Source organism: Cervus canadensis, chromosome 9 (genome assembly GCF_019320065.1).
Source record: "Cervus canadensis isolate Bull #8, Minnesota chromosome 9, ASM1932006v1, whole genome shotgun sequence".
NCBI lineage: Eukaryota > Metazoa > Chordata > Mammalia > Artiodactyla > Cervidae > Cervus > Cervus canadensis.
In genome coordinates this window covers 77591387-77663475 of record NC_057394.1, presented here as the reverse complement: position 1 = coordinate 77663475, position 72089 = coordinate 77591387, and the positions used below count along the sequence as shown (strand labels likewise).

At 45.8% G+C, this 72089-nt stretch overlaps 1 protein-coding gene across 1 annotated transcript; it reads left to right on the top strand.

Annotated features, from left to right (window-relative positions):
* The first annotated feature begins 27615 nt into the window (after positions 1-27615).
* Positions 27616-71672, top strand: LOC122447295 (WD repeat-containing protein 49-like). The gene is given in 19 exon segments (XM_043477802.1): positions 27616-27816; positions 29995-30100; positions 35023-35174; positions 37108-37210; positions 40115-40221; positions 40300-40379; positions 41613-41669; positions 42388-42431; positions 44239-44298; positions 46724-46889; positions 53686-53778; positions 55141-55202; positions 55866-56007; positions 57782-57821; positions 58440-58525; positions 60231-60418; positions 62403-62494; positions 68108-68182; positions 71633-71672. Coding segments are annotated over 19 exon segments (1809 nt in total). The 5' UTR covers positions 27616-27700.
* The last annotated feature ends 417 nt before the right edge of the window (positions 71673-72089 follow it).

Below are 72089 nucleotides of genomic sequence, written 5' to 3'. Positions count from 1 at the left end.
AATCGTACTATAACTGCAGGGGAAAGTGACAGAACCCAATGACAGTAATGTAATTCTCATTAATAGATTATGTGCTAGAAAAATCTTACAGAAGACACGTGACACAGAATTTTTGGTGTATGTCATACTAAGGTTAAAAAAAAAAAACAAAAACAGCATACTGGGATTCTTTTTGTATCCAGACTGAGCAAGAAAATGACATTACCTGCTGTGAACTTCACAGACTGTGATCGAGGACCACAGCCTGATCAGACACCGATCCGCCTGAGCTCAGAGACCACATGAAATGTAATAAGTCCAGAGTTGATGCCTCTCAGGACTTCTCTTACCCTGGGCAGGCCATTCAAGCTCTTCCTGCCTCAGTCTTCTCATCTGTAAAGTGGCAGTAATAAAATCACCTACCCTAGAGGATCATGTTGAATATTTAATGGATAAGGCATGCAAAGCAGTGAAGTAGAGAAGAATGTATATGTGTGTATGTGTGTGTGTGTGTGTGTATGCGCGCGCACGCTCAGTCATGTCTGAATCTTTGCTACCTCATGGACTATAGCCCACCAGGCTCCTCAATCCATGGGTTTCTCCAGGTAAGAATACTGGAGTGGGTTGCCATTTCCTACGCCAGGGTATCTTCCTGACCCAGGGATTGAACCTGAGTCTCCTAAATTGGCAGGCGGGTTCTTTACCACTGAGCCACCTAGCTAGAGCAGTGCCTGGTGCTTGTTCAGGGAGATATTTAGTCGTGGAACACTGAACACTATCAACAAACTAGCAGTGTTGATTTCGTATGAGAGACAGCAAGTTCTGCTGTTCTACATGCCCAGCGGGTATTCCAGTGTTTTCCTCTGTGGCAGATGCTGCACCCAGTGCAGATCACTGTGACAAGAGTCCCACAGTGATCAAGGTCCTCCAAGTCACGTGCAATAGGGAGGGAGCTCCCTGTGACCCCAGTCTGAACATTTGGACAGGGGAGTCTTGTCCAAGCTCATGCCTCACTCAAGGTTACACAGCTCCACTTGCTGGATATGAAAGCCCATCTGTTTGGGGAGAAACAGAGATGCCTGAACACTGTCCACTCCCTCTCAAGTGGAAAAAGATCACTTGTTGTTTCTGCTGAGAGAACCACAAGCTTTTAGTGTGTGGGAAATAAATGGAATGTGTTGGCTTTTTACTTCTGAAGGGAATTTATTTTTCTTCTCTTTTTTAAACTGTGTTGCAGGGATGTGTGAGCATTCTGTTTTTGACTTCTGTCGGTGAACTATTAAGGTAAATATTGACATTTAAGTCTAATTTCTAAATGAAGGGGAATAACGCGTTTTTTTAAAGCAAGGACATAATCTCTTTATGTAACTGTTGCCATGGGGTAAGAGAATAAACCCAGAAAAATGCTCTTAAGATAGCTTAGGGTTTGGCTTTGCTTTTTCTTCTTTCTAATTTTCTCTTTCCCACCCTCTACTGTACTCATTTGTCTGCTCTTCTCTGACGTTCCCCTCTCGTGGATACCACTATGGACCTCCAAAGTGGGGAGATTTATTCATTCATTCAAGAAATGTTTCCTGAGGATATATCAGATCATTCTGCTGGGTTCAGAGGCCAGAGCAGTGAAACCAAAACTAGTCATGGAAAAAAGTCCATGGACTTTTTTAACCATAAAGGATGGACATTTTAACCATAAAATCTTCAGAGAGGATGGTGCCTGTCACCCAGCAGGAGCTCAAGACCTGGCTTCAAGAGAGGAGAGTGGGGTGGTGAGACACACCATCCCAAGCTCTGTCCCCCTGGCTTGGCCTTTGCCAGACCCCACGGCTGCCTCAATGTCTTCATCCATAATCCAGATGGTACTGCCTGCACCCTCTCTCCTCTCAGAAGGGGTTCTGAGGTTTGAATGAGGTCATTCAGGAATATCCAGAAGGAGAGCAAGGAAAGTGAATCACCAGGCTGATCTGACTGAGCTCACACCTTAGGTTCCTCACAAGGGAGAGGTCATACCCCAGGTCCCTCTCAGCGGGGAGGCCACACCCCAGGTCCATCTCAGGGGAGAAGTCATACCACACCCTTAATCACTCAAGGAAGACGCCACTCTAGATCAACTGCGCTGTCACTGTTGGTGGCTGGGGGCCTTGAGAAGGTACCTCCGTTCACCTGTCACAGTGACAATGGGGACAGAGAAGCTTAGAGGTGAGAACAGGCCTGGCGGGACATTTAGAGGCCATCACACTCTCCAGTGTGGTGAATCCAGATGCAGAGCAGGCGCGCAGAGGTCTGCAGACGTCCCCAGACACCAGCAGGCCCTCCACCAACACTGTCACACAGACAGACGTTCTAGCGGACCCCTGACACATTCCCACAGCTCCCCCCAAGCCTTCAGAGACACCTTCATGTTCACCCCATAGACGGTCTATAGATATCAGTAGTCACACTCACATTTTGCCATACATTTCCCGCTGTCACCACACAGAGACTTTGTAGACACCCACACATATTCCACAAACACTTCAAAATATACCCCCAAACCCAAGTCAACAGCCCTCGACAGGTCTCCCACAGATTTCCCACACAGTCTGTAATTTCATCCCACAATCTCCCAAGCAGACACTCAGGAATTCCTAGAAAGCCCTCTGCCCTCTACACTTGACAGGCCCAGCACAGTCGCCTCCAATACCACACATGGCACCCTGCCCAGACCCCCTGCTCATGGACAGCCACACTTCCAGACCTGAGGCACATGCACACACAGCCTTGTCCACACACACACAGACAGACACAGCTCAGACACACAAGCATGTCCACCTCTCTCCCTGCACTACCACACCATCTTCACAGACACACTCTCAGGCTCACCTCACAGAAACACTCCCCAGACCCATGAAGATGGAAGCTCACAGGCCCAACAAACACAAAGACACAGACCCCGCAGCTTCATGTCTTCAGCTTGTCATTTCAAACAGTCTTCCAGTTGTCATCTTAACAAATCAATAGCAGTCATTTAAAAGTTGTTTAAGGACAACTGAGAATATGGTGTGACCCTCTCCTGTCCTGGGGAAGGGGACAGAAATCCCCTGAAATGAGGTCAAACGGTGCCCATGAGAAAGTCAGCAAGGGGACACTCCCTGCTGTGCCCTTCAAGAGTGACCAGCACCGCCCACGGGCCCAGGTGTGACTTCTGGGACCTGCTGGTCCCTTTGTCCCCCAGGGGCCTCGTTCAGGAGACAGTCTGTCCTGACCTCTTTCTCATGGGAGACTTTGTCCTGCTCCCAGAGACAGCTTTCCTCCCACACAGCCCTTTAGCTGGTCTCCTCACAATACAAAAGCAGAAGAAAAAAGAGGTGATGCTCTAAAAAAAGTCCTCAAGTTCTCTTAGAAAAATAGGCGCTTCCAAAGAGGAGTAGATTGTGGTGGCTGCTAGCAGGAGGAAGGGAGAGACAAGGAGATCAAAAAGAAAACCAAGAGGACGGATAAAGGGATTAGGATGCAAGAAATAGCTCAGGCCAGCTGGTGGCCATCTGGGGGCTGTGGGGAAAGGGAAGAACAAAGTTGCTGAGTTTCCAGCAAGTGGGTGCAGTTTATCGTGAGAGGAGGTTACTGCTTTGAGGAACAGGAAAGAAGCCAGAGCCATTTAAAAACAGTCGAGTGGTTTCCCTAAGGATTGGATTACAGGTCTAAAGTAAACTAGTTAAGGACATCATCATTTAGAGGAAAGTCAGGAGGCATCTGAGGTATGACGCTATAGAGACCTTGTCTCTGGTTGTCAGTGTGAAAATGGACAGTGGAAAATGGGAAAGAAACTTAGATGTATCTCAGATTAGACTGTTTTTAAAACCTCAAATAAGATCCTAAGGATGGTCAATGGCTATAGGATAAGCCATAAATTATTGTAATCAATTATTTTGCTTTTGGTAAAAATTTTAGGTAAATTGAATGTATTTTTATATAGGCTGTATATAGATGGGGCTTCCCAGATGGTAAAGAATTCACCTGCCAATGTAGGAGACACAGGTTTGATCCCTGGGTCAGGAGGATCCCTTAGAGAAGGAACTGGCAACCCACTCCAGTATTCTTGCCTGGGGAATCCCGTGGTCAGAGGAGCCTGGCAGGCTATAGTCCATGGGGTTGCAAATACACAGGAAAGAAATAAATTATAAAATCAATATGTACTGGGCAATATAATAAGACTGGTCCCACAAAGAACTGAAGGTAACCTCACTGTGTCTTTGTCATCCACCAAAAATTAGCATGTCTTCCCCTTCCTCCAGACCCAATGTTGGTACCATCTAGCTCCCACATCCAAATAATTGGTCACCAGGTCCTGACAACTCTGTTCCCTTAATAACTCTAATGGGGACCCTGCTTTCTCTCCCCACAGTCACTGCCCCATTCAAATTGTTGTTGTCATCACAGCAAACCCCTAACTGGCCTCCTGAGCCCTAATATCACACCTGTGTACATCAACCTCCCTATTTTCATAGGGGGGTTTTGTAAAAAAAAAAAAAAAAAAGCAAATCTAATTTCTATTCATTCTGTATTCATTCTAGGTGCTAGGTATACAAAACAAAGACATCTGCCCATAGACAGTTTAACAGGAGGAGAAAGACAATAAACATAACATTTTATATGATACCTTGGAAAGTAATAAATGCTGTGGAAAAGAGGAAAAAAGAAGCAAGGTACAGAGGGTTGAGAGTACCGAGTATGTGTGTGTGGTTTTAAACAGTGTGGCCAGGATAGGCCTTATAGAGAGGTTGGTATTCACTCAAAACAGGGGAGGCGGTGAGTCCCATGCATATCTGAAGGGAGAGCATTCCTACAGACACGATAGCCAGAGAAGTGCTCCATGGGGAAATGACTTGGAAGGCTTAAGGAGAAGCATGGGCCAGGGTACTGGAAGCAGAATGGATACAGGGTGAGAGGGGAAGGCATGAGTTCAAAGAGCTAGGGGAGGTTGGTCACATGGGGCTTGTAGCAGGCAGGTCTACTGCAGGGTTTTGAGCAGTGGGTGACATACTCTGACTTCCATACTAAACAGTCACTCTGGTGATGATGGTGACAGACCAGGGGTAGCAGCAGAGGCTGTGAGAGGCCATGTTGTCTCTGTCTTGCTCAGAATCCTTCAGTGACTCCCCTCAATTTCAGATAAAATCTAAACTCTTGTCTGTTCACACATCAGGATGGGGACCTCACTTCTTTTTCCAGATTTGTCTCTTACTGGCACTTTCAGCCCCCTAGCCCTGCCATGTTCTGGTGGCAGATGGCCTTCTAACAAGCATCTCATCTTTCATGGAACCAGGCACCTGTGTAGGTGGTTTTCCCTGCTTGAAGACAGTGCCCTTCTGGGCCTTCACTAAGCATCTTCTCAGGGGAGCTTTTCTCTCTTCTTGGAACCACACATCCCCAAAGCAGTCTATGTGTGCTTCAATGATTGGGATTATAGCCCTGAGTCAGAATATTCTGTCCCCAATCTGTCTCTCTCACCAGACTGGGAACTTCTACAGGACTGAGAATAGAACTCTTATTTTTGAGTCCCTAGTAGACGTGGATGGATGGTTGAATGGATGTGTTGGGGGAGTGTGTAATTTCCTCGGATCTGTCTTGTCGCAACAGAAATTGGAAGCAATGGATAGACCAGTGTTACAGCCCTTGGACGGAGCAGTGTTACAGCTCCATGTTACAGCTCAGTTTTATTTAGAAAGTAAAGGAAAACACATCCTCGAGGCGTGAGGGAATGCTGACTCAACGCAAAAAGAAGAGAGGCCCTGGCCCAATTTTGGCTCCTCTTTTCATATGTTTTTTCTGCTCCCCCTGGGCCTGCCCTGTGTAAATTGGGCTAGCCAGGAGTACTGTTTGTTTTACCTGAGGTCCTCACTCCGGTCCTCGGACCTTCCTTTGTTCTATTTTCACGGGCTTTTCCCTTCTTTGTCTTTTAACCACCGCCATTTTGGACCCTTTTTTCCTATTCTAACTACCTAACAGATGGATGGGTGGATGGATGCTGGCTCTTTCATCAAATCTTGAATTCTTGGGTTTTGTTTAAAATTAGTTAAACAATAGAAATGCTTGAAAACTGACTGTAAGACATTAACTCATTAACTTCTCCATGGAGGATATGGCTGAACTTGAGAGCATGTTTGCACATCAGTTACACATGATGACTGATGATGACTGATGGCTGGAAAGTTGCATATAAGAACAGTTTTTATAAACTGCACCTAATTTGCCCATTGACCAATATAATTTCAGACATGCTTTACTTTCTTGTTATGCTGTTCAATTAGCAGTGGCTCATGCTATAACTTTTAAGTTCCTTATCTTTAACTCATCTTTCCCTGCCAGCCACTGTCAGATACATCGTTCAGCTGAAAATGATTGATTTCTGTTAGCAAATACTGAGGAGAATCCTTTTAGAACATGAAGGTCTTTCCACAATACCAAAGTATCAGTGCCTCTTGTTTTCAGGTGTTGTCCCTTTCTAGTTTGGTTTGGGCTTTAGGGTCTCCATATTTATCTTGAGAAATGCTGGAAAATGCTGAGTGTATGTGCTAGACCAGAAGTGGATTTCTTTCCCACCATCTGCTGTTTTAGGCAGGCCCAGGAAGCAGTTGACAATTACTAGAGACTGACTTCTCATCACCTGTAATCTTTTGATGACAGAACTAGAAGACACAAACTTTCCCCCAGGTGTCACCTCTTCACCAAAACTCTTCCTCCACAAAATACACAGTGGGCTATACTGGAAAATGGAACAAAAACGATAGCACGTTTTCTCAGAGATATCTGGATATGAACATTACTCCCAGCTTAGAATAAGCATAATGTAATCAGAGTTTTAAATGAGTGGGAAGGTCCCAGGGAGGCACCTTATCTGACTTGTGACCACCCAGAGAAGCAGAAGCCTCTCTGCCACATCCCAAAGAGGCAGACTTCCAAACTGGCCTGGTTGCTCAGTGATAAAGAACCTGCCTGCATTGCAGGAGACCCGGGTTCCATCCCTGGGTCAAGAAGATCCCCTAGAGAAGGGAATGGCTACCCACTCCAGTATTCTTGCCTGGAGAACCACATGGACTCAGGAGCTTGGCAGGCTACAGTCCATGGGGTTGCAAAGAGTCAGACATGACTGAGCAACAAAACTTTCCACTTTTCAACAACAAGTTCCAGGAAAGGGGAGCCCCTGCCTCACAAGACAGCCCCTAAATGAGTGTGGATTATTTCCAGATATTAGAAAGCAGTCCCTTAGAAGACTCCAAATAGGCCTTCCACACATCCAGGAAGCAGAGTAGGCTGAATTCATGCACCTACTTTAATTCCCTCCTTAATAACACTGGTCTCAACCATGGAAAGGGATTTTTTTTGTCCTGAAGGCACAGTCCCACAAGGATGGGGTGAATGAGAGGAAAACGGCAGCAATAAAATTTGCAAGTTGGAAAGCAGATAAAGCAAATGACAAGTGACTTAGGAAGCCCCAAAACACTAAATCCTTGAGATCAACTGTGGGAAAAACTGAGAGTCAATTCATTTCATAAGACAGAACCCACATCCTCACCCCCCAGGCCCAAGAATTAGCAGCACTGCCTCCCAGATCGCTGACAGTCGTACTTTTCCCTTCTAGGCAGGAGACAACAATAAAATGCCATTATTATCTTTGGAGAGACAAGATGGAACCCATTAAATAAGAAGATGCCAGTACAGAGGAAAATTCAGAGGGAAAAAAAGAATTCTTGGAAATTAAAATTGTGATTTTAAATATTTAACTTAATAAAATGGTTGGAAGATAATATTCTCCCAGAAAGCAGAACAACAACAACAACAACAACAAAACAGAAAAAAAGTGAAATAAAGAGATAAGATTAACAAAAACCATACGACCAGTCTGGGAAGTACAATATTCAAATACTATGCACACAAAAAGAGAAAAGGGAGGGAAGAAAATAATCCAATAGTTTAAGAACATTTTCGAAAACATTGAGAGCAAAGAGAAGATTTTAGAAGTGTCCAGAGGAGACAAGTCAGCTCACCATGCAGAGGATCAGGACTCAGTGATCCTGAGTCCTAATGGATTTGAACTTCACCACAGCAGAACTAGGAGCTAGAAAGCAAAACAGCAATTCCTTCAAAAATGGAAGTAAAATTGTCTCCAGTGTGGCATTCTATATCCTGGTAAACTATTACTGAAATTTAAGGGTAGAATAAAGTCATCTGCAAAGATGTAAAGTTTCAAAAAGTACTTCCCATATAGGTATCCTTCTCAGAAAACCAATGAAGGATTTTCTCTGTAAAGTGAAGGGGAAAACTGAAAAGAAGACCTGGGATAGGAAAACAGGAGATGCAATGAAGCAGAATAGCAAATAGCATCCTCAGGATGATGGGGAAGGAAGGACCTGAAGGGCAGCAGAGTACATTACTCCAAATATGCCTTTTTGCCATAAGGATTATTTCAGGTTGATTATTTTTAGGAAACAGCAGACACAGGAGGACCTCTGAAAGCCAAATAGAAGTTACCTTTTTGGAAGAGCATTTTACATTTATAAAGGGAATCTCCATGTATAGGGGTGTCTTCCTGGCATGCTGCAGTCCATGGGGTTGCAAGAGTCAGACATGACTTAGTGACTAGACAACAACAACCTCTCTGTACTGAAGGGGAGGATGACCAAATCTCTATAAACTCGTATGAGTAGAGAAGATGATGACTTAAATCTGTCTAACGACCTTACCATTGTTTACTGTGCTTTGCCTGATAATCTCCCATAACTGGCTCCCTCACACACATCTTCTTTACGTTTAGCTGAAGATGGTATTTAAGGTGATGGCTTGGGCCATTTGGGGGAGTTATTCAGTTTTCCTGACTATCTCCCATATATACATGTTCTTGTTTGGTTTTCTCCTGCTATTCTGTCCTTTATTAGGGGAAAGGTCTCAGCCAAGAACCTAGAAGAATTTGAGAAAAATTACATTTCCTCCCTATCCAGACCTGAGATGGCAACTGTGTACCAGGCATAATGGTGGCCAGGGCCCTTCAGAAGATGAAACCAATGGAATGAATATCTGATGGAACCAAGTATCTTGAGAAAAGATTAAGATGGTTGGTAAATACGAATGCTAAGTGCTCAGAAATCTAGGCAAATGAAAGTCCAGAGTCATAAGATAATATCCCAAACGGAAAAACCAAGAAGCACAGTAAGCATGCTATTTAGAGACATGGAATAGATAGCAAATAGTCACCTAAAAGAAAGAAATGTGGAGGTTTTCAGGGATGGAAATGAAGAAAGTGGTCAGGCTTCTTAAACTTGCAGAACTATTTGATTCTTCAAACAACTGCATATAACTTTGTTGTTGAGTTGCTAAGTCATGTCCGACTCTTTTGCAACCCCATGGACTGTAGCCCCCCAGGCTCCTCTGTCCATGGGATTTTCCAGGCAAGGATACTGGAGTGGGTTGCCATTTCCTTCTCCAGGGGATCTTCCTGACCCAGAGATCAAACCTTTGACTCCTGCTGCATCTTCTGCATTGCAGGCGGATTCTTTATCACCGAGTATACAACTTAAATAAAAATAAAAATAATTTTTTAAAGGCAAGGAAAAACAAGCAAAACATAAAAACATAACTTCCCCCCCAAAATCCACATTTTCAAATATTTGAGAATGACTAGATTTTCCCCTCTCTCAGGTAAACTGTTCTAGTTTTCTCAACCATCCTTTATATGACTTCATTTCAAGATATCATGTCATCCTGGCCTCTCTTCTGGAGAAAGGCATCACACAGCCCACCAACACTTTACTCACTAGCATATTATCTCCCACTTTCAAGCCATGTATTCCTCATCCTTTCTCTCTCTCTCTTTTTTTTTTTTTAACATTTATTATTTACTTAGCTGTACCTGGTCTTAGTTGCGGCATACACACTCTTAGTTGCAGCATGTGGGGATCTAGTTCCCTGACCAGGGATTGAACCTGGGCTCCCTCCACTGGAAACATAGTGTATTAGCCACTGGACCACCAGAGAAGACTCTCCTCATCCTTTCTTTATAAATTGAGGTTTAAACCTAAACCCAGGGCTTTCATTCTTGCTAAATTTCATTTTATTGATTTTCTTTTGCATCCTAATTCTATTTGGTTAAAATAATTTTAAATACTGATAATACCACCCAGTAGATTGGTGTTCTCTCTCTCTCTGTTTTGTGTTATCAATAAATTTAACAGTATTTCTCTGAATTTATTCAAGTCTTAGAAAAGATCATTGAACCCGGTACAGTGAGAACAGAGTCCTGAGTCACTAAACCTTCCCCAGGGTGGCATTCACCTGACATTTACCTGGCACTTTGCTTTGAGTAGAGGTGTTTATTCGTTTGCTCAAAGATGTAACACAAAGACACTTTTGGGGGAGGAATGGAAAAGAAAAATACTGGTAATGATTCCAGGAATTATGCCTTCTAAAGAGTCACAGCAGGACAGTTCATAGTATCCCTCAGTTGCATTTGGATGAAAGGGAATGAATTTGTTGGAGCTTTGCCCTATAATGGATAGACAGCTCCCCTCCCCCCACCACACACACACACACACACACACACACAAGTACTGCTAGGAGTTAGTCCCACATGTCATAAGTCTTCCACAGACATGGAGCCAGGATGTTGTGCCCTTGTGAAGTGTGGAAAGGTGCCACACTTCACCACTTCTCAGGTGACCTGGACTGGGGGCAAGAGTCTTGAGGTTCCAGTTGCAATGACAGCCTCCTCCAGGCTTCTTTGGCAATTCATGCTGGTGGTTGGATAAGTGTTAGATTATTTTTTGACAAGCTGAAAGATGAAGTTCAAGGTGAACAATTGACTGATGACACAAATGTACTCAAAATCATAAAGGCAGCACCACGCAGAACTGTTATTCCGATCTAACCAAACCAATTTCAGAGTAGATGAAAAACTGATAGAGCAAAGACTATTTAAATCTCCCCCTGTAGATGCCTTCAAAAAGGAACAGCTTGTGTCATAAGTATCCCAGGATATCTATCTGCTTTATGCTTGGTGGAGATTTTTTTAAAATACATGATTCTTATCTAAATTAAGAAGATATTAGTGGATAATTCTAAAACTATTAACAGAATGAAAAATAAATCACAATCAAGTTTTTGTTTTAAAGACTTTGTCCTCATCAGTTAATTCACACACAGGAGACTGAATTCATGTTTCCAAGCAGTAATTCCTAAGAATTTAAAGATTTTTCCTAAAGTTTTATCTCTTGAGGTATGAATGCATGTTTTAAGTCAGTTACCTTTGGTTACTGAGTACCATCACCATCTCCTTAATCTAAGTCTGTAAATTTGGCCAATTTTTCTCTTCTGACCTATTTTCTGTCATGAAAATTCCTCCACAGAAATAAATGTATCCAGAGAAAGGTAACATTGATGATGAATGGTATTATGGAGCGGTTAATGGAAGTGGGTCAGAAAAGTTCTTATTTGAGGGAAATTTAAATGAGAGAAGATTAATTGACAGTAAAAGCAAGTTGCAGGATATTCAAGGTACCACAAAGAAACATTCAGGCTGAGGAGACATACTTATTATTCACTTTACTGTTGGAGAGCAGGCACTTCTTAAAGTAACAATAGCAGACTTCGTTAACTGCTTTTCGATAGCGGCTTTTTAAAGAGAGAAGTTCCATTAACCAGTGAGATCAGAGTTTGTTATAGAAGCCAAGTGAATCTAAACTGTAACATAAATCTTAGAAAGACAGTACCATGGGCAAAAAGGAGATTATCGAGTACTCAGGATTGGTTTCTAAAGTGCCTGTAATCTGAAAGCAAACACAGATGGGTAATGGGTCTTGGGAGCTCTGAAGTGTGGGGATTGAAATCTACTCAATCTATAATTCTCTGACTCTTGGCTTAAGAGTGTAGGGGATAAGGGGGCTTGGATGGAAAGTTTGAGAAAACTCAGAAATAAAGAGCTTCATCAGGCAAAGACAGATGAAGAGATGTGTCCAAGACATGAAGAAGAAGTTCAGAATGAACCCCGACAGAAGTTCATTTGGAGAGGAAGTGAATGTTCACGTAGACTGCCCCTGAGCGCTCCTGAGGCAGCCCAGCAAGGATTATAACCAAACTGGGAGGGACTGCTCAGTGATCACCAGTTTAGAAGGTCTCCTGTTGTTTTGATAGGACTGCTATGTTGCAAGAGATTCCCCAAAAATAGCTTTTTAAAATTTTGTTTATTTTTGGCTGCACTGGGTCTTCGTTGCTGCCCGCAGGTTTTCTCTAGGTATGGAGAGTCGGGGCTCCTCTTTGTTGCAGTACACAGGCTTCCCGTTGCAGTGGATTCTCTTGCTGCAGGGCACAGGTTCTAGAGTGTGCAGGCTTCAGTAGTTGCGACTCACAGACTCTAGAGCCCCGGCTCAGTAGTCATGGCACAGGTCTTAGTTACCCCTTGGCATGTGCAGTCTTCCCAGACCAGGGATCGAACCGGTGTCCCCTGCACTGGTAGGTGGATTTCTTTACCACTGGACCACCAGGGAAGTCCAAGATATAGCTTTTGAGTGTACTGAAATTTTCAAGTTTAATACTTGGAAAATATTCAAAAGTAATGAGCAATTTAAATGAAAAACTATACTGTCATACTAGCAATTAAAAAGTGCTGAGAGAACTTTACTATGACATAACCTATAATAATAATAAAACACTAGAGGAAAAAAAACAGGATTCGTACTGCTTTGGGAAAGTCAATGCACTTCTGTAATTGCTAGCAATATGTATTAAAACATCTTGCCTACAGTTTTCAGTGGTACATAGGTCACCATTCCAGGTTACATCTACTTTAATATTTTCAAGGTCATCTGAATAACACCTCTAAGCTCTAAATAGTTCCACAATTCTGGGGCTTGTTAAACTGTGAGAACATCAATTATAGACTGTTGTGTAGAGTTATCCACTAAATATGCTTCAAACTGCAATCCAGGCTGCCTGGGCTTGAATCCTGTTGCTGCCACTTGCTGACTTTGGCAAATTATTTAATATCTTTCTGTGCCTCAGTTTCCTCCCTCTGAAGGAATAATAATAGAGCCTTAAAAAGGGAATAGTAATAATGACTATCTTATAAAGTAAAGGAGTAAGTGAGTTGATATATATAAAGCGCTTGACACATAATAAGAAGTTGATAAATGCTTGCTATTATAGAAACATAAAAAACAACTAACAGGATGAAGGAGTTATCTTTCTTTCATTAAAGAAATATCAGTATATAGATGATTGCTGCACTGGTTTAGCTTATCAATGGTGTCATCACACACCTCCAGTCTCCATCATATCACTTCACCATCTTTAGTACCCTGGCTTTTTGTCCTTCAGCCCATGGCCTCATGGTCTCAGAATGGCTGCTGTGGCTCCAAATATCTCACATTTCAACTGTGTTTAAAATCAGAAAGAACAATACCATCCAGGGGAGAGGGAAAAGTGAGAAAGAAAAACAAACTATCTCACATTATTTTCACGTTTTATGAAGGAGCAAAATATCTCCCCAGAGCGCCTCAGTTGATTTCACCTGATCTCATTGGCCAGAACTGAGTCACAGGACATCCCTGAAATCAAGGGCTCTCTGTCTTGGCTTTTTTTTTTTTTTTCCTTGGCTGCACTGGGTCTTCATTGCTGTGCAGGCTTTCTCTTTTTTCAGCTACTCTTTAGTTGCAGTGCATGGGCTTCTCATTGTGGTGGTTCCTCTTGTTGTGGAGCATGGTGTCTAGGGTACTGGGGCTTCATTAGTTGCTGCACATGGGCTTAGTAGTTGTGGCTCATGGGCTTAGTTACTCCATGGCATATGGATCTTCCCAGACCAGGGATTGAACCATGTCTCCTGCATTGGCAAGTGGATTCTTTACCACTGAGCCACCAAGGAAGCCCTCTACCATGGTTTTGTTGGCAGAGGAAAGGGAAGAGAGTGTCTGTTAGGTAGACAATCATGGGTCCTCCACAGTTAATCATTCCTGTTATACCAGCTGCTTTGGCTGCAGGAAGGATGGTATGTCCCTCAGAGCATTCGTTTGAATTAACCAATGATCACAGAGCTCTTGTAACATATGAGACCACTGATACCACCACTAAGTTCTTCCCATATATGATGGGAAGATGAGCAAGGCCCACTTCTTTTTGAGATGGACCTTGACCTCAGTATCTTCTTAAAAGCTGTTCAAATCCTGACTAGAACACACAGAGGTACCCAATGAAGTCCCTGCTCTCTACTGAGCCTAGTGGGGCTCCTAAGGAAGCATCCTGAATTGTACATACACGGATGAGAAAATAAGAGCAGCACACATCAAGCATCACTTCCATGCTCAACTCTCCTGGAATCCAGAAAATGGAGCGATCAAATGGTCTGGCCTAGAGAGAGTTTCCCATGAAGGAGTTATTGAGGTCACAGTGAATGAGAAGAATTTATGAGCCAAGGAGAGAAGGGTCATTCCTGATCAGAAGGCTAGCCTATGAAAAAGCTCCTGGATGGAGTCAGCAGGACATGGGAGGGACATTCATTCTTTTTATATTTTTAAGGATCTAAAATTTATTTATACACACTTTGTTCAACAGTGTAAACTTTGTGTGGAGTCTGCTCATGATTCCCATTCTGCATATGAAGAAACTGAGGCTCTAGGGCAGTCCATTTGCTTGAAATCATAATAGAATGAGGGGGAACATTCATTCCTATTCTTTTGAGATTTTTGTTTTCTCCTTAGAACTTGGAAGAAGCTGCCTGAAGTTGAGAACATGCTAAACATTAACCTTAATAATGCTGTGAACTCTCAAAATGTAAACTATATCCACTGGCAAGTGCACGGGGACTGGGTTACTCAGGTAAAAAGAAGAAGCAAAAGTAACTTGTAATGTGCCACCCTACGTCTTTCTCCAGGGATGTCACACAAGCAATCAAATAATAGAATGTGTATTCTTTAATAAGTCATCACTGGTCCTGAGGTAACTTTATTAACTTAGCTAAAAACAAAAATAAATGTCACATGATATACCCAGAATGGCACAAAGAATGGTTTTTAGAAGTGGGTGAAAATCATCAATTTGAACTTGCTTGCATGTTTGTTCTGGGAGTTTCCACCCAAGATACCCTATGGGTCTGAAGACAGTAGGCTGTTCTCCTTCATCTTGTTGGAGTGAGACTCACCCAAATGGCTCAAGTGTCTGAGGACCCACAGTGTGACTATAGACTTGAGAGTTGTTCCCTGAGATTTCTCCTGGCTCTGAGAAGCAAAGTTAGTGTTTCCCAAGTGTGTAAAAAAGCAAGACTTTGTCCTTTATGTTAAGACAGCCCAGTCTAACCAAGAAAAATGAAGAATGTGTCCACACAAAAACTTGTTCCTGAATGTTCACAGCATTATTCACAGTAATCAAAAAGTAGAAACAATCCAAATGTCCATCAACTGGTGAACAGATAAACAAAATCTGGTATGTCCGTACAAGGAAATATTATTTGACCATAAGAGGAATGAAGTCGTGATACAAGCTGTAACATGAATGACATTCAGAACATTATACCAAGTCAGAAAGATCCCAAATTATATGATTGCATTTATATTAAATGTCCAGAAAAGGAAAATCCATGGGGACAGAAAAGCAAATTAGTGGTTGCCTGCTGCTGCTAAGTCGCTTCAGTCTTGTCTGACTCTTTGCGACCCCATGGACCGTCGCCCACCAGACTCCTCTGTCCATGGAATTCTCCAGACAAGAATAGGGATGAGGAAATAGTGGGAAAATAGGGAGTGACCGTTAATGTTAAGGGTGTTTCTTTTTCTTTTTTTTTAAACTTTTTTGCCTGGGTCTTCATTGCTGCACACAGGCTTCCTCTAGTTGCTGCAAACGGGGCTACTCTTCATTGTGGTGCGTGGGCTTCTCATTGCGGTGGCTTCTCTTGTTGCAGAGCACGGGCTCTAGGGTGTGGGCTTCAGTAGTTGTGGTACACAGGCTTAGTTGCCCAGCAGGGGTCAAACCCAGATACCCTGCATTGGCAGGCAGATTATGAGCCACTGGACCTTCAGGGAAGTCCATTCTGGCATTTCTTTTTGAAGTGATGAAAACATTTTAATATTGAAAATGGTGATGGTGCACAACTCTGAATATACTAACAAAACATTAAATTATACACTTTAAATTGAAAAAAAAGAAAAAGCCCAGAAGCCAAGCACAGAGTGGACATGCAGAAGAGAGAGCAGTGGTCCTTCGGGATTGATGGGGATCCTCCACTGGGGGAGGATAAAGATCCCTCGTCTCTTTATAAACACATCAGGTTGAAACTAGGTAGTGAAGATGTCTAATAAAGAAGACTGATGCAAGAAAAGAAAGGTAGGGAATGTTATTAGGTGAATGGAAAAGAATCAAACATGTGCTAAGTGAAAAGGAAAATTAAAGGGGAAGAAAAATTGGACCTGGAAAATCTTGTCTAAAAGATTAAACCAACAAAGTTGCAAACACAAAGAGAAGAAACTAGAACACCAACCCACAGTAGAAAGGAAATGTGAATTAAGAAAGCTAGGTACAAAAAAGAAAACAGTAATCTGACTGAACAAGCACACGCAAAGTTGTAGTGTAATTCAATGTGTTTCTCGAAAGCAGTTGGAACCAGGTTCTTTTTTCCTTCAATTTGTTTGAGGTACCGTTTACCTGAGGGCTTTCCTGGTGGCTCAGTGGTACAGAATGTGCCTACAATTCAGGGGACCTGGGTTCGATCCCTGGATCAGGAAGATCCCCCGAAGAAGGGAATGGCTACCCACTCCAGTATTCTTGCCTGGAGAATTCCATGGACAGAGGAGCCCAGAGGGCTATAGTCCATGGGATGGTAAAGAGTCGGACACAACTGAGTGACTAATACTTTGCCCTTAGTAGGACTTCTGCAGGTGGAGAAGGTGGCCTAAGAGGAGAGGAACTCCTCAAATCCCTCCCAACCTGTTTCCTTGCCCCCCAGCAAGAGTGGCCCCACCCTCCCCACCCCAACCCCCCATTCAGGGTCCTCCCCATCCTCAGAGCACCTGCCACTGAGCCCAGTGCTTCATTTCCAAAGGCTGAGGAAAGAGGTCATTACCCTTCCCAGTAGGACACAGCATAGCTTCCAACTCAAATCTGATTTACAGTGAAGAATATGCTGCTGTCTCTATGAAACCCCTGCGGCTATGCAGGGAGCATTCTGATTTTCTTGGAAATATCTAAATGAGGTAGTAGAAACTTGGGCACAGTCTATCAGACAGGATATGCAGGAATTGCTTGTTCCTGTAAAGAGGGAGTGAAAAAGTTGGCTTAAAGCTTAATATTCAGAAAACTAAGATCATGGCATCTGGTCCCATCACCTCATGGGAAATAGATGGGGAGACAGTGGGAACAGTGTCAGACTTTATTTTGGGGGGCTCCAAAATCACTGCAGATAGTGACTGCAGCCATGAAATTAAAAGACGCTTATTTCTTTGAAGGAAAGTGATGACCAACCTAGATAGCATATTAAAAAGCAGAGACATTACTTTGCCAACAAAGGTCCATCTGGTCAGGGCTATGGTTTTTCCAGTGGTCATGTATGGATGTGAGAGTTGGACTGTGAAGAAAGCTGAGCACCAAAAAGTTGATGCTTTTGAACTGTGGTGTTGGAGAAGACTCTTGAGAGTCCCTTGGACTGCAAGGAGATCCAACCAGTCCATCCTAAAAGAGATCAGTCCTGCCTGAATGTTCATTGGAAGGACTGATGCTGAAGCTGAAACTCCAATACTTTGGCCACCTTATGCGAAGAGTTGACTCGTTGGAAAAGACCCTGATGCTGGGAGTGGTTGGGGGCAGGAGGAGAAGGGGACGACAGAGGATGAGATGGCTGAATGGCATCACCGACTCGATGGGCATGAGTTTGAGTAAACTCTGGGAGTTGGTGATGGACAGGGAGGCCTGGCATGCTGCGATTCATGGGGTTGCAAAGAGTCAGACAGGACTGAGCAACTGAACTGAACTGAACTGTACTAGTCTTGAGCGAGTATAAAGGCAAGTGAGCGCCCTGCGAGCTTGTCACCCACCACGCCGCCCACACTCAAATGTGGTTTTGTAAAGACGCACCTGTCCTGTGAGCAAGAGGTTCCTTTCTCCCTCTTGAAATGTGTGTCGATAGAATGAATACCTTAGATACCGTTATAGACTCATACTTGACCTGGTGTGTGATCCTCTAATTAACATTTCTTTTCTTTTTTTCATTTCTAGCTGAACTACTACGATTCTATCAAAGCTGTCATTTCAAGCTCCAACCATGAGCCCACTGCTCTAGTCATAGGTACTGCTTGCACTTCGCCGAAGTTTGCCATGTTCGCTTTTATTGTGTCAGACCCTTGGCTGTCTCCCACCTTTAGAATTTCTACATTGCAGCAGGCATCCCACACTTGAATAATAACTCCCAGTGCAGCTCAAAATGGGACATCCTCCCACTGCTGAATTTTATAAGCCTCACTCTCGGCTGCCGGGGAGGCAGAGGGAGGGTGGGCAGGCCTATCCCAGCCTTCACTCACACCCAGAGCTTGATCCATATTTGTATTTGTTGGGTTGAAATAAAAGCAAAATCCGCTTCAGGCAATCTCAGGCCATACCATCTGAGCGGCCCTAAGGTGCTACATGATATTAAATATACGGTGGTGTCGACATAAAACAGTGGTCTTGAGGGCATTTGTATGAAGTAGGATTTGGAATATTTTAAGAATTCAAAAGGCACGCTTGATATAACAACTGTCAGCAATGGCAAGAGGAAGACCCAGTACTTGAAGGCCTTTGGATTTTTCCAGAAGCTGGCCTTTGATCAAGTAGATTCAGAGAAAGGAGAACCCCAGTCCCTATTCACCTGTCCCTCTTCCAGGCCCAGATGCACGGCAGTCTGGGCGTGGACTTGACCAGACTGATCTGGGGTCTTTGGAGTAGGAATCTGATGAGCCGGTGCTCTTCGCGTGGGAGTCATTTTGTCTGGGCCAACCAGAGGATGTATGTCCTGGCGCTGGATGGACTCCAGGAGATCGGCTGATTTAGGTTTGACCTGGGAGCCAGTCTCTTCACATGGACCATTCCCCAGAGACCAGCTCATGGTCTAAAGTAGATGTGGCCTCTGACTGGTCCTGGGGCATTCTAACCAGAACACTTACTGCCAGGCCCCGCACTAAGCTCCTTCCATGCATTCTTTTATTTAATCTCTATCATGTGCTCGCTGCTCAGTGCTCAGACCCTCAGTCATGTCTGACTCTTTTCAACCCCATGGGCTGTAGACTGCCAGGCTCCTCTGTCCAAGGGATTCTCCTGGCAAGAATACTGGAGTGGTGTGCCATTTCCTCATCCAGGGGATCGAACCCAAGTTTCTTACATCTCCTGCATTGGCAGGCAGATTCTTTACCATAACCTTGTGAGTAGATCCCACTACAAGCCTCATCTCACAGGTGAGTAAACTAAAGCACAGAATAAGTAACTTGTCCTCAGGTATTGCTCAGGGATTTTTCTTTTTTTGTCTGCCCTTGAAAAGAGCTGCAGGGCACTTGTGTACATGTCAAGTCCAAGAGGTATCCTTTAATCACAATAGTATATTTTTTTTACTTAATTTTTTGTTTTTTCTATTTTACTCTATTTAAAATAATTTTTCTAATAACTTGGCACTTGAAAACCTTCTGAATTCTTCACACTTACTTTGTTAAACTTCATTCTTATTTTGTGAAGCTCTTGAAAGCATGTTGAAAAGCCTTGTCCACTAATTCAGTGTCACTGTCATCGTATTTAATTTATCAAGGTGATACTGGTGATGATTCCTTACATGTGTTTGGCACTTACTAACTTATAAAGAATTTTCACATTTATCAGTGGTTCTAAGTCTTGGCTGCCCTTAGGGATCTTCTGGGGTGCTTTATCAAATCTGATTACTACCTAGGTCTTGCCTTCAGAGATTCTGACTTAACTGGCCTGGGGTGAAGCCTGGGCACTGGGGCTTTTGTGGGGGCGGGTGGGCTATGCTGGTCTCAGTTGCAACACGCAGCCTTCTCCAGTTGCAATATGCAGGCTTTAGTTGCCCTGAGGCATGTGGGATCTTAGTTTTACAACCAGGGATCAAACCTATATCCCCTGCATTGGAAGTGAAGTGAAAGTCACTCAGTTGTGTCCTACTCTTTGTGACCCCATGGACTATACAGTCCATGAAATTCTCCAGGCCAGAATACTGGAGTGCATAGCCACTCCCTTCTCCAGGGGATCTTCCCAACCCAGGGATCGAACCCTGGTCTCCCGCATTGCAGGTGGATTCTTTACCAGCTGAGCCACAAGGGAAGCCCAAGAAGACTGAAGTGGGTAGCCTATTCCTTCTCCAGAGGATCTGCCCAACCTAGGAATTGAACTGGTGTCCCTTGCATTGCAGGTGGATTCTTTACCAACTGAGCTATCAGGGAAGCATTGGAAGGTAGATTCTTAACCACCTGACCACCGGGAAGTTCCTGGGCATTGGGACTTCTAAAAGTTCTCCCAGTGATTCTAATATGTGGCCAAGGTTAAAAGCACTGTCCAAAGACTGTGGCTGAGGCACCAGTGTTTTTTAGATACTTCCCAGTGACTTTAATTTGCCAAGGTCGAGAACCACTCACATGTATTTATTATTTGATCTTCACAGTAGGAGGTGAGGTATACCTGTGTGCACTCCCATTTTACAAATGAGGATACATAAGTTTACAGAAGTTTGCCTATCAGGTCACTTAGCTGGAAGAGGTGGAATTGTGCCTTTACTTCAGTTTTCCTGACCCCAGTGCCAGTATTCCACCTTTCATTCCCTAGACTTGGACTGGTAAGGCCCTGTCCCTCAAGTCCTGGGACTTGTTTTGGGACAGCCTCATTTCAAAAGGACAGGGAAGCCTGGTGTGCTGCAGTTCATGGGGTTGCAAAGAGTAGGACACAACTTAGTGACTGAACAAAAATAACGACATTTCCAAAGGAGATTGTGAACTTGGAGCAAAATAAATCTCTGAATCCTCATCACTCACCCTATGGTGGTGAGAAAGTGTTAGCTGGCAGAGGCTGCCTTTGATCTCTGTGATCTCTGAGTGGGGTCCCTGTATACCTGGGCAGCGGCAGTAGAATTTCTACATGAGATCGTCTTTCATTTGCTGCAATGATCTTCACCTTTTCCTCTTGACCATCCTAAATGCCCTCTCCCTCTTCCTCCTAGATCCATCCCTGGCCCCGCTCCTGGATTTTAAGGGCCTGATTTCACCAAGCAATGCATTTGTAATGGATAAAATATTTAACACCATCTTCAGCGACTCAAAAGTCAGCCACCCACGTCATGATGAGTCTTTCTTTTATGAAGCCTTTCAGCTGAGCTGTGCCTGAGCATTTCTGAGCTGTGCAAAAACTGAGATCTTAGGGGTTTTTTTTCTCCTCCTTTCCTGTAGAATCTTGTTCCAGTGGCCACTGAACATCTTGGAGAATCAGTAATGAGTCATGTCCAAGGTCTCTGCCGCCTGTGAAACACCTTCTTGCTTCTTCTTGACAGGAATCTGACAGGAACTCCATCCACCTCTGATTCACAGCCTTGGAACTCATATTATCTTTCAAGGAAAGCTCCCTTTATCAATTTCTGATTCACTGACATTTAAATCACCAAAGTGTTAGCAAGAGATGTGCTATAAGAAGTTTCTTGGGAATTTTCATTAGACTTTCTGGGAACTAGGAAATTATGATTTTCTAGAACAGTAATGGATATGAATCTTAAAAAACTGAAAGTCAGCCTTCAGAAACTGCTCAGAATTCAGTGTTTGTTATGGCAGAACAAAATTCAATGAATCAGAAGGAGGGTCTCTGGGTTCCAGCCCCAGCTCTGCCACTCACAGAGCTGTGACCTCAGGCCTTGCTTCCCTCTCCAGTTCAAAAAGGAAGTTGGACACAAGGGTCTGTCCAGCGCAGATCTGAAGACCCTCATTCTCCTATGAGACCCCTGTCCATCCTCTCTCCTCCTTCTCACGTCATGGAAAGCAGGGGCCGCTGCAGTTGCTGACAGCTCTAAACCAGTGTGAAGTGTCGAGACCTAGATAACACTAGTGCAGAAAGAATTACTTCACCTCGATCCCCTGTCCACATTGTCAGAGTTTCTGTGTGTTTTGGGCACTTATGATGTGCCTGAGATGGGACTGGGATGAGAATGTGGGCAAAACTTTGGAGCAAAACTCCTGGGAAGCATTGTTTCTACTTGCCCTCTCTTTTCCCTGTCCTTTCAGTATTTCTAAAACCCACTCCAGCCTGGCTTTGTCCCTGCCATGTCACCAAAAGCACCTTTGTAAGGGCCACCAATGCCCCTCTTGTTGCTGAGTCAGTGACCCGTCCTCATCCCATTTGTTCTCTTAACACTTGAAGCTGCAGGTCACTCAGCTTCCTTCCTGTATGCCTTCTTAAAAAATATGATTTATTTATTTGGCTGCACCAGCTCTTAGTTGCAAGCATGTGGGATTAGTTTCCTGACCGGGGATTGAACCCAGGCCCTCTGCATTGGGAGTGTGGAGTCTTAGCCACTGTACTACCAGGGAAACCCCCTGGTGTTTTGGCTTGAGAGATCCAGCCTCTCTTGGTTTCCCTTCCATCCAGCTCTTTGCTGGATGACTTCTCTGACTCCCTTACTTGCTCCCTCCATGATGTAATGTCGAGGGCCTAATGTTGGAGGCCCTAGAATTTGATCCTCAGTTCTTTTCTCTTTCACATCTGCATCACTCTCTTAGTGATGTTATCAAATCCCAAATGCACATCCCCCGTGAATTTCAGTTTGGTATTTGCTATGTCTAAAGGATCTCCCCAACTAGGGTATTTCACAGACATCAAAGTTAAGCCCAAACCTGAATCTAGATCATCCTCCTCAGGCCGTCAAGCTCATTTCAGTTGGCTCTAAGTTTATCCTTCCAGTTGCTCTGGCCAGAATCTAGCAGTCACGCTTGACTCCTCTCTCTCTCTCACACAACCCATTCTGACCTGTTGATCCCACCTTCATTATACACCCGGAATTTGGCCGCTTGTCCCCAGCCCAACTACTACCATCTCATGAAAGTCACTGACTTCTCTTCCCTGGGCCACTGTTTCCATCCTGCCCCTGTAGTCTATTCTCCACACATCGGCCAGAGATATCCTGTAAAATGAGAAGTCTGATCTGTGCACATCCTGCAGTGGGCACCCAGCTCACTCAGTAAAAGCCAAGTCCTCCGGAGCCTGTGTGCCAGCCCAGCCCTTACATCTCTGGCCTGGTCCACTTCCTCCCCTCAGTCTCTCTGTGCTAGTCATACAATCTTCTTGAATTTATTTAGGATCTTTTTACTGCTTCTTCTCTGTGCCTAGAAAATTCCCCCTCAAATGTCTGCATTGCTCACTCCCTCAGCTCTTCGAGGTCTTTGCTCAAACTTCTCAGGCCATCTTGTCCACATTATTTTATAACGGAACAGCCCAGTCACTGCCCTCAGCATTCCCTATGTTTCTTACCTTGTTCTGCCCTTGTTTAAATCCATGCATTTAATCACCTCCGAATATACTATATGATTTATCTGTTATGTTTGTTGCTTGTGGTCTGTCTTCATCAGAAGACAAGAGGCTTGAAGGCAGGAGTTTTGTCTGTGTTATTCACTGTTTTGTCCAAAACACTTAGAATAGCACATGGCACATAAGTAGGTGCTCAATAAATATTTATTGAATGGATTTCTTTATGAAGTCAGAGTACGTAACAGATCCATCTCTCTCCCAAAGCAGTGCTCGAGGCCATACACACCAGGAAAGCTGAGTCTGTAGTGACGAGCTTGTCAGGCATTTCCACCTGTGCCCTCTCCTCCCGTCTCCCCACCCACGCCCCCCGACACATCCCCACAGTGTCCTACACCTGTGTCACTGCTCAGCCGGATATGTATGTGTCCCACACACTCACACACACACTCACACACTCTTCCGCTGTGCTATAGGACACGTCCTACCCCACCCCTAAATGGTCCCTAGGGACAGTAACCCCATCAGGAAGAAAGTAGACGGTTCACACCGTCCCACAGTCCCCTTCAACTCAATTCTAGCTTCTATTTCTGGTCTGTCCCTTTCCGCAGCCCCTAAGGGACTGCCCTTTACATACTCCTGAACTTCAAAACTCAGCTTCAGGTCAGCCAGCTGTCCCCAGACAGGATCGCCTCCAGCAAGAGGGAAAAACCTTAACAGAAGAGACCAACCCAGCACAGAGGCTCGGCGTGAGGCACAGGAAGCGCTTTCAAGTGCATTTGCTCCCTTGCAGCGAAGGAAGGCAGGAATTGCTTGCTTGTTTTCATTATTCATGAACATGAAAGGGGACATGTCCTGGGCAAGGCCATAGACAGACCAGGCTGGGCCTCGAACTCAAACCGGAGCAGCGTTAGGTTCCACCTAGTGACGGCTGATCTGTGGGCTCCTGCCACACTGAAGGAACAGATGGAGTGGAGGGAATGAAGTCCAGGGAGGGATACGCAGGAGAGGCCACCTCCGAACAGGACGAATAAGGATCTGAGCTTTGCGGAGGACACAATCCCCTCAGTGCTGACCCCCTGGGAGGCTCTAAGCCCATGACCATGAAAGTGGCCTATGGGTCAGCCCTGATACCAGCAGCTGCAGTGACAGCCAGAATTCACCAGGACCCCAGCACCTGAAGACTTAGCTGCTATTTAGTGTGATGAGATCTGAGCCCTCCTTGAATCTGCTCTCAGTTTCCATGGTGACTGCTTAAACTTTTCATCATCCTTCTTTCAGACCTTGGGGGAGAGCAATGCTCTCTGGTTTCCATGACAACCACTTAAACATGTATCTCTTTCTGGCTTGGTTGGAAAAGAACCACTAGAGATCATGCAAATGAACTGGCTGCTCTCCCTTCGCTTAAAAAAATTAAAAATAAAGTGACACACCTGCTTAGATGTTTCAGATCTCTGCTCACAACAAGAGGGGTGAGAGTGTTGAACTGGTGTTTGTGGAGGGTTTGCTGCATTGCTTTGACATTTCAAGTGCTCAGATTACGCAGGCTCACACTGTCATCTGAAGTAATTATCTACACTCAGCACTTGTCTTCCCCTCCCCTCTGCCTGGCAGATGAAAGAGCTGCAAGTTCAATCCTGTTTACCTTCCCTGCTGCGTGCTACAGGAGAAAGGAAGGATGGGGCCACAGGGACCACCCGACCCAGCCCTTGGCCACTGTGGGGAGGAGCCATGGGGGGCAGGGTCTTCACCTCAACTCACTGTCTATAAACCAGCCAGGGATGACTCTGGACTCGGGTTATATAGCCTCAAATAATGTGGATGTCAGAGACCCCGGTTCAGAAATGACTCTGCTTCCCTATTGGAATTCAGGGAATGGAGAACAGCCACGGGACTCTGAAGAAGAGAAGCTCTGAAGTGGAAAGAGGAGGGCTCCCTTCCCCCAACTGTGACACCCGCCCGCTCTCTCTTGTACAACACGCCCTAACCCAGAGGCCCTGAGAAACAGCCACAGACAGAGTTAAAGCATGTTTTAAAACTGGTCACCAACATGTAAGATTCTGGCAATATCCAGTGAAAAATGGAGATTTCCCACTTCTATGGGAAAATGGGCAGGGCTGCCTCATGAGGGTCCTCTGAGTTGCAGTAGCACCACACCCGGGAGGTGGAAGCCTCCAATCGCCTTGAGGGAACTTTCCTGAGTAGCGTGTTCTTCTCCGAGTCCTGGAAGAAAGCTGAGTTGTAATTTGTGATAGCAGGCACAAGGCCCAGACCAAGCCGATAATCCTTCAGCCAGTTGCTGAAGTCACAGATGATGAAAGAGGATTCTTACTTGGGGGTAGAGGGATTGGGAGGGGGTTGGGGAGGGGGGTGAAGACAGTTGTTCTCCCACGTTCCTCCTCCAAGGTCCCTCAGGCTCCTTGGACGAGGCAGAGGTCAAGGGGGAAGTCAGACAGGTGGATGGGAGAGGCACTGGTGAGTGTATTTCGGATCTCCTTCATGATCATCTTCTGGTGAGACTATTCACCCTCTCGGGTCCTAAGACTCTTTCATCAGTAGGAATTGATAAGAAGCCAGATGAGGAATACAGGCAAGCCTTTATTGGGATTGGTGCTACAGCAGGAGGAAGCAGCGGAGAAGGCAATGGCACCCCACTCCAGGACTCTTGCCTGCAAAATCCCGTGGACGGAGGAGCCTGGTGGGCTGCAGTCCATGGGGTCGCTAAGAGTTGGACACGACTAAGCGACTTCCCTTTCACTTTTCACTTTCACGCATTGGAGAAGGAAATGGCAACCCACTCCAGTGCTCTTGCCTGGAGAATCCCAGGGACAAAGGAGCCTGGTGGGCTGCCGTCTATGGGGTCGCACAGAGTCGGACACGACTGAATCGACTTAGCAGCAGCAGCAGCAGGAGGAAGCAAAAACAAGTCACAGGTGCCTTGCTCGCTCCCCAAGACGGGGCAAGCTGGTTCCTTAAACGTGGTGAGGGTGGGGGCAGATGGGCAGGTCGGGCAGGAAGGGTGCCTTAGGTGACCTGCCCACCCCCTTGGTAGTGCTGTATGCAAGCTCATGCACAGTACCCTACTTTTGCTCTCCCCATCTCAGAAACGGCGGTTGGTTTGCAGCCTTTTTGTATCTTATAGTTCATAATTGCCCCAATTGGGCTTTCATGTAGTTATTTTGGGCTTTCCTGGTGGCTCAGTGATAAAAAAAATCCGCCTGCAATGCAGAAGCCACAGGAGACACAGATTCAGTCCCTGGGTTGGGAAGATCCCTTGGAGGAGGGCATGACAACCCATTCCAGTATTCTTGCATGGAGAATCCCAGGGACAGAGGAGCCTGGTGGGCTACAGTCCATGGGATCGCAGAGTCGGACACGACTGAAGTGACTTAGTACACATGCACCAACTTAGCACACACGCACATAAGTTATTTTTAGTCTTGTATAGTTTCTTGTATTTTTGTTGCTCGAAGAGACTTTTGTTTAGATGCAAGAACTCTAGTCAAGGGTCCTAGGTCCCAGCCTGTCTCAAAACCAATGTATAAAGCCTACAGGAAGGCCCGTGATCATTTCTGTGTGACGCTTCTGTGTGATGCTCCAGTGTGATGCTCCTATTTTATTCTATTGTTCTGTAGATTCATAAGCCCAAAAGTCATTTGAGTCATTTGACTCAAATATCTGTCAGAATAGTTGTAAATGAAATTGGCTGGTTAGTTGATGAAACCTGGAAGCCCTGATCTAGGAGTCAGATGGTGCTTCCTTGGCTCCAATGTTTTCTTGAAGACAAGTGTTTAACCTCTCTATGTGTAAGTTTTCTCACCTGTAAGGTAGCGGTAAAAGTGCTTACCCCACTGAGTTTCTTTGAGGCTCAAACAAGATCATGTATGGGGAGGCTCTGACCCAATGCCTGGCACTCAGTAGAGATTTGGGGAAACCTTGCTTTTCTTACAATATCATTTTCATTCTTCAGACTATCTAGGGTTTAACACCTGGGGTAAAAAAGAAGAAAACACTGTCATCACTGAAAATGAGCCTGAGATCTTTAAAAACTAGTAACTTGTCCAAAAATTGACTGATCATGTTGAGAAACTGTTTTGCTTTTCTGTGAATATTTTTAGGGTGCACTATGGGAACAACAAATGTCAAGCAAAAGATGAAAGAGATAAAGGGTGTTGGGGAAAATGTCAAAGCAAGAAAAGACCAAGTATTCCTCGGTTTGCCCCAAAGGCGAGCAGGATGTGATCAAATGGTTTTCTGCATCCACAAAGGAGTCAAGGCATTTATGTTCTGCAAGGGAAAGAATTTGCTATTGACAGGTGGAATGGACCAGATAATTAGAGTCTGGAATCCTTATCTGCCTGGGTAAGTTTTCTTTCTCTCTCCGGCCAAGGGTGCCCTTGACCTCATAAGTACAGCAGAGCAGGACTGAGGATCACTAAAATTCCCCTTTACTTTAAGAGCCCCTGTCCAAAACTGATCTCCCAGACACACAACCCAGGAAATTTCTGCTTGTGGCTCTTACAAAGTCATTTTGGGGGGTTAATAAGCAACTCATTTAAAATGCAAATAGCTTGCAAAGACATAGAGATCGTATAAAACCATCATTCACTCACAACTGGAAGGATTTTCTTAGATCAGATTGCTGTCTTCCCTACGATGGATGATGATCAGTTGTAGAGAGTGATTAAGGATTTTGATCTGCAATCAGTGTCCCTTCTGTGCGCCTCACTCAGGTGGCCCTAAGCTTACCCTCACTTCTCTGCTGGAGTTGTGTAGCCACGTCTAATTTAAGGACTCCACCACCCCTGAAATATAGCAGAATTGACCTAAGAAAACAGGGATTCTTCTGGAAAGCCTGAAACTGGGGTAGCCAGGGTAGCAAGCTGTTTAATCAGAAGAGCAGCCTGTTGCCATCACCCCTTCAGTGTGTAATCATCATACTCCTGAGAGTGACCCCCACCTTCATGTGGGTCCCTGCAGAATGAGTCTCAGTAATGCTTTCTTGGAAATAACAGAAATCGTCACTTTACTGAGCACCTACTTGGTACCGGGCCCTGTGCCCCATATTCATTCTCTCTAACCCTCACATCAACTCCATTTACCAAGGAAGAAACTGAAGCTCAGAGGAGCTAAGTAATTTTGAGGTACTAATGGCAGAATTAGGATTCAAATGCAACTTGGTTGCTAAAAGCTGTGTCATTTCTGTTGACAAGTGTTGAAGAAGGAAGGAGAGGAGGAAAATGGGGAGTTGATATGGGGTTTGGAGTAAGAACCAGTCACCTACAGAAAGCCTAGGTTACTGCTGAGCCTCTGCACAGACATCAGTGAGGTCCTGCCAGGTGACCCCTGCCCCCTCAGCTGCTGGGCAGTGCTCCAAGGAAGTGAGCTCATGAATCCAGCCTCTGTCCCGCCTCTGTCCCTTTCTAGCTGAATGATCCTGAGCAAGGGCTGCAGCCTCCAGTCCCTCTTCAGCAATAACAAGAATATCCACTCCTGGGTTAGCAGCAGTAGTAGTTGTTGTTCAGTGAGCTAAGTCGTATGGACTGCATTCCCATGGACTGTTGCCCACTAGGCTTCCCTGCCCTACACTGTCTCCCATAATTTGCTCAAACTCATGTCCATTGAGTTGGTGATGCCATCCAACCTTCTCATCTTCTGTCATCCCCTTCTCTTCCTGCCCTCTGTCTTTCCCAGCATCAAGGTCTTTTCCAATGAGTCGGCTCTTCGCATCAAGTGGCCAAAGTACTGGAGCTTCAGCATCAGTCCTTCCAAAGAATATTTGGGGTTGATTTCCTTTAGAATTGACTGGTTTGATCTCCTTGCTGCCCACGGGACTCTTGGGAGTCTTCTGTAGATTAGCAGTACAGATCGCAAATGAGACCATCCAAGCAGGGCACTCAGTGCAATGTCTGATGCCTAATAAGAAGGAAAGAAATAGAAGGAAGGGAGGAAGGAGGAAGGGAGGAAAAAAGAAACATGATTTTTCTATCCACTTCTATTACCTTAGCCTCCTGTTTGTCAGAAGATAGAAAAATTTGCTTACTTCCCAGTGACGTGGTTATAAAAAGACACTGTTCTCTCCCCATCAACCTCAGCCCTGTGTCCCTTCTCCTCCCACAGCACACGCAGCCCTGCACCCTTCAGGGCCCTGCAATCCCTCAGAACTCCTTAAAATAAACTCTTATTAGAAAGACTTCACACCAGATCTGAATACTGCATAAAGCAACAACCTGCGTGGAGTCTCTTCCAACCCCACCCTCTGCTCTTCCGAGCTTATTCCTTTAATAGCGATATTGTCAGCCCTGGGAGAAAACAAAGCCCAGGGCTTCATCTCACACCGAGTTGTGTTGCTGTAACTGCGTATTATCTGCTTCACTCCTTTTATCACACAAGATATATATGCGTGTCGTTTCAGAGGGAGACATAACCCTCCTCAGGCTGAGTAGAGCTGCCAGATCCGGGCCAAGTTTAGTCTTGCATTTTTATTTAGAAGCCTCAGCTAGAACTGCCTGGTGTTCATCTGTTCTTTTTCCATTCTAGAGAACCAACAGGTATGCTGAGAAGCCACACAGCTCCAGTGATTTACATCCATGTGTCTGCTGAGGATAACAAGATATTTTCCATGTCCACCGACAACACTATTAAGGTCTTTGCCCTGTTTCGATGTGTTATCCTTTCATGTTTTCATTCCTCTCTCTGGAGCCTTTGGGGCCTCTGATTAGCAGATGCTCAGATGGCATTTGCTTCCATGGATCTGCTTTTGAAAGGGAGAATTAGGCAAGCAGGCGAAGGGCAGCCTCTCCGAGAACTTTCTATACCTGCTGTTTTGTTGGGATGAGTAAACATTATAGCGCTGAGCCTTCTGCTTACATCCCATCCAGAGATTCCTTGTGAGAATACAGGTTGGGGATGGAGAGGGGGAGCTGGGGACAGAAGGAGTCAGCAGTCCTTTGCCACTAGAGGTGATCATCTTATCTTGCAGTACACATAGAGCAAGTGGGCCCTTTCTGAAATGCTTTCTCTAAGGCTTAGAATTTAAACCTTTCTGGCCCTGGCAGAGGTAGCTACATCCCTACCTTCGTTTTGTTTGCCTTCATACCTCTTTTAATACCCAGGGTCCTGTCTGCCTCTAAAGCCCAGTCACTCTATTATCTCTGGAATACACTATTTTTTTAGTTAAAAAAGAAGAAAAGCCTCACTGATTTGTTTCATCCATCACCTCATATGCTTTTCCAGTGAATATGACAAGTTTCCATGGCTCATCCACCTTCTTTTCTGGACTGTCACAGGGCCAGAGGATGGACGTTTAGAGCAATGTGAGTTGCTGGAACCTCAGAACAGAGATCAGATTCACTGCAGATGCATAAACCAGCTCACTGACCCCTCACATAATAAATGATTGATAGACGCTGAGCTGAATTGTGTCTCTTCAGAATTCATATGTCGAAGTGTTAACCTCCAGTACTTTAGAATATGGTTGTATTTACAGATAGGGCCTATAAAGAAATTGCTGGGTTTTTGCTTGGTCACTAAGTCATGTCCAACTCTTGAAACCCCATAGACTGTAGCCCACCAGGCTCCTCTGCCTGTGGGATTTCTCAGGCAAGAATACTGGAGTGGGTCACCATTTCCTTCTCCAAGGGATCTTCCCAACCCAGGGATTGAACCCAAGTCTCTTGCATCCCCTGCATTGGCGGGCAGACTCCTGACCACTGAGCCACCAGGGAAGCCCCTATAAAGAAATACTGAAGGTTAAATGAGGTCATATTGGTGGGCCCTAATCTCGTGTGACTGATGTCCTTATAAGAAGAGGGAATCAGGACACTTAGACTGAGAGGCAGCCTTGCAAGGACACAGCAGGAAGATGGTCTTCTGCAAGCCCAGGAGAAAGGTCATTGAAGAATCCACATCTTTCGACACTTTGATTTTGGACTTAAATCTCTTACTTCACACTGTACAGAAAGGTTAACTCAAAATGGATCATAGACCTAAATGTAAAAAGAGCTACATCTACAAAACTCTTAGACGAAAACATGGGAGTAAATCTTCATGACCTTGGGCTAGGCAATGATTTCTTAGATATGGCATCAAAAGCATTAGAGACTAAAAGGGGAAAAAAATGAGTTGATTTCCTCAAAAATAAAAACTTGTGCTTTTAAAGGACAGTATTAAGAAAGTGATTATACAACCTACAGGATGAGATAAAATACCTTAAACCATATATCTGATGAGGGACTTGCACCTAGAATACAAAGAACTCAATGCTCAACAATAGAAGCACAAATAGTGGGGATCGGGATGGGGAACATATGTAAATGCATGGCTGATTCATGTCCATGTGTGGCAAAAACCACTGCAATATTGTAAAGTAATTAGCCTCCAACTAATAAAAATTAATGGAAAAAAAATTTAAAAAAAAGCACAAATAGCTTATTTTTAAATAGGCAAAGAAAAAATAAATAAATAAATATATGGGCAAATGACTTGGACAGAAAGTCCTTCAAAGAAAATATTCAAACGACCAATAAACACAGGATGAGATGCTCAACATCATTAGTCACTATGAAAATTCAAGCCACGCCCATTAGGATGGCTAACATTAAAAGCTAGATGATAACAAATGTTGGCAAGGAAGTGGAGAAATTGGAACCCTTGTGGATTGCTGGTGGGAATTTAAATGGTGCAGCCACTTTGGAAAACATTTTGGTAGTTCTTTAAATGTTAACCAGAAAGTTAACATATGACCTAGCATTTCCACTCCTGGGTTTATACCCAAGAGAATTGAAAACATCTGTTCACAAAAATACTTACATATGGATATTCATAGCAGCATTCATGACAGCCAAAAAGTAGAAATAAACCAAATGTCCATGAACCGAGGAATGGATAAACAAAATCCGATCATCCATACAATGGAATATTATTTAGCAACAAAAAAATAGAAATGAAGCACTATCATATGGTACAACACATAAAACATGAGAAGCTCTAAGTGTTGAGTGAAAGCCAGTCGCAAAGGGCTGTGTACTGTGTAATTCCATTTATATGAAACGTCCAGAGTAGGCAAATTCAGTGACAGAAATTAGCTTAGTGCTTGTCAGGGGGTGGGGTGAGATGGGAATAGGGGGTAGCAGTTAATGGGTATGGGGTTTCCTTTTGGAGGAATGAAATTTTTTTGAAATTAGTGGCAATGGTTGCACAACTCTGTAAATATGCTAAAAACCACTGAATAGTAAGCTTTAAAATGCAAATTTTGTAGTATGTGAATTAAATGTCAATAAGGCTGTGATCTTTTTTTAAAGAAGAGAGGGAGTGAGGAGTCAAGGATGACACCAAGATTTTAGGTCTGTGTTGAGGAAGGTGGTGGGTGAGAGGAGCGTAATGTCAGGAGCCCAGTTGTGGATGTGCTGGAGACAGTCGTCCTGAGCGAGGGGAGATGTCAGGGCTGGAGATACGAATTTGGGAATCAGCATTTAGATGGAATTTTAAGCCATCGAGTAGATGAGATCATAAAGGGAGCATGCTTGCATGCTTAGTTGCATCCAACTCTTTGCAACCCTTTGGACTACAGCCTGCCAGGCTCCTCTGGCCATGGGATTTTTCAGGCAAGAGTACTGGAGAGGGTTGCCATTTCCTTCTCCAGGGGATCTTCTGGCCTGAGGATCAAACCCGCATCTCCTATGTCTCCTACACTGCAGGCAAATTCCTTACCTGCTGAACCACCAGGGAAGTCTCATAAAGGGAGCCAAAGTGGGCAAAAGAGAGAAAAGCCCTAAAGACTGAGAACAGGGGCCCTGTGACACTCTGGGATTTTACTGTTTGTGGGGTCCAGCTTGGCTCCCGTGTAGTGAGCTTAGCGTGCATCTCATGGCAATGAAGAGCATATTTATATAGAATTAGGTGTTGAGATCACAGTCAGGGATACAACCAGGACTCAAACTCAATTCAGTCCTCCAAGAAAAGCTGATTAAAATGGTAAGATTTATAGACTTTAGTTTTTGATTTATTTTGAAAACCAAATCCATCCAAAGGCATTCTCCAAGGCCGCAAAGTTGGAGATTTCATATTTTTAATTCACTTTTTTTTTTCAAAACTTGGTACCATCAGATAATCATAATTCTGTATGTGAGGACACGTCTTCTATCCTATTTCTTTTCCTAGGCCTCTCCATTTTCTTCCAATCTAAACTCATGATGACAAGATTAGCATCTTGCCTGTGATGATTCAGGCATATTGAATCACTTCCCAAAGTGTGTTTAAAATATATTGAAATCCTATCTTGGAAATAGGGTGTGTAATTTATTTCAGAATATATTATTCCTATCAAATAAAAACTAATCAACTAGGAAGCAAACAGCTAAATTTCTAGCATGCCTGATCAGATAGTCTTCATTCTTTGGTTGATTTTTTTTTTAGCCCAAATATTTCATGTCTGTAAATCATGGGGACCCACAAAATGTTTCAGGAGTCTGCTAGTTTCTGGCATTCTCTAAAGAAGAGCAAAGTGACAGATTCAGATTTCCATTTTCACTTGTTATTTTTTGTGCATTTAATATTGCACACCACAAAAAGAGCTGTTTTATGTCAACAAGAATTAGGGTGGAAAGAAAGCTATTTCTTGGAAGGAAGATAGCATGGTGTGTTAGTTAAGGTAAGGCTTGCCACTGTAACAGATGAACCCTTATTTTCCATAGGTTGAAACAATGTAAGTTTATTTCTGTCTAGTGTAACAACCCAGCACCAGTGCCTCTGGTGAGGGGCACTTTTTCTCCCTTCAAGAACAGGGCTGTCAGGACTTTCCTGGCAGTCCAGCCATTAAGACTCCCTGTTTCCATTGCAGGAGATGATAGTTCAATCCCTGGTCTGGGAACCAAGATCCCGTGTGCCACACAGTGCAGGCAAAAAGAATTAGTGGTGAACAATAATAGTATTATTCTAGCCATATTGTACCATTTTCTAGCACTCCATCTTTTATTAAATGTTTAGATTCCTTAAAACAATTCTATAAGGTAAATGCTACTATTATTCTCCCCATTTTACAGATGAATAAACTGAGGGAAAGCAAGTGTAGTTATTTGTCCAACACCACACAGTGATTAGGCAGTACAGCTGGGACTCCAACCCAGGGATGGGGGATTATGCTGTCAACCAATAGTCACCCTGAGGTTTCTTGCCTGCGTCCTCCAGGGATGGGTTTTAGGGACCTATAGGAAGAAATGGGGGCATATCTTGGGGGCAGCAGTAGCTCTGGGCCACAGATCAGACCCATACTGTGAGCCCCCACGGAGGAAGCTATGTCTATGGAAGAGAAGCTTCTCCTGGTGGGAAAGTAGAGCACTTAGCCACAGTTGCCAGGCAGCTTCATCCTGGCAGAAGGGCTCAGGAACTCAGTCCCCACTTCCTGCTTCCTTTACAGACAACTACTTTTCCTTTGGGGGAGGTGGGAGGAGGGGCAATGCGTGAACTTTGCACAAGCCTAAGAGAACCCCCAACAGGTGACGGCTTTGGAAACCCAGCAAAACAGGCTAATCAAGAGCCCTGATCACTTTTTTCTCACTTCCTCCTCAGATCTGGGATCTGGAGACCAACAGCTGCTTGTTCACTGCGTCCTCCAAAGCCAGCGGCATTCGGGGTGAGCCCGGGGCCTGCCTCTATCTCCCCGGTCCCGGAGCCCTGCGTGTGGCCGCTGATATCCTAGCACCCCTGCACCTGAGGCTGAGGTAGGAGGGTGTCCTCTGAGCCCTGGCAGTCAGCTCTCCAGAAGGTCCTGCAGAGCCCAGTGCAGTTGCATAGGACCTTCTACCTAACAATCCAGAGCTAAGGACTCTGTGTGAGCCCCCGGCTGTATGCCCCACACCCTAGAGCACAGTGTATATCTGGTGAGCTCTCCCTAACATGCCCACGGGTAACTCTGACACCACCTCCCTATATCATCCTGAAGACTGAAATCCACCCCTTGAGCCTATTCCACCCACCAGCCCACCCCCATAGGAAGCTGTCCTGGAAACCCCGAGGCTGCTTACTCAGTCCTGAGGCATCAGCCTCCTTGCAGCCCCACAGTCCAGCAGTGCCCATACCTGAAGCCCCCGTCCCTCAAGCAGGGCGGCCACTCGAGGACACAGAGGACGCTGCTGGGTCATCACTCCAGCCAGGCCTGGAAGGCAGGCTCTTCACTCAAGAGGCCAAAACGACCAGCTGAAAAACGGGAGCATCTCTCAGCCAAACTGCTGTTTGTTCTACATGGTATCACTGTGTAGAACAAACAGCCTGCTGGGTTGATTTTTTTTGGAGCAAAGTGTCTGAAATTCTACCTCACGGCAAAAATAGCCTCTTCTCTAGCGCCAACACTTGAATGCCAGATACTGTCTGCCGTCCCTCGCTCCATCTCTGGGGAGCTTGTGATGTTGACCAGGTCAGCCAATAGCCTCCTGTGGTCTCATCTGTGATGTGCGGCGACTCTGCTCCCAAAAGTTCTAATCATCCTTATGCCAAGTCGAGCTCTGCCCACACTGAGACTCTTCCGGCACTAGGTCTTAGGTTTCGGGTCCCCCGATTCCCTGTGAGTGGCCCAGGCTTGGGGCTGACCATCTCAGGGCACTGAGGGAATGAAGGCTGGTAACCAACATTTGGTTCTTCAGTGTCCACTGCATGCCAGCCTTTTACCTCCTTCCCCACACCTCTTCCTCACAAAGTTTCTATAAAGGATTCCATTTTACAGATGAGGCGATGAGTGCAGAGGGATTGGGTGGCTTAAGAGGCAAAGTCCAAGGGCACAGGTGAGCTCTCTGCCCCTGGGTGCCAGTGGGAGGCACTCTGCAGGGCCTCCCGGGACCTGGCCTGGCCTTGAGGGAAAAGCACTGCCATTCAGGCATGGGGACTCAGAATGGGACGATACAGTTTGTGTTTGTTTGCGGGAAGATGTGAATTAATAGGAAAGAAGGTCCACCCTGCAGTCTCGTGAAATCACACTCCTTCTTGCCCCATCAAGGAGACATGGTATCTCACAGTTCTCACGGTTAGTGGCTGCTCCTCGTTGCACACCCATCCGGTTATGTGAGGTCCTGTGCTAAGGACATCACGTCGGCCCTCTTTGTCCATGGGTGCTGCATCAGCACAGTCAACCAACTGGAGAGGGAAGAAAAAAAATTATTTTAATTCCAGAAGTTTCCAAAAAACGAAAGGACCCCCAAAGTTGAATTTGCCACATATGGCAACTATATACGTAGCATTTAAATTGTATTAGTTTTTATAAGTAATTTGGAGATGTTTTAAAGTATATGAAAGAATGTGCATAGGTCATATGCAAATATTATGCCATTTTACATAAGGAACTCAAGAACCCGTGAATTTTGGTGTGCTTGGGGGTCCTCAAACCAACCCCCCCACCACAGATACTGAGGGATGACTATCTATATGGTTTCTCATTTAATCCTCAAAACAATGCTTTAAAGTAGGTACCATTATCCCTATTTAATAGATCTTAAAAAGTAGAGTTTTGAGCAGCTAAGTGACTTGCCCAAGGTCACAGACCCATCATTTGAGTGTAAGACTACCCTCTTAATCAAGCGATCGATGTGTCGTCCTGGGTATGCATGTTATGCACTCAGTTCAAGTTTTCATCCTCTTTCTCTCTCTCTGTTTTTCATGAACAAGTTCTCCCCACAAGCCTCACCCGGTGGTTTCCCACAAGGAACCTGTTGTATGCTGCCGGTACAACTCCACATTCAGGCAGGTGATCAGCTGCTCAGAAGCATCTGTAAGTGTCAAGTGGTAGTCTGTTTAGCAATGATGTGTTTGCAAGTGTGGCCCCACTGTCCTCACCTTCACGGGGAACAGAATGTCCTGGGGACAATCTGTCTCTAGAAGTGAAAAACGAGAGGTTCAGTTCTGCTCTGCTGACCACCTGTAGTGTTTGGACACTCTTCCGTGAATGTTCACGTGGATGGAAGAGCCCATAGATTCTGCAGGGGCTTGCAGTGTGAGCTATTTGGAAGGACAGCCTGTCTGGTCTTATGGAATGGTTACGACTTCATAGCAATGCTCTTGTGTGGTATAGGATGATCAATGTGCCCCTAACCCACTGTGAGTCTAATCTGGGAATGAGGGTTCAGAGCTTGCCATCTACTTCCCCTCTCAGCAGGGCTCCTGAGGACCCCACTGGCCCCACCCTGGAGGACCTGCACAGTGTCTGGCCCACAGGAGGGGCCATAATCAGTAATCATTGCTCCTTGAACAAGGAATAAGAGCAGGGAAACACAGACACCCCACAATTCATGTTTTTCTGTCCTTGAGGCAATGGGAGGGCACATCCCAAGTACACTGTGCTGCTGAAATGTCCTGAAATCTTCTACTGTTAGTTCAATCACTTCCTTTGTTATTGACCTGGGCTCTAGCATTGCACATGAGTGTCCTTGGGCGTGTGCCTGTGACCTCTTCCCTCATTCCTGCCAGAGCCTGGTGCACCCTGTCTTTAGGATTTACAGCATCAGGAGCATCATAGCCTGGACACGTCCTCTTCCTGTTCACACTCACTTCAGCTGCACTCCCAGCATCTCTTTTTGTCAGGCTTCTGCTCCAGAGATGAGTGGTCACCATGGTCTTATTAAGTACCAAAAGAAGTAGATTACCTGATCTCTTGGTCAAAATTTTTTTATGATGACTCAGTCTCAGTTCATCTCAAAGAAAGTGGGTTCCTGTACAGTTTGGGTTCAAACTTATAGAGAAGCATTTATCCTCCAGATTTAGCAGAATCACCTCTGACTCCAAGGAAGTCAGCCTTATCACCCTTCTTAGGGTTCTGCACATTCCTGCCCCCTGGCTCTGTGCAAACTTTTCCCATCTCCACCCTGGAATTTCCTGCTTCCTGCTCTTTTCCTACACACACATAAGCAACCGTTCAAGGTCCAACTCAAGTCCTGTCTCCACCAGGGAAACTTTGCCTTCTCCACCCTGACTTGTGCGGGCACCTCCCTCTTCCTGATCACCCACCGAGCCTTCTGTATGGTGTTCTGCTTGGTTTCATGCGTGCAAGCCTCGCCTCTAAACAGTTTCTTCAGGCCTTTGAGGGCAGGAATCAGAGCACCTATGTTTCCCTCTTCTTTCCTTCTTTATCTGTCAAAACCCTTCTTATTCTTTAAAGCACAACTCAGATACCAGCCCCTGTAACAGTCCTAGATCCCCTCCCACATCCAGGCAGAATGAACGGCTCCATTAGCGTTTGGGCTCCTAATTCTGTGCTAACACAGCCTGCCTCCCTCAATGGCATTACATTGATGTGCAAGTCTCCCCCAGTGGTGGGTTGTAAGTAGAGGTTGAACTGAGATATAAATACTCTATAATTATAACTGTATTAGGCACATGCTGGTAATAAACACCCCTATACTTACTGAATTAAACTATTGATTTAAGTGTTTGCTCACCTTGCAAATCTGTTGCTGTGTGAAATCTTTGTAGCATGGTCATGCCCATTATCACAATCCTTGACATCTAGACTCCATTGACCAAGATCTTGATAAGGCCTGAATTTATGAATACCACCATATCACATTGTATTCATTCATTTGTATAAACTGAGCACTAGGGACCACTAAATTTTGACACCTTCAAAATGCTTATAAGCTGCACAATGAAGATTAATAGAGTTCAATGAAATGTTTACATTACTTGTGAACTGCAACTTAACACATGCATAGTTACATGTAATACCAAAGTTTATCAGAATAACAATTTTGGGGACTTCCTTGGTGGTCCAGTGGTTAGGACTCTGCTTCCACTGCCAGGGGCGCAGGTTTAATCCCTGGTCTGGGAACTAAGATCCCACCATGCCATGGCACAGCCAAAAAATTTTTTAAAAAATTTTTAAAGATGATTTTCATTCGAAGAGTGCTCAAGAGATGGGGTGAAAAGAAAGTAACTGCAAGACTGGAACAAGCTGGACTGAGCAAAGCTTTAAAGCTGAGTGTTTATATATCCTTCCCAGAAAATGTGTCATCTCTCCTATTCAGCTTTGCTTTGGTGGTAAATAAATTTGGCTGCTCAAAATTCAATTCACACCTGTCTTCTCTTGAGTTATATGGTCAGGAAATTTTTATCCAACGCTACTAAATTTTCTGATCTTCTCAGTCAGTACTATGGACTGAATTGTGTTCCCCTCAAATTCATGTGTTGAAGTCCTAATGCTCAGTACCTCAGAATATGGTTGTATTTGGAGACAGTCTTTAGAGAGGTCATCAAGTTAAACTGAGACTGTGAGGGTGGGCCCTAATCCAATCTGACTGGCGTTCTTATAATGAGAAGAAATTTGTACACATAAAGAGATGCTTGGGTTCAGAGGCACAGAGAAAAGACCACATGAGGACTCAGTGAGAAGGTGTCCGTCCACAAGCCAAGAAGCCTCGGAAGAGACCAAACCCTGCTGGCAACTTGATCTTGCACTGTGAGAAAATACATGTCTCTTGTTTATGGCCCCAGTCTATGGTATTTTGTTAAGGCAGCCCTAGCTAACAAACACACTCAGGTAAGCCAACTTGTATTAAAAGTACAGAAACCTTCAGAGTAAATGCTCATCTTTCATATCTGTGACACTAGACCTCTAAATGTAAATTCTCTCTAATTTGATAGCCAGTGCCTCCAGGCTGCTTTTTTCAACTTCCTGTTACAGGTGGTGAAAGTATGGGACTTTGAAACGGGAAGACTGTTGTCTGAATTTACTGAGGCTCCTGGCACTGCTGAAATCACCTGTCTGACCTTTGACTCCAGTGGAAGAAGGTATGTGCTTTCCTCAGCATCTTCTGTTAGGCAGGATGACCCCTGACTTCTGTCCTGATGGAGGGTTCTGCTTTTTAGGCTGGTTACTGGGGGCAGAGACAGTTGTCTGAAAATATGGAGCTACAACAGTGGACATTGTCTGCACACTCTGAAACATGGTGAGTCCCCATAAAATAATGACACACATTAGGCATTTGGGGCAAATGCAGGAGAAATCAAATGAGACAGAATCTAGGATGCATGTAGCAATGTTATATCCTTTCTCTCTGGTATTTCCTCGCCACTGACTCTAAACTACTGGGCAGGAGGGACATACTTCACATATGTTTGTGCTCCCATCTATAGCCTGTGCATTTGTTCCTTCACTGCCTGAAATAGACCTGGATTCTTTAAAAAGTTTAACCTGGGACTTCCCTGGCAGTCTAGCAGTTAAGACTTTGCCTTCCATTGCAGGGGGTGTAGGTTTCAATCCCTTGTCAGGAGTCTTAAATCCCACATGCCTCACAACTAAAAAACCAAAACATGAAACAGAAGCAATATTGTAACAAATTCAACAAATGCTTTAAAAACAGCCAGGCTCCTCTGTCTATGGGATTTCCCAGGCAAGCATACTGGAGTGGGTTGTCATTCCCTTCTCCAGGGGATCTTCTCAACTCAGGAATTGAACCCAGGTCTCCTTCATTGCAGGCAGATTCTTTATCCATGAGCTATGAGGAAAGCACCTCCCCCACGCCCCCAAAAAATCTTTAAAATATTTAATTTTTCTAAAAAGTGTAAATATCACATAAGTCAAACATCACAAAGTCTAGATGAACTTAGATGAACTAAAAGCAAGTCTTTTTTATGTGCCATTGTGATCTTTTTTTCAAGGTTGCTTATTCCCTTTGTTCACGTGCTGGGTCTATTCCTGGTAAAATTTCCGCAGTTCTGGCCTGTGAAACTAGGAGGAAAGTCAGAGGCAAACGTTCTTCAACTATCGGAGGATATAAACAAAGTCCAAGTAAATAGGATAAAAATTGCTCAGCGCAATGTGTGTGTGGTTCCTACTTTTGCCTGTGACTTCACGAGTTTGTTGCTGGTTCACTGTCAATAAGTGTCAGGCAGTCTGCAGGAGGTGAGCCTCTTCCCATGGCTGAGCCAGGGCTGAATCCACCTTTTAGGGCAGTGAGAGTGGCATCAGCTGTGTTTTGATGGCTTGGAAAGACACCTAACTGTGGTCTGAAAACCAGAAAGTAAGTGCTGAAGTTTCCCCAGTCATCAGTTGGATTAAGCCAACATGTGTAAACTGATTCAGGAGCTAGTAAAGAAAAAAATTTTTATCTTATTTACTTGGACTTCATTTATACTCTTATATGTACTTGGACTCTAAGTTGATAATATTATCTTTCTAGATGGAGAGCAAGGTGAAGTCTGTGATTGCACCTACTTGGAAGTGAACCAAAATAAGTGAGTTACATTCAGCTTGAATATAAGAGAGACAACTTTGAATATTTGGTTGGTATCCTTTTTGACACAAACTTTGTCCTAGGGAAGGATACTAAAGATAGTAAAGGGAATTTTCCAGAAGGAAATGTGTCAAAGAATTCCCCAAACTGTGGTTGCTCCCTGATGGTAATTTAGGCAACTCGTCTCTTCCAGAATATTGGAAACAATTCTCTTCACATTTTGATACTGGTTTAGAGGTAGAGATAGGAAACAGTACATCTTCCACCAAATGCTTTATCAAGGAATAAATCACAAACTAGAGTAGCTAAATTCAGCAGCCACAAGTCAAAGAATAAAAATCCAATGGATTCCCTCCTGAACATGAAAGTGTTAAAAAGCAGTACTTGATCCATTTCTATTTGTGTCCTTGCCTCCATGGTTCAGCCAGGCTCTCCAGACCGAGTAATCCTCAGAAGGGCAGCTGCTCATGGAACAGACCTTGGGAACAACAGAGTATCCTGTTTCTGTCCCTAATCCTTTAAGAGCCAGTTAAAAAACTGACCCTCATTTGCCAAATCATCTTTTATCTTGCTCTTCATAAAAAAACAGAAGAGGTGACTTTCTTGCTCTCTTCATTTATCACATGACATGGCAAAATCAAGCCACAGTGCTGATTCCACGCAGAAATTAAGCAAATGTTAAGCTTAAGTATCAAAATGTAACCATCTGTTATTGTTCTAGGTGTATCATAGGTTGGATGGGAGAGAAGAATAGATGTGTACTTTGTAAGTGAAATGTACAGAATTACGATGTTTCAAAACCCTGCTTCCAACTGATATGCATCTCCCCACCCCCACCCCCTGCTGAATCTTTTCTCTCTAAAAACAGATTTTGGAGAAATTCTTTATACCTCTATCTGGTATAAGCCAAGCAATGATACAGAAAAAAGTGTTTCCTCCTTCCTTCTCTCCCCCTTTTCTCCCCATCTTTCCTCCCTCCTTCCCTTTAAAAAACTTCAGTTTTTCTCGTTCAGTTTCTTTAATTCTTTTCTATGGGAAGAAGCGTAATGACACTACACCCAGTTCTGATGTGTGGGGCTTTTCCCAGCAAGCCATTCTCCAACACCAGCTGGTACCCTACGGTTCTGACCCTGTCTGCCGGGGGAGAGCATCAGATTCCATGGGGCAGAGTTCACTCTTCCAAGACACAGGACTCCCGGCCCTCCACTTCAGACTCCATTTGCAAGTCCTGTCCAACTGACTATAGACTAGAAGGTCCAACAACCCCCTCCTTGAATTATTTTAATTTTCTCGAGCATCACACAGAACTTAGAGAAACACTTTACTTAATGGATTATCATTTTACTACAAACGGATATAACTCTGGGACAGACAGATGAAAGAGACGAGACAGTGAGGTATGGGAAAGGGCAAGGAGCTACCATGGTCTCATCGCTCAAGAAACTGCAAGGTTTTAGCAACTGTGTGCCAGGATGTGGGCAAAGCCCAAACAGATATTTCTTATTATAAATCACGGTATCACAGAGTACTGGGTATAAAAGCTCTCAGGGGCAGAGAGGGCATCTCCGGGGATCCAAACCAGCCTCGCCCTGACATCTGCAGCTCCTCGCACCCTGCTGGTCTTCTCTTCCTTTGTGCAGGTGGCTGTGTTCCCCTCCCCACGCAGGGGCTTCCAGCTTCAGCTCTAATACCCTCACCCCTAACTGAAGATTAACCAGACTCTCAACTCTCTGGCTCTTTAAATTCTTCCTTCTCTCTCCCATCTTGTCTTTATTCCCTGTGAAAGTGTTAGTAAGTCAATCGTGTCCGACTCTTTGCAACCCCATGGGCTGTATCCTGCCAGGCTCCTCTGTCCATGGAATTCTCCAGGCAAGAATGCTGGAGTGGGTTATCATTTCTTTCTTTGTGCCCCAGTCCCTCTCTAAGTGAGAAAAGGAAATAAATGCCATCTATAAGCATCTCTGTGGGAAAAAATTCTTTTTTATGACTTACAGTTGGGAAAGGGAATTAAAAGATAGGGGAAGATGAAAATTCTGACTTAAAACGGCATTTTAAATCTACCTGTGGCATTTTATTTCCCTTGCTTGCTATGCTGATGGTTCTGTATTTCCAAAGTCTTTAAACATTGTAAGTTCTTTATTCATTTGAAAGTATGGTGTATTTCACAGCCTAAGCCTAGCATCCTCAGATGATCTGCAACATGACTACCTGAGAGGTCTTGGCATTGAATTCACCCTTTGGTTTTATAGATTCCTGGGCTGATGGCTTTTGTTTTAGCTCATGCAACAGCTATGGGTCTTATTATGGAGGTCAAGCTATGCAGACCATCCAAGGAGAGCTTGTCAGTCAGCATATGATTTGCTGAAATGCAATCACCCAAACGTCAGGAGTGGATTGCTTTTTATTCCCACTAGCACTAGGGGAATTTGCTTTGACATTTCAAAAATCTACATCACTGGTGGAGCGAGGGGTAGGGTTGTAAAATGTGCCAGCACCTCTCTCTGAAGCTGTGAGTGTGTTGGCAGCTCATTTTACTGCTGGTACAACGTCTCCTGTCTGGCTTTGGATGCAGGACACACCGTGTGACTTTCATCACTTCCGGAAGCCACAGCCACACTGGCAAGATGACTTGGTGAGCCCTGGTCCACTGTCCGACTCTCAACCCAAACAGTGGCACTTGATGGGGATGTCATTCCCTCCAGAGGCTCACCCTGAGTCCCCTGGGCCTGCCTAGGGTGGTCACAGCATCTCAAGAGCCTCCAGTGTGGTGGGATTCATGATTGGGTCCAGGTAGAGCCGGGAGCCCTGAGCTCTAGGCAGCTGCTTCTGCTCCAGGCGGAGTGATGGCCTGTGCTCAGTTTGGGGCATGAGGCCCAGGAGCAAGTCTGCACAGCTCTCCTTGAATTCAGCCTGGAGTCCTATTGTGCAAGAATGGCAGTCCAGGACCTGCTGGGGGTGACTTTCTCCAAGGAAGCATCCACTTCCTGCTTCTGCTCCAGTGCAAAACCATAAGCATTCACCGTGCCATCCTTGGGCAGCCAGGGAACCTAAGCAATGACATTCCTGCTGCCCCATGGCTCGTTAGGGACCCAGAGCCAGGGAACGTCTTATAATTCTTATTAGCACTTAACCTGCCCCCAACCTTCTACAGCTTCCCAGAGCCAAATGATCTCCCTCAAAGCTGTCTGGACTCACATTGTTGTAGTATGTCAAAAACCGATACAACTTTGTAAAACAGTTATCCTCGAAATAAAAATAAATTTTAAAAAATGCCTGGATGTCAAGCCATGAAGACAAGTATTAACAAAGGAAGCTCACTGTGCACAAGCATTTCCTACCAGCCAACCCCACGTGATGCCCTGTAAACATTCGAAAAGCCACAAGTCACTAGAATACAAAGTCATGAAGACAGACCTCGGCTGCTTTCTCCATTGTATCCCCAGGATGTAGCTCAGTGCCTAGCTTATATTAATAATAGGCTTTCATTCAACCAACATGTGCCCGGCCTGTGCTGGCCACTGAGCTTGCAATGATGAGCAAAGTGGTCGTCACATGGTCCCTGCCTTTATGAAGTTTGCAGATGAGTGATTGTTAAGTGAAAGAACAGAGTCTGCAGAAAATGTCCCTAGCCATTGTAAGGGCAGAAATCATGCAAGGGTCAGGGAAGTATTAGTTCATCCAAATATTTATTCATTCAGTTATCAGTTCTTTCAACCCCTACTTATCAAGCACTGACATAGTGCCATCCTTTGTGGGTAGGCACACAGGACACAAACATGAATAAAGTGTGATTCCCAGCCCAGAGTCTCACAGACTGGAAAGGAGATAAACTAAGAAAGTAATCCTTATACGATGTGACAGATGATGTAATAATGTATGAAATACTAGAGAAACCCAGCAATGGGAACTACCAATTTTGCTTTAACATCATGGAGGATATTAAAAGATTACTAGGATTTTTCTGGGAGGCCAAGCAGGAAAAGGCAGTCTGGATGGGGGAGATGGGGAGAGGCCTGTCTGGAAGCAGGAGAAGCATATTATCTGGAAGGACTGTGAAGAGTCTGAGGGGCTGGAGATTCAGGTATAGGAGGGAAATGAGGCTGGAAGTTAAATCAGAGCCTGAAAGCCATCCAAGGCATGTAAACTGCATTCCACAAGTAGTGGGGACCGTGGAGGGAGAACCTCCAGACACCAGTGCTCACAGACCTCAGAAGGAGGTTGAGATTTGGAGGCAGACTGTCGGGAGGAGGAAGTCATTGACTCTCTCTCCAATTGTCCTTCCCACCACCTTCCCAGCTGCTTTCAGGCAGAAGGGACATCTTAGCCGATAACAGAGAGGTCCTCAAGGGACCCTCTGCGGGAAGCACCTGGCGACAAGAGAGAAAGAATATCCTTCACAGCCCCAGGAGAAGTTCTCTTCAGAGGGAACTGCACCCCAGGGAGAAAGGTTTAACTTTCAACATTCAACTGGAGAATAGTCAGGCACTCTTTGAGCTCTGCAGCTCTGGTCTGAAAAACAAAAACATTTTTGTTGTGTTTCTTATCTTTCTTAAGCACGCATATACCCAAATCCTCCTTTCAAGGAGAGTAGGTAATTCCAATTCTTAAGGACACTTGTAGGCCACACTGGGGGGCAGAGGGGAGCCCTGGAGGAACTGAGCTGAGGAACTCTACACCCTGGAAGTTAGACCTGGGGCTCATGGGAGGCCAGAGCCCCTTGGTCAGTGCTTGGATTCCATTGTCACATTCCCATGAACATTTCAGCCCCAAAGAGGGCTCCTTGCAAAGAGCCTCCTTGCTTGCACTGGAGGCGGTGAGGAAGCTGATAGAAGTCGCACTTCCCCAGGGAAGGTGATGAAACTGACTCGGGAGGATGCAGCTCCTCTCTGGCTGATCCGTGAGGGTTGCCCTGACCCCCTGGGCTGGGCCACCAGGTTCCAGGGGTAACCACAGGAGGAACCCCTCTTCCTCCTCTGCCCAGGCATCAAATGCAGGCAAGTGAGCTGTGGGAGACTGGAGACTGGGTTTCTCACTCTGTTCCCCTCTATCTTTCCTAGAACCATGGGCACAAGGAAGACATTCTCTGTGTGGCTCATTGTCCACCTTCTCTCCTCGCCACCTCCAGTTACGATGGGGAGATTATCATCTGGAATGTCATCTCAGGCCACGTGTACCGCAAGCTGAATTCCCCCAGCTCCTCTGATGGCACAGAAGATAGAGAAGGTAGGGGCGGCCTCCATGGCCACTCTGCGTGGGCCCGGCAGGCTCAGGCTCCTGGCACGTTGTCTAAAGGGAGCTCATCTCTGGAATGCTTCCCAGTTATAAGGGAGTGGCCTGGTTTCAGGTCTTAACTTGTGAGATGGAGATTTTCAGACCTGGGGAGGGCTGGAGGGGTGGGGGGAGCACGAGAGTTCAGCTAGCTCAGCACACGTCCCCAGGCACCTGTCCATCAGAGCCCGTCTCACACACACCTGAAACTAACATAACGTTGTAAGTCAATTATGTGCTTCAGTCACGTCCGACTCTTTGCGACCCCATGGACGGTAGCCCACGAATCACCTCTGTCCATGGGATTCTCCAGGCAAGAATACTGGAGTGGGTTGCCATGCCCTTCTCCAGAGGATCTTCCCAACTCAGGGATCGAACCAGCACCTATTTCGTCTCCTGCATTGGCAGGTGGGTTCTTTACCACTAGCGCCACCTGGGAAGCCCCATTACTTGTATGCTACAAAACTCCCCACCATCCCACTGCACTCTTCCCAATTCTTCTGCACTGGTCCTCGTTCTCCAAGGCTCTCTCTCTGTTGTCTGCTAATGTGATCATGGGTCCGTTCACTCACTTATTCATTCAAAGAATACAGACAAGTTCCTGCTATGTGCCAGGCCCAGTGCTAGGTCTTGGGCTGGTAATCGCATCCCTCTCTCCCCAGGAGTTCTGAGTCATGTGGAAAACACACGTGGGGAGGTCCACTTATCTATCAGTTCCATTGCTGGTGGTGCTGGACCGTAAAAGTGGCAGGAACCCAGAACCACACAGGCAGCTTCTTACCACTGCTCTCTCCCCACGTCCAGAGTCCAGCTTCATCCTTCCCAAGTGGCCATCTGCAGGTGCTCATCAGCCAACAGCCAGAGGTCCCACTCCTCGCACCCCTGGGCCCCAGCAGGGGAGACACAGACAGAAGTGCTGGGCATTTTTGCATAAAACTGGGGAGTTCCTGCATCTCCAGAAGCCAAACCAGCCCACCCTTAGAGAGCCATGAGCCTCACACTATGATCCCTGCTTTAGACATGTGATGACCTAGTAGCCAAGGAAAATCTCCAGTGACTCCTTGGATCAGAAAATATGTGTGGGCTGCTCCCACGGCTCACATGGGAGCCCGTGGGCGATGTGTACCAGAGGCTAGAGAGAGATGTGAGACCTGGTGCTGTACACACCAACAGACTCACAGTCTAGATTCAGGCACAAGATGTGATGCTCAACAGGTAAAATGAGGATAAGGCAATGCAGTCTGCCTGCTGTGCTTGAGAGACACTCCGGAGGGCAGTGGTTAGAAACTGAAACCTTTGGATGCCATGAGATTAAAAAGAAATTCTTACCTGTAGATTTATGATCCTGTCTATTTCTAGCCCCTTTGCTGCATATAAAAAAAGACCCTTCTGTGAAGCTGTTTCTGAGAATGCCTAAGAGTTTAAAAAATCTTTGGGGAAAAAGTGGTGGCATTTCCTTCTAAAGGTTTATTTTCATTGCATTAAATTGAGAATTAAGTCACTGGCCAAGAATGCAGTGTTGACCTTTCAGCCAGCAGTTCTAATTTAAAACCCTCTTTGCAGCAGCATTTATTGCTTCAAGTTATGTGGGCATTGGTTTTTGAAAAACTCCCCTTCTCTCCAAAAATGCAAAAGCCAGCCCTAGTTCCTAATTATTCACATTTCAACGGTGAAAAAAAAATGCACAAATTAGGTGGAAAGATGTGAAAGTTCCTCCGGCCTTCCAGAAAATAGCGGCACTGGCTCAGCCTGAAGGTCAAAACAAAGCAGGGTGGTCCTTTTCACATGGGATTGGTTAAGAGACTGCCGTCTTATTTGGAAAACCATCTGGACAATTTTTCTGAAGTCATTCTCAGTGGAAAGGGGAGCTAAGAGAGAAAGGCAATTGTGTGAGCAAAGCTGATGAGCTGAAAACACATTCTTTCTGCCAACTTTTCTACATTTTAGCTTCCTTCTCCCTTATGCATATTGAGAATTGTTATGTGTTCTCCCACATCAAAGAGAAAGAATTTGAGAGTGAAAGAGAGAGACCAAGAGATTTCAACCAGGCTAAAATCCACGAAATTTGTGAGCTCTCTGGAAGGCTTTTTCTTCTTCTTCTTTTTTTCTTATTGTGGTAGAATACACATGGGCTTCCCAAGTGGTGTTAGTGGTAAAGACCCCACCTGCCAATGCGGGAGATGTAAGAGACATGGGTTTGATCCCTGGGTCAGGAAGATCCCCTGGAGGAGGGCATGACAACCCACTCCAGTATTCTTGCCTGGAGAATCCCATGGACAGATGAGCCCGGCAGGCTACAGTCCATGGGGTCGCAGAGAGTTGGACACAACTGAAGTGACCGAGCACACACACAGAATATACATAATACAATATATACCTAATCTTAACTATTTTTAAGTGTACAGTTCAGTGGTTTTAAATACATTCATATTGTTGTGCAATCATACTCTCCATCCTTCCCCATAAATTTTCTTGAAACTAAAGGTTTCCCTTCTCTTCAACCCTCTCTTTAACCCTTCTCTTCTCCCTTCTCTTCAACCCCTGGCAGCTACCATTATACTTTCTCTCTTTATGATTTTGATTACTCATGGAAAGAGAATCATACAGTATTTGTCTTTTTGTGACTGGCTTATTTCCGTTAGCATAATGTCCTCAAAGTTCATCCATGTTGTAGCATATTGCTGTTTCCTTGCTTTTAAAGACTAAATAATATTCCACCATTTGTATATGCCACAGTTTGCTTGTCCATTCATCCATTGATGGATAGTTGGGTTGCTTCTACATTTTAGCTATTGTGAATAACATTGCTGTGAACATTGTTGTACAAGAATCTCTTCAAGATCTTGCTTTCAGTTTTTGGGGGTATATTCCCAGAAGTAGAATTGCTGGGAAAAGAAGTGAAGTGAAAGTGAAAGATGCTCAGTCGTATCTGACTCTTGACAACCCCATAAACTATACAGTCCATGGAATTCTCCAGACCAGAATACTGGAGTGGGTATCCAGCTGTTGCCTTCTCCAGGGGATCTTCCCACCCAGGGATCGAACCCAGGTCTCCCACATTGCAGGCAGAAAACCTGGAGCTGAACAGCTGGATCACATGGTCATTCTATTTTTGATATTCTGAGGAACCACCATACTGTTTTCCCACATTGGCCTTGCCATTCCACATTCCCACCAACAGTGTCCAGGGCTCCAATTTCTCCACTATTTCTTGGGTAACAGTCATCCTAATGGATGTGAGGTGGTACCTCATTGTGGTCTCGTCCTTTCACCTGCTTATGGCTATTTTATATCTTTTTTGGAAAGATGTCTGTTCAAGTTTTTTTTGCCCTTTTTAAAAAAATAGATTTAATTTATTTATTTGGCTGCATTGGGTCTTAGCGTCATCATGCATGATCTTTCATTGCGGCACACAGACTCTCTAGTCATGGCACACGGGCTCCAGAGTGCACAGACTTCAGTAGTTACGGCGTGTGCAGGCTTAGTTGCTTCAAGGCATGTGGGATCTTAGTTCCCCAACCAGGGCTTGAACCCACGTCCCCTGCATTGCAAGGCAAATTCTTAATCACCAGACCACCAGGGAAACCCTCCCCCGCTGCCCATTTTTGAATCTGATTTTCTTGTTGTTGCTTCTTAGAAGTCTTCTATATACTCTGGATATTAGTTCATCACCAGACAAATGATCTGCAGGTATTCTCTCCCATTCTGTAGGCTGTCTTTTTACTCTACGGATGGTATCTTTTGATGCACAAAAAGATCAGTTTTTGTGAAGTCCAATTTGTCTACATTTTTCTTTTGTTACCTATTTTTTTTTTGGTGTCATATCCAAAAAATCATTTCCATATCCAATGTCATGAGGCTTTTCTCCTATGTTTTCTTCTAAGAATTACCTTGTTGTAGGTCTTCCATTTATGGTTCTTCATCCATTTTGAGTTAATTTTCATACTTGGCATTAGATAAGGGTCCAGACTTATTATTTTGCAGGTGGATATCCAGTTTTCTTGGTACCATTAGCGGAAAGACTGTCTTTTCCCCACTGAAAAAGGTCTTGACACCCTTGTCAAAAATCATTTGACCAAAAACATGGGGGTTTATTTTTGGGCTCTCTATTCTATTCCATTTTTCTACCCATCTGTTTTTATACCAGTACCACACTGTTTTGATGACTGTACTTTTTGTACATTCAGTTTTGAAATCAGGAATTATGAGTCCCCCCAGTTTTATTCTTCTTTTTCAAGATTGTTTTGGCTATTTGGAGGTCTCTTGAAATTCCATGTGAATTTTAAAATGAGTTTTTCTATTTCTGCCAAAAGTGTCTTTGGGATTTTGATAGAAATTGTGCTGAATCCGTAGATCATTTGGTGTAGTACTCTCATTTTAACAATATTTTCTTCCAATTTATGAACATGGGATGTGTCTCCGTTTATTTATGTCTTAATTTCTTTCAACAGTGTCTTGTAGTTTTCATTATGCAAGTATTTCACCTCCTAGGTAAATTCCTGTGTGTTACTCTTAATGCTATTGAAAATAGAATTTTTTTCTTTATTTACTTTTCAGATTATTCCTTGGTCATGTATACAAACACAACTGATTTTTTGTGTGTTGACTTTGTATCCTGCTTCTTTGAGGAATTCATTTATTGGTTCTAAGAGACTAAGGTTTTTTACTTAGGGAAACTAATAATATTTACTTCATTTGTAAGTAATAATATTTATTATAACAAAACAACATTTAATATAATTTTTAATAAAATAATATTTAAAGTGTTTAATAATAGAATTATAATGAACATAATAACAATATGTTAATGATTATATAAATGACATATTTGATTTTATATGTAATTTTCCTGAGTGCTTATAATGTTTTATCTCACTTAGTGCTCACATTGCCCCAGAGAGATAGGTGCTCTTGGACCCATTTTCACAGATGAGGAAACTGAGGCTAGAGACTTAACTAACAGCCATTATAACGGTTACCATTTGCTGAGGGTCCCTGTGCTCTGAGTACCTTAGATTCAGTATCTCCATTCAGCCTCCACTGCAAAGCCATGGAGCATGATTCCCATAGAGTCTCTAATTTAATCTTCACTGAAACTCTGTGAAACAGGAAGTATTGTCTCCCTATCACAGGTGAAGAAAACAGGTTTAGGGAAGTGCAACGCTCCCCGAGACCACACATGGGTAAGTGGGGAGGCAGTACATGCACCCATTTCCCAGGACTCTGCAGCCCCCCACCCAAGACGAAGTGAGCAAGTTAGGGGGGGTTATCCTTGCTCCCCTCCCCCTACTCATCATTTTTCACCACCCCCCCCCCACCACCCCGTATGTCAATTCCCCAAGAGCCAGATAACCTGAAGTAAGGTGACCCTTAGCCCAATCACTGACTGTGTGTCCCAGGCACCAGGGAGGACACCATGTGGGTGGCCCTCCATCTGTCTCTGAGAACCTTCAGCCCCCCAGGGACAACCTTCAGTCCCTCAAGGACAACCCTCAGCCCCCTAAGGACAAACACAGAGCCCGATAGCAAGGGCATGGGCTTTGGATACAAACACATCTGGGTTTGAATGTCAGCCCCTCAGCTGTATGACCTCAGGCAATGCGGTTCTTTCTAAACTATACTCTCACTGCTTGATAAAATCAAGAGATAAAGTCTAACTAGGATTGTTGTGATCGCTGAATACAGTGGTGTTGAGACAGGCTTAGCTCCAGGTCCGGCACAGAATGTGTTCTAGGTGGGTAATCCAACTTGTGATCGTGGTCCACCTGAGGGCAGGGCCTGAGTCTGCCACGTCCTCTGTGGCTTCCCAAGTGCACAAGACAACGCCGAGCTCAGAGTCAGGCCCAAACAAACGCTGTTGAACAATGACTAGCCTGGGTCGTGGGTGTCCCCATAGCGCTGATGCAAGGCAGCAGCACCTCTTTATTTCACTCCAGCACCTACCCCATTGTTAACATGAGAACTTTCCTTTCACCTCCAGTCGAGGCAAGTCACCCTGGTGCCCACAGACTCAAGGAGGGTGAGATGAAGAAGCTCCTTGCCCATCTCCTCACACCCAAACAGCTATGTCCTTTGTGGCTCTTGGAGGTTTGCATCTAAGTAGGTCTGCAGGATTTTTATGCAAGAGCAAACTTTGAGTTCTATGTGCTAAGCTCTTGGAGAGACTGGAGATAAGTGGGGGAAAAGACAAATGTAAGCCCTGTGTTGATGGTGCTTCAAGTCCAGCAGGAGGAGTGGATGGTAAGGAAGTAGGGAGGTGGCTTTAGAAGTTATTCCAACACCCTGGGAGACAGTGGAGGACAGAGGAGGCTGGTGTGATGCAGTCCATGGGGGTCTCAAAGAGTCAGACATGACTGAGTGACTGAACAGCAACTAATTCCCATCCAGGAATTCTAGAGAGTGGGGACCTCCTGGGACATACCCGTAGAGTTCCAGGCAAAGCCCCTGACTGCCCTACCATCTCTCTCAGCCCCTCCCTCAAGCCCTAACCAAGTTCCCCACCCCTGACTCTCTGCAAAAGCCCTAGGGTCCTGGGGCAATGCAGGGGTGCCCTGGATTACCTTCACATCTGACTTTACCCCCAAGCCAGGCTGGGCTGCTTCCCAACCAGCGAGGCCATCTGTGCTCCTTTGTACGCCTCAATCACTTCAACCCACGTCCAGGGGCAGCTCTGACACTCTCGTCTGAGAGGACGAGAGGAGAGCTGGGAGCTGCGTGGAGAGCACAACCAAAACCCTCTCCTTGTCTCCAGGCCCAGAAAGAAGTGTCTCCTGCCTCGCCTTCCTCAAGACTCGGGCAGCCAACTTGGAATCAGCCTCCGCTTCCCTGATGGCAACGGGCCCCGAGGTAAGGATGGAGCCCTCACTGGCCGTTGGCTCGTGTCTAAGAAGTGGCCACCGCAGGCCCGGGTCCCAACAGGAAGGACCCCCAGGCACTCGGGACTCCCCAGGCACTCCCTGGCTGACTCAGCCCAGCCTGCCAGCTGGGGAAGGGCAGCTTCCTCCCAGTTGAGTCTCCCTGCCTGCTGCCTCCCCAGAGGCCCCTGGTGATTCCTGAAGGGACATAGGGCTCACAGGATGTTGTGTAGTGAGGTTAAATAAACATCAAATGTTTATTTAGCCAGGGAGGGGCAGACTGCCACAGCACCCACGGGAGGCCTGACAGAAGAGCTGAGAGTCATGTAACGGGGGTCAGCCTGCAGGGATGCAGTCATACCCAGCCTGTTTTGGCACCAGGGACCGGTTTTGTGGAAGACAATTTTTCCACAGACCGGGAGGTAGGAGATGTTTCGGGATGATCTATTGGGCAGTTTATTTCTATTATTGTTACATCAGCTCCATCTCAGATCATCAGGCATTAGATCCCGGAGGCTGGGGACTCCTGGGGTAGAGGACGTTTCCCGAGGCCGCCTCCACCACTAACTAGCTTGGTGATGTCACATAGATGACAGGACCTCTGGCTTCAGTAAACTGTAAGGAGTGGGCCAGTGTCCTGCTCCAAAGCACAGGAATTTTATTTTAAACAGTGAGTTAGAAGCAGCCACCTGTGTTATTCTGATTGCAAGAGTCCAAGTCCCAGGGCATGTGGTTGTTTGTAGTCTCCTCGCTAGAGAAGGAGACTGCCTCCCCGCTCTGCTGCTACTCTCCAGGGGACCGCCTCCTCCCGATGCCCGACCTTGGCCCAGCCCCGAAGCTTCTGGCCTGTTGGCACCAGGCGCCCTCCACCCTGGGCATCCCTCGCTTCTGCTTTACCTGTCAGCAGCACAAGACCCCCTCCCCTGAGAGAAGAGGAGGATCCCACAGTCTGTGATTTAGGGAGCTCCTGAGGCGACAAGTTATGCATGGGGTTGCCACTTCAAGGGCTTGCTGTGAACACCCACCGGCAAAAGACTCAAGAATTGTGACTGACAGGCCAGAAGAGGTCCCAGAGAATTCCTTCAACTAGACAAGTCTCACAGTGTGTTTAAAAGACGTGCCTATACACACAAGTGCCTGCGTGCACACATATGCACACACGTTAATTGTCGCCATAGCACAAACTTCCACACCTCCCCTCCGTAGCTGGTCAGATTGAGCCAAGCAACCCAGGCGCCGCCCTGGAGTCCTGAGACTGCAGTGCCTCTCAACAGAGACTCCCAGACTCCGCCTGGGAGCTCCGGAACTGCAAAGCACCAACACCCAAGTGCCCTCTTCTGCTTCCCTCCTCCCAGGTTCTGTCACCTTCTGGAGGCTGTTCAGTGGAGCCCGTCCCATTGCAAACTTTGCTCCTGTAAGTTGGACAGCGGGTTGGAAATAAGTCCCATATCTCATGTCTGGGTTGGTTTGTTTTTTGACACTCACCTGTGTCAAAAAACTGGTGTCTCTCTCATTAAGGAGAATGCGTTTCACTTGCTATTGTCTGACAGGTAAGCTTTACCGCTGATGGGCGCTGTGTGTCTGTGTCTGTCTGTGATGGACCCTGTGTGTGTGTCTGTGTGTCTGTATGTCTGTGATGGACCCTGTGTGTGCGTGTCTGTCTGTCTATGATGGACCCTGTGTGTGTCTGTGTGTCTGTCTGTGATGGACCCTGTGTGTGTGTCTGTCTGTCTGTGATGGACCCTGTGTGTGTGTCTGTGTGTCTGTATGTATGTGATGGACCTTGTGTGTGCGTGTCTGTCTGTCTGTCTGTGATGGACCCTGTGTGTGTCTGTGTGTCTGTATGTGTGTGATGGACCCTGTGTGTGTCTGTCTGTCTGTCTGTGATGGACCCTGTGTGTGTGTGTGTGTGTGTGTATGTGTGATGGACTCTATGCGTGTGTGTGTGCGTGTGTGTGTGCGTGTGTGTATGGAATGGGCCCTCTGTGTGTGTGTGTGCATGTATCTGTGTGTCTGTCTGTGATGGACCCTGTGTGTGTGTGTGTGTGTAATGATCCCTGTGTGTACGTGTCTTCAGTCCAGGGACAAAGCCCAGGTCAGCAGCACGGTGGTGACAGCGGGAGATGCCTGTGCCTACGTGGCTGACCAGCGCGGCTTTGTGCACGTCTGTGACGTCGAGGAGCACGGCCTGCAGGGACAGGAGCTGCAACCTCCCACGAGTGGGCATGAGCTCTCCACGTGAGACGCTGTGATGAGCATAGCTTCAGTTTTAGTTAAATATTAGATTAAATAAAATTTAATATTTTTCTAGAGAAAAATATTTTCATGAAAGTATTCAATATTGACAAGGTGAGAGGGAAATGGGACTCACGCTCTTGGATGGAGGGTGAGTTGGCAGATCCTGTCTGAAGAGCATGAAGGGCAAGTTGACAATGTGCATTAAAACTTTGAACCAGCAATTCTACTTCTAAGGATTTGGCCAAAAAAAAGAGTAAGAAGCATAAACAAAGACTTAATTATAAGGCTGTGTGAATCAGCATATTGTTTATAAGAGAGGCAGAAGAAAATAATAGAGAAACCCAACTGTCCAGTGTAAGGGGAATAATTAAATATGGGATGGTATAAAATATAACATATTAAAATATCATTGAGTTATCATGTAAGGATGCCATATATGAAAATGTATTTATAGGGAGACTGTTCATGATAAAATTTTTCAGTGAAAAATTAGGTCACAAAGCAATAATGCAACCCTTGTTAAAACGAAGACATACATGGAAGATTGAAAGTCTGGAAAAATATACATCAAGGATGTAACAAATCCTTATCCTTTGTATGAGGTTTTGAAAAGTGAAAATCACTCAGTCGTGTCCAACTCTTTGTGACCCCATGGACTATACAGTCCACAGAATTCTCCAGGCAGAAGTACTAGAGTGGGTAGCCTTTCCCTTCTCCAGGGAATCTTCCAACCCAGGGATTGTACCCAGGTCTCCCACACTGCAGGCATATTCTTTACCAGCTGAACCACAAGGGAAGCCCACATTGAAGTTTTAGTTATGCTTTTATTTTCTTCTTTTTAAAAATCTGTCTTTTCTAATTTTTCTGGAGATATAATGCTTTGGTAATAACAGAATATGTTTAAAGTGTTAAAAAGCCTTTCATACAGTTGTAGAAATGCTCATGTTTAGGAAAAAAATCAAGCAGCATGATAGAATATAAAATGAAAAGCAGTAGTTTTTCTCTGACCTCCTCCATCACCCAGCCTGACTTTTCTGCATCCTAGCAACACTGTTAATGAATTTCAATTTCCTCCCAGAAAGTTTCTATGCATATATATATATAATATATACAAGCGCACATACACACACACCCACAATACATCACTTTCAGGACTCATTTTTTCCTTTGTATCTTGGCCAGCTTTACATATAAGCATATTTAGGGGTTTTTTTTTTTTAGCATATTTGAATGGATATATAATATTTCATTAAATATATTTCTGTAAAGCCAATTTAGAGGCAAATATTCACCTACCTCCCCTTATTCGCTTTTTCCTGTTCCACCATAGGGGAAGTTTAAATGCTGAAGTGTGAGAAATTGGAATTTAGAAGAGTGATAGGCCTTGCATTGGTCTTTACTCCGAGTTCTGGGAACGTATCTTTCACCAGGCTATATTAAAAATTATTTTTGATTACTTTCCCACTCCTGCATGCTTACCAAACCCTAAGCGCTAAAGGAAACCATAGGGTGAGGACCTCGAACGGCCCCATTTTATATACCTTTGGAGCTGGCATACGGCCTTGCACATAGTAGAGGCTTGATCAACTTGTATCAGATTAATGTAGCAAGACCAACGACTTGTTACACCAGTACCTCTCTCCCTGCTGGACTCTCATCCAGATCCGACCCCACCCTGGAGTGACTGTTGGACAGCACCTAGCATCAGGGTGTACGTCTCCCACTGACTCCGATGTGCTCTTTCCTCTGATTTAGATGTGACATTCTGGAGGGCCCATGTCAGCATGGTGACACCGTGAGTACCATCCATTTTAGAGTTTAAGAATGTATAAAAGTTGTCAAATTACTTTTCACAGCTTTGAGTAAATGGATTCTCTCAGAAGCCTTCTGAATTAATCAGAAGACGAGAGCAGTGCTATAATTCTGCTGCTGCTGTGAGAAAGGGATGTTTATGTTCCCTATACAGAGTAAATAGGAAGAGATCTGAAGTCATTTTTCTTATAAATGATGATTGTTTTCCTTGAATTGATCTGGTGTTTTAGTGTAAGTGTAGATGCTTAATATGTTTAAGATTTTTTTCTGGAGTTAAAAGAAGTCAGTGGTGGTATGGGGCCTGGACCCTGGACAGAAGTTTCTTTCCAACCTCTTGGTGTTCCCATAGACCCATCAGTTCCCACAGTCCATAAGATGTTTCCAGTATATCTTGTCTGCTATCTTGGGACTGGAGTTGGGGAATCTGAAGGGGGTGTGGCATGGTAGGAGGCAAGGAGAGGGTGGTACCGAGAATAATCCAGGGGAGGAACCTGGCTTCTATATTCCAGCTGTAATTAAAGGGGTATTGATGCATTGAGCCAATGGCTCTTTCTTGCTGGGGCAGCCTCAGCACATCTCCCTTGCCCTTTCATCTCACTAGTTTGGAGCTGATAGAAGAAGAGGTTCTGCTCTCATCCTCCCTGGACCGCATCATGCGCCTGTGGAGAAGGGATGGGGCTTTCAGCGGTAAGGACCGTCCACCTGGCCACCAGTTCAGTCCCAGTTTGGGGCCTCAGTTGAAGCCTCCATCGGGTCATGAATTCTCTGAGGTCTAGGGTGTTAGTCAGATTAGGCTGACATGATGAACTACCTACCATAGACTGGGCAGCTTAAGCCACAGAATTTTGTTTGTCACGTGTGTGCCAACCTGGAGACTGGAAGTCTGAGATCAGGGTCCCAGAATGGTCAGGTGCTGCTTAGGGGGCTTTTCCTGGTTTGCAGATGGGCTCCTTTTATGGACAACTTTTGCTGAGTCTTTTTATGGCCCAGGGGCTTCCCTGATAGCTCAGTTGGTAAATAATCCACCTGCAATGCACGAGACACCGGTTCGATTTCTGAGTTGGGAAGATCTGCTGGAGAAGGGATAGGCTACCCACTCCAATATTCTTGGGCTTCCCTGGTGGCTCAGCTGGTAAAGAATCCACCTGCAATGCAGGAGACCTGGGTTCGGTCCTTGGGTTTGGAAGATCCCCTGGGGAAGGGAAAGGCTCCCCAGTCCAGTACTCTGGCCTAAAGAATTCCATGGACTGTATAGTCCATGGGGTCATAAAGAGTCAGACATGACTGAGTGACTTTCACTTTCACTTTATGGCCTGGAGAGAGAGGAAGAGAGAGAGAGAAAATGTGAACACTCTGGTGTCTCTCCTTATAAGAACACTGTTCCTATTGGATCAGGGTCCTACTCTTAGAACCTCATTTAACCTTTGCTGTTGTTCAGTCGCTAAGTCGTTTCTGACTCTTTATGGCCCCATGGACTGCAGCACGCCAGGCTCCTCTGTCCTCCACCATCTCCCCGAGTTTGCTCAGATTCATGTCCATTGAGTCAGTGATGCTATCTAACCATCTCATCTTCTGCCACCCCCTTCTCTTCTTGCCCTCAGTCTTTCCCAACATCAGGGTCTTTTCCAATGAGTCAGCTCTCCACATCTGGTGGACAGAGTATTGGAGCTTCAGCTTCAGCATCTGTCCTTCCAATGAATATTCAGGGTTGATTTCCTTTAGGATTTACTGGTTTGATCTCCTTGAAGTCCAAGGGACTCTCAAGACTCTTCTCCAGGACCACAATTATTCCTTTAAAAGACTTATGTTTTAATACAGTCACACTAGGGTTTGGGGCTTCAACATAAGCATTGGGGGGAAGGGTACCAAATTCAGTGTATACCTTAAAATCAGTTTACTTTCACAAAATGTATCAAAATTAGATACATTTAAATTTAGAGAACTCTGATAGACTGGTGGCAGTGAATTTGGTACAGAAACATGTTATGATGTTTTACAGGAAAGATTCAGGACTAGGGAGCTGTGAGATGGGAAAGGTCTGGCCTGAGTGGGCTGTGGTGATAAGATTAACTCAAGTTACTGCTCAGAGGGACTCTACCTGTTTCAGCAGGCTCTCTTGTCTCCCTAGCTGATGTTTCTTGAAGAAGGTACCAGAACTGTTTTGGATTTGTTGCGCAGGTTCTTAGTACATACTGAGCTGCTTGTGCCCCATTGTGATACATTCTGTAGGAGGTGTTTCTGGACTGGAACCTCCAGGGCCAATTTTCCTGGAATTGTTTCTTATGAAACTACAGGACCAGAACTGAATTTGATTAAGTGGACCTAACAAGAGTTAAGAGAAGACAGATGACCTCCCATCTTATGCTTACTGTTTACCAATTTACTTTTCCAGGGACCTTTGGGCAGAGCAGCCCCTGGGATATTTTCACTCCTGCCTCCTGGAGCCACCCTAGAGTGCCCCATGAAATCCTGACAGACCCCCAGAGCATGCCTGCTCACCCAGTGCTAGAAGGAGGTGTTTCTGCCACGTGCAGAGGAGAAGAGCAAGACAAGGTGGTGGAGGGCAAGGCCAGTGCTGAGGTTGGTCCTGGCACATACAGTTCACCTGGGCTTGCTCATAGCTCCAGGCAGATTGGCACTGGTCATAAACTGCACCCTGAAGGGGTCAAGGCATGGCCCAGAGAACCAAGTCAACTCAGGAATAAAAGCATATCCTAAGATCCTACTACTGACCAGGGCCAGGGGGCTTATTGGTTCATCCGGGGGTAGTTGGAGCTGATCTCCCAGCATCACTTGACTGTCCCTGTCTCTCATCAGCAAAAAGGTTTTTGTCTGTGGCCTTGGAACACAGAGAGACTCAGCACCATGCTTGACCCCATGCCACATCAGAGAGACAGACGCTGAAATTGCAGCCCACAGCACACGGTCCCCATTAGGAAATACATTTTATCACAGGGCTTCCTGAGTGAAAGCAAGGAATAATGGGTTTAGTGCCTGGGTCCATGAAAGTCAGTGTCAGAGCAAGAGATGGTGAAAAGACCCTGGTAGATGCAGTCTTGATTTAGAGCTCAGTGAAATATATGAATTTTCAGGAAATGCTTGCCCTTTAATAAACTGAAAAAAAAGGTCATTTCATGAACTATTGCTCACTGGTTATGTTACAACTCAAGGCAGAACACCTGCTCTGCCCACAAAATAATGTCTAGGATTTTGTATCTGCAGCCTCTTAGAATACTGATCACACAATGGATCCTCGTCACTGATGTCCTCATAGAGACACACTCAGCATGGGAAATAGAGGGACCAGGCAAGCACTGATCAAGAAAGCCTTCTGTCTTGTCAGGGGCTCCTTCATTTCCCCATGTTGTTCTCATGAGCTTAACATGGTGTTTTCATAGCTCCAGGGAGGCTCAGAATGTGTCTACATGGTACTATCAGCCTGTTTAGAAGTACAGTCATTTTGCTGTGCATTTGGTATAGAGAAAACAAATGAGTTCATTAATTTAGATAGGCCCACAACTTGGAAACTAAAAGCACAGAGGGGGTGGGAAGAGAGGAAGGAAGAAGCAAATGAGGGAAATATGCTGATCAGCACAAGAGCCAGGATCGGAGAAAATCATACTGTGATGCAGGAAGGATCAGGCAGAAGGAGAGAGGAGGGTGGAGGAGGAGGAGGAAGCAGGAGAAGGGGAGGGGGGAGAGGAAGGATACCCAGTGCAACACAATCCAAATACCTAACTCCTATGATGTGAAAGAGGGTCAAGCAACAGACTTCAGGAGTGACCTTGATCTTGTGTAGGGAAAGCTGCTTCAACATTTGTAGTTCTGTCCAACTTGACTCCAAATGCCTCAGGAAACACCCTGTAAATTCTTTCCAAGAAAAATGAACACACACACACAAAGAACCTGAGGCACTCTTACATAGTATATCTGGAGGGGACTTCCCTGGCAGCCCAGTGCTTAGGACTCCACACTTCCACTGCAGGGAGCACTGGTTTGATCCCTGGCCTGGTTGGGGAGCTAAGATCCCCTATGCCTCGAGGCATACTCAAGCAAAAAACAAAGCCCCACCCCCCAAAAAAAACCCAAGAAGCAAAGTGTTTGAAGCACTGTTTATGAGTTAGGGTTAACTAAGGTCTGCTCTGAAGTTCGCCTTCATTAGCTGTGTGAGCTCCAGGAATCACTTCCACTGATTTATAAAATGAGGAGTGGGGTTGGCTGATTTTCCAGTTTCATTTCAGCCCTAAACACGTGTTTCTCTGCACGTATGTTTTGATTGGATTCTGGATGTCTGGAGTGATTTTTCCAGCATACCAGCCTATCAAACACAACCACAAACTAAAATAAATTGACTGAATGCAGAAAGCAATTCACCTGGAAAACATAACAAATGATTTTGAGAGTTGAGTGAAAGCTCAGGGGAAAATGTTCTTGTTATCTCATGGATTCAGCCAGCCAGGGTCTTGTTCTAACACAGAAACTCCATGTAACTGGAGTTAAACTTGCTCCCCATCACAGTGTGATCCTGGGTTCCTCTTCCCATATCTGCTCTGTCTCCTTCCAGCCTGAAAAGACCTCTGATCCTCGCTCTCCAGGAGACTGCATCCTTGAAGTGAAGGAAGACTCCTGTGGAGGGGATGGATTCGGCAGTGACAGGTGAGCCAGGCTGAAGGTGAAATAAAAGGCAGCCTTTCCTGGCTGAGGGATCCAGGCCACTCTGTCATCATCATGAGTCATCTGTCCCTAAGCCCCACAGCCTGTGAGTACAGTGAGGTCACAACTCAAATCTCACCAGTTTGATGTCCTGCCTGCTCAGCTCAGGACACTCTCAGAAGTCCGTGTGTTGTCTGGCCATCACATGCAGTCAAGGGCTACCTCACAGCGTCTTTGTCTTGAGCTCTGTGGCTATCGTTACTGCCCACCAGGCTGCGTGAGGCTGGACCATCTCACTGTTCCTTCCTTGGGGACTCCGTGCAGCCCCTGAGAGGGTGGGGGGTCTGGGCCTGGGCTTCCAAAGCTGGGAGAGCCTGGGGCACCACCTTCTCCCCAAACTGGAGCCTAGCTTCTAAAGAGAAGTAATGTGAGTGAATAATACCTCACTCCAGTTCCCCGGGCCCCACACCAGGCTTCTTGAGGTCCCATCACCAAGGCAACTATAGAAATGATCCCTTCAGTGTTCCCTGCCTCTCCTCTCATCACGGGGCTAAGATCTAGGTCATGCACCTGCATGAGGGATGACCCCTGCCCCCCACCTCAACGTTCCCACTTTCTCGGTGCAGCGGCTCCATGGTCATGAGCCCAGGCCCCTTCTGTATGCTTCTGCCTCCTCTCAGCTCTGGCTTCCAGGTTCACAGTGCCATATGGTCCAGACAGCTGCTGGGGCCTCCTGCTTCCATCCACACTCCAGGCAGCGGGAAGAAACAGGGGTGTGCGAATCAGGGGTCCCCGACAGAGAGGGTGCACGTTCTAGTCAGATCAACCCCCTTTACAGACTTTTCCAGGATGTCCTGAACACTTCTGCTCATGTCTTGGTGGCCAGAACTTAGTCACATGGCCACATCTCCCTGCAGGAGAGGCTGGGAGTTCTGTAACTAAGGAGGAAGGCAGGAGAGGATTAGGGTATCCAACTAGAAATCTCTGTTCTGGGAGGTCAAATAGTTAAATGCTTTATATGCTATCAGAGTCAGAGGGTATCATGCATAGAAACATCATTCATCATGCATTTCACAGCAGAGAGTCGTGAATTTAAAGTTTTATTTGGGAGACCACTCAGCTTATCAGAATGTGTCATGGGCTTTGGTTATAGTCACAGGTCTGTCTTTAAAAACAGTGTGACCTCAGGTGAGACATATCAACTCCCTGATTGTACATCTGCAGATCTCCCAGTGGGTCTGTGGTCTCATGAGATGGTGAGTGTTGATGGTGTGTTGGAGTCTGAGACTGGGAAGGAAGGGGGATCCTCGGGGGTTTGAGGGTGTGGCATCATCGACAGCATCTTCCTCAATGGTGGCAATAGGATCATTGCCATCTTCTACATACCTTCCCAGGACCTGCTGTGGTCTTAGTGGTCTCAGAGTGTTAGCCTGCCCTGGCTGCCGTGACAAAATACCAGAGACTAGGTGGCTCAAGAAACAGACATTTACTTCTCACAGTCCTGGAGGCTGGAAGGCCAAGGTCATGGTCACTGCCAATTCAGTTCCAGGCACAGGAGGGCCTTCTTCCTGGCCAGCAGGCTGGCACTTTCTCTGTGTCCTCACAGGGTGGAGACAGAGCAACCTCCATCCCCTCCTCCTCCTGTGAAGCCACGAATTCTATCAGAAGGGCCCCAGCCTCACGACCTCACCAACCCTAATTACCTCCCAAAGGCCCCCCACCTCCAAATACCATCTCACTGGGGGACAGGGCTTCAACATGTAAATTTGGGGTGGGGCCCAATTCTATCCAAAGCACTGAAAGTGCGGTGGGATGTCGGGTGGGGAAAGACTCCACAGCACCATAGACAAGCAGCTCCCACGCAGGAGGGACCAGAAACACTGTCATACTCTCCTGCTTCCACCCTCTCCAGGTAGAGGCAGCACGAGAAGTCGGCTCTGAACCCAGAGCTGGTGCTGATTCTCAGTCAATCTTCAGTGAGGGGCTAAATGAGTGGAAGGGAAAGTGGGAGATGTGTGCAGTGAATGAGGCCAGAATGGGGCTGCTTGGAGGGCCCCAAACAGGAGGCTGAACGGCAGAAACCCTCTCACCCAGCTGGATCAACACCAGTGCTTGTTGGGTTAATTTAAAAATACAGATTTTAAAGCAAGGGGCCATTAAAACATGATATATACATCCTGTAAACATTTTACTTCAATTTGCAAGAGTAGAATGTACATTCATCCCCAATCTTTTGATGTAGGGCCAAGGCTTTTTCTTCGCATAAGAGGCAAGTTCAGCACAGTCTGCCATAAATGCATTATTTATCGTTTTCAGTTTCTGCTTTTTTTAAAGTAGAGCTAGAACTTAAAGATATTTGCAAAGCAATGAGAGAGCACTAGACTTCTAGTTCTTTCTTTTTATAATTTCCCCCAAGCTTTAACAGTTGTCTCATCTATCCTCAATTCAACATGACCCTTCATCTAATCTTTTCCAAGTATTCATCTTAGTTTTCACAAAGTTCTTTCACACTAATCTCATCGATTTTCATTTTGTTTAAATAAGTTTATGATCACAATAAAATGTACAACTGGCATTCACAAGTTTGAGAGCAAACACAGCTGATTCTTGTTAAGTACTCGACTCAACCCCCAGCCTTTGGGAGCAGAAGTACCATCTAGCAGACATGAGTGTCTAGAGCATTCTGTGGGCATTTGGCAGGGTGTTTACAGAGTCGGTCAGTCCATCAGTTCAGTCAGCAGAGTGTCCACCACACGTGATCCCCTGAGCAGCAAGGAGTCCCTAGAAATCAGATGGGTGCTTTCCCTGGAGAGCTTGGCCACAGCACAGAGGCCAGGGAAGGAGAACGTGGGAGGAGGCAGGTGATGTCCTCATGGTTAGCCTCCCAGGTTAGTGTTACCTCACCTGCATCACCAGCCCAACCTCCTCCAATAGCACCAGCCTCATTCATTGTCAACCACTGTCCGGAGTCTTCCACCAGGCCCATAACTGACGGCAAGGTGGGGAACCGCTGCATGACTAGGCTTTATCCTCACAGGCTTCTGGGGACGTACTCCTCTTTATCTTTAATTTTATTTTGTATTGGAGTATAGCCAATTAACAAACAGTGTTGTGATAGTTTCAAGTGAATAGCAAAGGGACTCAGTCATACAGGTATCCATTCTCCCCTAAGCTCCCCTCCCATCCAGACTGCCACATAACACTGAGCAGAGTTCCTTGTGCTATACAGTTGATCCTTATTGGTTATCCACTTTATTTTACTTCATTTTAGTTTTTCATTTTATTTTTGGCTGTGCTGGGTCTTTGTGGTTATGCGTGGGCTTTTTCTAGTTGTGGCGAGTCAGGGCTAGTCTCTCGTGGTGCGTGGGCTTCTCACTGAGGGGGCTTCTCTTGGTGCAGAACACGGGCTCCAGGGTGTACAGGCTTCCGTAGCTGTGACGCGTGGGCTCAGGAGCTGCAGCTCCCAGGCTCTAGAGCGCAGGCTCAATAGTTGTGGCGCACAGAATTAACTGCTCCGTGACATGTGGGATCTTCCTGGATCAGGGATTGAATCCATGTGTCCTGCATCGGCAGGCAGATTCTTTACATTGAACCACCAGGGAAGCCCCTGGTTATCCATTTTAAATACAGCAGTGTATACATGTCCATCCCAAACTACCTAACTATCCCTTCCTCCCATCCTTCCCCTCGGCAATCGTTAAGGTCATTCTCGACGTCTGTGTGGTACATACTCCTTGTTATCTCCACCTACAGATGAGGAGACCAAGCCTTCGGGACGAATTGTGATTTGCCTAAAGTCAAAGCACTGGTCAGTGGGAAGGCAGGAACATGCCCCCACCGTCTGTCCGCTCCCCCACAGTGAAAGGACCAGGCCTTGGAGAAGGGCTTCTGTGTGAGCATAGGAAAGAAGGAAGTAGCAGCTGTTGGCAATGGGCAGGTTACTGTGGAACGAGGACTCCTCCCCAGAGGGCAGGCCCGAGTGACGCCGTCAGTGTTACTCGCTGAGACCACCAGGGCCGGGGCTCCTGGAGTGACCAGGGGTAGAGAGGCGGCCAGGCTGTGCAGGGTGACGTGAGGCCAGGAGGGGCAGACAGGGAGACCACCTCTGCAAACACATACCAGGAGGCGAGTGGGTGACGGGGACTGTGCCCAGAGCTCAGGGCTGGAGACACCGCTGGGCTCCCCAAGAAGCCGTGGGTGCTGACAGAGCAGGGCTGAGGGAAAGGCCAGAGAATCGGTGAGCAGATGTAGAGTTGTGCCTTAGAGACAAACCCTGTGCTGGCTAAGATTCCCCGTGCCCCTGATGGGTCTAGTATGTGCTAATTTGGTCTCAAGATTTGTGAGAAATTGTCAGTGAATATTTTAGGAAAAGTGTTTTCAGCATTCACTCTGCACTGTTTGTTGTGCTCCGCTCTGCTCTGCGGGGCACGGGGCTGTGATGGGACTCTGGGATATGGCCAGGAATGCAGAGGAGCCTGTGCCCTGAGGATCTATGCTCGGGAGGGCAGAGGGGTCTCTGGGCTCTGCCCCTACTCTGCCTGGATCTCCCTGAAGGAGGGTGCAAAGCGTTGTGGGAGCACCAGTGGCAGAGGTCGAGGAGGCCTCCCGGAAGAAAGGAGTTCACACTCAGATCCAAAAGACAGGCAGGATGCAGCCACTCCAAAGGAAACCCTAAGAGAAGGAAGAGCTGCTACAACATAGATGGACCATGAGGACATTGTGCTCAGGGAGATAAGCCAGTTATAGAAGGACAAATGCTGTGTAATTTCACTTACACAAGATTTCTAGAGTGGTCAAACTCTCAGAAAGTGAAAAAGTGGAATGGTGGTTGCCAGGGGCTGGTGGGGAGGAGAAGGGTGGATTCTTTTTTACTGACTACAGAGTTTCAATTTTGCAAGATGACAAGTGTTCCAGAGACGGACAGTGGTGATGGTTGCATGACAATGTAAAAGCACTTAATGCCACAGAGCTATGCACTTAAGGTGGCTAAGATGGTAAATTCTATGTTCTGTGTTGTGTTAGTCGCTCAATCATGTCCAACTCTGCAACCCCATGGACTGTGGCCCACCAGGCTCCTCTGTCCATGGGATTCTCATGGCCAGAATACTGGAGTGGGTTGCCATTCCCTTCTTCGGGGTATCTTCCCACCCCAGGGATTGGATCCAGGTCTCTGGCATTGGAGGTAGACTTTTTTACCATCTGAGCCGCCAGGGAAGCATATTTTACCCCAAGTAAAAATTAGAGAGAAAGAGAGAGAAATAAAGGAGGAGCATGAGGCCAGGCCCCAGGCAAGACAGAAAGAGGAGCTTCTGGGAGCTCTGAACTTGGTTGGCACAGAGCTGGGCGAAGGTGACGGTGGCAGGGACCTGGAAATGAAAGGAAGGTGTTTGAGGGGCAGAAGTAGATGGCTTTTCAATGTGTTCAGAGATAAACAGGAGGAAAGACCAGTGATGGAGGGTCAAGTAGAAAGGATCAGTGTTTACATGTCTTTGCAAGTGGACAACATGCTTTGATGATGGGGCCCATGGTGCTCGACCAAGGGCTTGCATGGAAGCAGGGGGCAGCAGTGAGCCCCCAGGTGCCTGAGGAATCTGAACTCACCTGCTTCTCCTCTAGGCCGCCCTTGGAGCAGAGCAAGCCTCCCCGGGGCACACCTGCGCTGGGGACCCCCAGCATCTACCAGAGCCTCCGGTGCGACCAGGTCCCCTGCCCATCAGCACTCCCAGAGAAGCCGGATTTGTCCATCCTTGGTGCAGATTTGTTTAACTTAGATTTTCTTACACAAGAAAAAGAAGGAAGTGAAGCTGTCCAGAAAGAGTACTGATCACATAGCAGTTTCCTCGTTTGAGTTCTGAAGAAACCAGCCTGCTCTTTTCTTTCCTTGGCAAATTCTTCTTCCCCAGTTAATCAAGAAGTCTGACTGAGATTAAGTTTTGCCCGACAGGGGCCAAAAAAGAACAAAACAAGAAATGATTTCAGCCAACATGGGCCTTTTCCCAAAGCAATTAGAGCTTGGATTTAAGCAAACAAATCAGATTTGAGGTTTTCCTTCCTCAGAAGCCGTTATTCCATGGAGTGAAGATTGTCCAGGACAGATGGGTCCTGAAACAGCTCCCCTAGAACCCCAGATATCACAACAGCAGCTGCCCACGGCTGGGCTGAGGACAGCAGGAGAGAGAAAGGAGGCATTGATTAAGAAAAGCTTTGAAAGCCTGCTTTGTGCCAGGCAAACCTTGGTTAAGATCTTAGATGGATCATCTCACTCACTCCTAATAGCACTACCAGGAACAGATGCTGTTATTGTCCCATTTTTCCAACAGGGACACTGAGGCTCCAGGAAGCAAAGTGACTTGCCAGTGGTTCACAGTTAAGTAAATGATACAAGGAAATCAGAGCCCAGGCTCCTGACTGTCAACAGCAGTGACTCTCAGAGAAGAGGGAATAACATCAGAGGGCCAATGGGTCTCTCCTTTCCAAGCATAGCCCTAGAGCAGTCACTTCAGAGCTGTAAGCCATCTCAACAATGGTAGAAAAAGAATAACAACACAGCTGCTGCCGGTTACAGAGCACTTATTATGCTGATCTCTTCATGGACATCATTTAATCCTCAAAGCCGCCTGGAGAGGGTATGTCCGCACTCTACAGATGAGAAAATCAATCCTCAGAGAAATTAAATACTTTGCCCAAAATCACACAGCAAAGAGATAAAAGCCCTCAAAATTCAAACCTAAATTTGGCCCCAAACAGTGGATTATTAACCTCTACCTCTGACTCAGAGCCATCGTTTTACAAAGACCTCGTGGCAAAGAGAGCCCACAACTGCACAGCTGGGCAGTCTCCTGCCCGCCTCCCCGATCCAGCGTGTTCTAGGACCAACTCACTGCCTTGGGTCAGCCCACGACCATATCCTTCTCAGAGGGGCAGGACGGTGCTAGCCAGGCCCATTTCACTGGACCTGGCTTCTATAGGACGAAGGAGAAGCGTCCCCCCAGAGCCTGCACCCCCTTCTAGACCATGCTGCAGATCTCGGGAACTCGAGATCTCATGCCTAGGTGGCCGAGTCCACGTTCAGAGCCTGAGCAGCTTCCCCGGTACCTGTCCATCCACAGAGGACTACACGGTCCCAAGTTCTCAAGGTGGCTGAGGGGCAGTGTTTGCTGGGTGCAGACAGATATTGGACATTCTGGCTGGGGGTGCCTGCATATTCATGCTGAGGTCCTCATGGTGCAGAGAGAAGGAGAGCCAGCCAAGGGCTGAAAGCCAGGGGCCGGCTGTCCCTGCATTGCCATATCCGCCGTGGAACTATGAGGACCCCAAGAATTCTATACCCAAACTGGTCTTCTGGGGCTTTACAGAATGGCCAAGGTAGAAAGACTGAATACTCACCATGTGCTAAATATTTTATTTCACAGTTTGTTAACTTGACACTTAACATTTAAAAACTGCATCTCCATCTGTACTCTTGTCCTGGATCCCCCAAATACCAGGGGTGAGATTGCCCTGACTTCCTATTCATTTATCGGACTCCTCTAACCCCACACCTCAAGACCCCAGGGACTTCAATCCTCCTTGACAGACCATCCTTGCCAAGATTACTGGATCCTCACTGGACACTTTTTAGGAGTCCCGGCCCTGCCTCCACCCCCACCATGACAGACAGTTCACATGTGTCTGAATTGCCGGCTGCTCTGCTACCAGTTAAATTGCCTGCTTTCCCCCATGATCTTTCTGACCCAACCAGCCAGGAACCCAGACCTGGGCCCCTCCAGCTGGTGCTAGTGGAGAACCTTCACACCAGGGAGGACTTACCCACAAGGAAATCCAAGCTAAACAAACTTAGGCAAAAAAAAAAAAAATGTATTGACTCCTAAAACTTCGGGAAAAACTATGACCAGAAATTAAAAAACCCCATCAGGACTGTCCTTCCAGCTCTCGCCCCTGCAGTGCTGCCTGTCTTCTCTCTGCAGACCAGTTCCCTCCACGTTGCAGGAAACACGGCCACAACAATCTCCAGGCTTAATCTGCAGCCTTAGCTTCACAGAGAGACAGACTTCGAGTTCTCTCAGGTTCCAAGGCCCAGATTCCTAGCAAAGGCATTTGCTGGCAGATCCCCAGGTCTGCACTTACTTCGGCCTAGCCAACTGAAGTCTTGGGCTGGTTCCTTTATAATGGCTCTTCTGGGGCTGCCCCAGGGGTTCAGCAGTTAAGACTTTGAGCTTCCAATGCAGGAGACAAGCGTTCAATCCCTGGTCAGGGAATTAAGATCCCACATGCCACTGGGCCAAAAAAAAAAAAAAATAGAGCCATAGGGATGAAAAGGCCCTGTGGTCACCGTTACCCAGAAAGACAAGAAGAGGACATTGGGTACACAGACAGTCCTCGGCATGTCCCTTAAAGTCTGTGATCAGGTTCCATTGTCTCAGACTAATGGACTGTTTCTGTCTATCTGCCTACGCCTTCCCTCGTCCTGCTTCTCTTTCCTTCCTTCCTGACCTGGGTTTGAATCCTGAGTTTTCTCCTTCACACTGAATCCAGGCTCCAGAGGCACAGAGGGGACCCAGTCCCAGCTCTGGCATCAACTTGCTAATGGGCCAGAGCAAACTATGACTTCATCCTTCTGCCTTAATTTCTTCAGCTGTTAAAAAGGGAGTCAGGGAGCAGACAGGTTTCCCCACTCTGTTTCTAGATCTTTGAGCAATCAGCCTAACTTGTCCAGACCTCTTTTTCCACCCTACTTTTCATAAACCTTTAAACTGGATTTCTATTTTAATGGAATATTCATTTTTAATCCTTGATTTCTTGAACCAAAGCATTTAGAGTTCAATCCTCAGGGTCCTAGCCTGCCTGCCTGGTACTGTTTTCAACTGAGAGCTCAGTGTTAACGTTGTTTCGCTGAGGGCTGTGTGGCCTCTGTTAACTAATCCCATGAGGAAATAACGCCGTTATACAAAGTCAGTGGTGTTCGTAGTGAAACCCATCTTATAAATCAAGCCGAACAGGATTCCAGATACTTCCAGATGCCGCTTCCAATTGGTCTGGCCTTGTTGGAAGAAAACAAGGCAAAGTCATGAAACAAAGGAGTGAACATCTGACTTTTCTCTGTCCTGGCTCCTGAGTGGGGTCTTGCCTCCTCCTTCTCAGATCTGACCCCGAGTTTGTGAGCCTGACGGCCCTGGTGTGAGTGACCTGCCGTCAGTGATGAAGTCTAGTCAGGATCCTGGTCACTAATCAGTGGTATCACAGGATTAGACTGTCTTCTCTCCTCTTGTCTGGACAACCCAAAGGAGCACTTCTTGGCTAAGCCTCAGGACACAAGCTGTTTTTTCTACCCCTATTTGGTAGAAAATAGGGGCCTATCACACAATTGCACTCATCTCACGTGCTAGTAAAATAATGCTCAAAATTCTCCAAGCAAGGCTTCAGCAATACGTGAACTGTGAACTTTCAGATGTTCAAGCTGGTTTTAGAAAAGGCAGAGGAACCAGAGATCAAATTGCCAACATCCGCTGGATCATCGAAAAAGCAAGAGAGTTCCAGAAAAACATCTATTTCTGCTTTATTGACTACGCCAAAGCCTTTGACTGTGTGGATCACAATA